At 40.2% G+C, this 72,089-nt stretch overlaps 3 protein-coding genes and 1 long non-coding RNA gene across 5 annotated transcripts in view; 3 read left to right on the top strand and 1 right to left on the bottom strand.

Annotated features, from left to right (window-relative positions):
- rbm26 (RNA binding motif protein 26) overlaps positions 1–9,650 on the top strand; it is a 12,942-nt gene extending 3,292 nt beyond the window's left edge. Inside the window, exons 8-22 of one of the 2 annotated variants that reach the window (XM_031306416.2) lie at positions 72–212; positions 370–510; positions 770–878; positions 1,014–1,170; positions 2,207–2,398; positions 4,060–4,158; positions 4,270–4,338; positions 4,442–4,537; positions 4,695–4,769; positions 5,239–5,406; positions 6,050–6,154; positions 6,257–6,460; positions 7,531–7,617; positions 7,823–7,936; positions 8,489–9,650. In XM_031306416.2, coding sequence (XP_031162276.1) covers positions 72–212; positions 370–510; positions 770–878; positions 1,014–1,170; positions 2,207–2,398; positions 4,060–4,158; positions 4,270–4,338; positions 4,442–4,537; positions 4,695–4,769; positions 5,239–5,406; positions 6,050–6,154; positions 6,257–6,460; positions 7,531–7,617; positions 7,823–7,936; positions 8,489–8,578 — 1,847 coding nt within the window. In that variant the 3' untranslated portion in view covers positions 8,579–9,650. Of the gene's footprint in view, positions 1–71; positions 213–369; positions 511–769; positions 879–1,013; positions 1,171–2,206; positions 2,399–4,056; positions 4,159–4,269; positions 4,339–4,441; positions 4,538–4,694; positions 4,770–5,238; positions 5,407–6,049; positions 6,155–6,256; positions 6,461–7,530; positions 7,618–7,822; positions 7,937–8,488 lie in introns of both variants that reach the window. The other variant, XM_031306415.2, reaches the window with a different exon arrangement.
- Positions 9,651–17,146: 7,496 nt separating this feature from the next.
- Positions 17,147–24,870, bottom strand: LOC118494733. The gene is made up of 3 exons (XR_004896904.1): positions 24,764–24,870; positions 23,964–23,970; positions 17,147–17,157 (listed from the first exon to the last, which is right to left on the bottom strand). It is a non-coding gene; the product is annotated as an uncharacterized LOC118494733 (long non-coding RNA).
- Positions 24,871–55,866: 30,996 nt separating this feature from the next.
- On the top strand, positions 55,867–63,649 carry obi1 (ORC ubiquitin ligase 1). Its single transcript, XM_031306418.2, has 6 exons — positions 55,867–56,054; positions 56,304–56,439; positions 57,514–57,599; positions 57,932–58,153; positions 58,424–58,512; positions 61,712–63,649. The coding sequence occupies exons 1-6, from the start codon at positions 55,983–55,985 to the stop codon at positions 63,078–63,080; spliced, it is 1,974 nt and encodes a 657-aa protein (XP_031162278.1). The 5' UTR covers positions 55,867–55,982; the 3' UTR covers positions 63,081–63,649.
- A 1,054-nt stretch (positions 63,650–64,703) lies between these two features.
- On the top strand, positions 64,704–67,682 carry pou4f1 (POU class 4 homeobox 1). The gene is made up of 2 exons (XM_031306428.2): positions 64,704–65,033; positions 65,466–67,682. Exons 1-2 carry the CDS (start codon positions 64,911–64,913, stop codon positions 66,450–66,452), a joined length of 1,110 nt encoding a protein of 369 aa, XP_031162288.1. The 5' UTR covers positions 64,704–64,910; the 3' UTR covers positions 66,453–67,682.
- Positions 67,683–72,089: the final 4,407 nt, after the last annotated feature.

Genomic DNA, 72,089 nt, shown 5'->3' on the forward strand with positions numbered 1-72,089 from the left:
TGGTTGGACTAGTTGGTGTTTTGTCTAAACTTCTCCTTCTATAACTGTTGGTTTAACTCTGTCTGACACAGGTCCTCCTCCTCCGCTTCCTCCTCTGCAACCGTCGGGCATGGATGCTCCTCCCAATTCCATGACCAGCTCTGTTCCCACCATTGTCACCTCTGGCATGCGCTCCTCACTTCCCCAGCCCTCAGTGCCACGCTTCACCTCCGGTAATGGTTGTTTGTCTTACAAATTTATATATATATATATATATATATATATATATATATATATATATATATATATATATATATATATATATATATATATATATATATAAAAATGTCACTGTACCTTTAGCTTAAGTATCTTCTCTCTGCTGACCAGACAACTATGAGACGGATGTGTACAATCCTGAGGCTCCCAGCATCACCAATACCTCCAGGCCGATCTACCGCCATCGGGTCAATGCCCAGAGACCCAACCTCATTGGCCTCACAATGGGTGAGGTGGACCATCCACCGAGAGGTATTGTTCACATGAACTGAACCATTTTTGTTTTGAATAGATTGTCTTAAAACATCCATGTACTTTATATTCTACCATTTGCATGCTTAGTACTTTGGCCAATGTGATGAACTGTTGTTGCTTCACAAACAAGGAGAATACCAGTATTCAGTTCATGCTACTGTATTTGTGTATTGGCTGTCCGTTTAAAAGTCTTGCTCTAGAGTTGTCATCTCTTTTTGAGTGGTGTGCCCTGTAGTCAGTGTTTGTTTCTCACCAGACAAGATCCCAAACAACAGCATGAGGATCGTTATGGAATCTGATTCGAGGAAGAGGCCCCCTGTCTCCCATGATGGAGGCCTCCCCTCCAAGAAACCTTGGTTTGACAAGTAAGATGCCTTTTTCCTGTAGTATAAAAAATAAAAGGCATATGCTGCCTTTAAACCCAGTTAAGCACGTTTTGACAGAGGCATGTTTGATACCACACTCATTGAATTGTTTAACAATGTATCTTCTCTGTCCAGACCCAACTTTAACAACCCCAACCACCAGGGCTACCACAAAAGAGTCCCATTCTCTCCTAACACCAAGCTGCTGGTTCGACAAATTCCCCCCGAGCTCAACAACATCAGCAAACTCAATGAACATTTCAGCAAGTTTGGCACCATTGTTAACCTACAGGTCAGTCCCTATGTGGTGCTATAGATATGAAAATCACAGCTTTGATGGTAGTCAATAAATGATATGTAAAAAAACCAAAATGTAAATAATAATTATTTATAATATAAATAAAAGACTGTATATATAAATATTATATAAATCAATCCTAATGTTGTGTTTATGTTTATATTATTGTTTATTGTGTACTGTCCGAAAATTTGGACAAATTTTATTTAGATCTTTCGAAATTGGGCTATTTAAGCTATCTGATAAATAGAGATGGCCCGATACCATTTTTTTGCTTCCCGATACCGATTCTGATACCTGAACTTGCGTATCGGCCGATACCGAGTACCGATCCGATACCAGTGTGTCAACTGTATGCTACTATCCCTGTATGGATGTGATATTATTTCTATCTTTGTTGTCAGTCTGGCTCAGGTTAAACTCTTTGTGAAACATGAACAATGAATGCCACAGAACTTCTTTTATTTTGCAGTTTGACAGTCAGTTATAACAAAAAGAACATAAATAAACTACTGTAACGTAGATTTTTCTTTAGGGCTTTATTACATGGTATCGGATCGGTGCATAAACTCCAGTACTTCCCGATACCAGCGTTTTAGGCAGTATCGGAGGCAATACCGATACTGGTATCGGTATCGGAACATCTCTACTGATAAACCAGTAATATTTGCAACAGTTGTGGTTTAACCAAATTAGGGTAAAGCCAGTAAAGATTACAGGAGAAACTAAAGGTCAAAAAAAGTTTTTGCAAAGTCTAAAATCAGAGCCACCTAGAAGCATCCTTTTAAAATGAACTACCTACCTTGTTCCAAACACTCTCGTGCACTGGCTTTTGAAGGATAGTTACTGTGACATTTGGGATGGGAAGGGGGAAATCACATCATGAAGTTGCTCTTCTCTTCATTTGATAACATGAAAGCGTTGAGGTAAAGTTAAAAAAAAATCATCCAGTGTTACCTGCAGGTTTTAGAGTATGTATGCACTGCTGTTAATATAACTCTCACATTACCATTTTTATTTCTTTTGACAGGTGGCCTTCCAGAATGACCCAGAGGGGGCACTGATCCAGTTTGCCTCTCCAGACGAGGCCAAGCGGGCTATGCAAAGCACAGAGGCTGTTCTCAACAACCGCTTCATCAGGGTGCACTGGTTTCGGGACGATGGGAGTGATGGACAGGGCCAGTCTCAGTCACAGCAGCAGCCTCAGCCACAGCCAGCCATGGTAAAAGTTTATTTTAAATCTGTCACTCATAACGTGGTTATTATAAAATAATTTGCCTTATCACTGACACAAAATATTGCTAGAATTCACCTGGGTCAATATTTCCAGTAAGATGCACTTGTGAATAACAAGTTGATTTCATGTGATTCTTGAAACAAGGAATATTAATCGAAAATGTATCCACATCGAAATTCTGAAACGGTTATCAACGTATTTTTCCCATGACGATAATTTTAATAATGTATTTCTGTTGATAGGCCTACTTTCTCCTTAAACATTCTACCGCTTGTGCAGGGTCCGAAATTAACACTCGCCAGTCGCCAAATGCGGGGGCGGGCCGACGCGCGCACACACACAAACACTGGCGAAAACACACCCGACACCAGCCACTACCTTCTGTTCACTGATAGCTAGCGTTTAATTCAGGCTAATTAATTAGCTAGTAAGTGGCGATTTTTGGCAGCCAGCCTTCCAGAAGGTTGCACAATGAAATAAAATTTTAACCGATCATTAACCGTTGACCGACAAGCAGGAAACGGAGTCTCAGTTCACCCGTCCGGGAGGCTCTGAACACACTTTCCGCACTCTGTGTCGGCGGACAGTTGTAGGCTTGTACCGGTGTTGATGTTCTGTGCATTGTCGGACACATGCAGCCACTTTCCTGAAACCGCTTGCGGGACTGACACAAGTCCACAGCGGCCCGCGGCGTGCATGTCCGAGCCTGTCTCCAGCACCTCCACCTGCAGGTTGTCAGCTGTGTGTCTGCCTGGTATACTCTCGGACGGTCCTCGTCAATAAAGTTTCATGAGTCACGTAGCTCTCCACAAGCAGAACAAAAGAGGAGCTTAAAACGCAACTTGCTGGTTCAAAGTTAGGGCTAACAAGTTAATTAGCAGTTAAGAAATAGATTGTATAGCCTATTTACATTTTTATCATGCAAAAGACATTTTTTAAAACTTTATATCCTTAATTTATTGGTATTGAGGTAAAATGTGCATTTAAGCCCCAATTCGAGATGTTTTTGACAAAAAATAGAATTTTGAGAGACTAAAATAGTTTTTTAAGCAAACGTGTTGCAGTTTTAACAGATTTGTGTAATGAACCTGACATTGCTGAGTTTACTGGGGTATTGTACCTCTGCTAGTGGATAATGTAAATAACATCATTCAATATCTTAACACCACCAGTTCATAGGGCCCTATTTCACACAGGTGAAAAGACGCATAGTGGTGGGTCTTGGGCACACGGACTACGTGGGCATCTCCAAGCACACCAGTTATTTTGGTTCATGTAGGTGCAGCAGTGCAAAATGCAAATGGACTGGGTGAAATTGAATATAAATTAGAGAGTTTGGTGATTGGTAAATACAGTCATGACAACAATAGCTCAACAAATGAAAAGAGGCTTTTCCAGGACAACATATTGTTGTCTGTTGATGGAACGCATCAAGTCAATGCTATTTCAGTTTTAATTCTGATGAATCCCCTGCAATAAATGGTCATATCATAAAATGTGACACAGCAGCGTTTGCACTGTTGTGCATTTCAACAATAAAACATGAAACACACAGAAAGTTGGAAAAGAGGGAAAGACCAACAGGATTGGTGAGCCGCTGTTTTTATCGAGACAATGTGATGAACATCTCCTTTATCATTCAGCAGCCCTCAGCCACCTCTCCTAAGCAGTCTGTCAAAGATCGCCTCGGACCCCTGCTCACTGCAAACTCAGAGCCCTCACAAGATTCCAGCGTAGCCTCTCAGGTGTGTGTGGGTGGTGGTCTTGAGAATGTTCTTTTTTTTTTTTTTTGCATATGGCTGTCAAAATCTGCAGAAGAAGTGCAAATTTTGTATTTTTTCCCCCCATTGGAGCAGAATTCCTCTAAGGTGTCGGTAAAGGACCGTTTAGGTTTTGCTGCCAAACCAGCAGCTCCTGTTGAAAAAGTAAGTGTTCTCACTGTTCAGAGTTACTGTTGTTCTTTTTGAATTTCTAACCTATTTTAAATCGTGTAAATGTTATGCGCGGCCTTTTTTTCTCCCTTTTCAGGTGTTTTCGTCCTTGGGCCTCACAAAGACGGTTTACAATCCTGCTGCCCTGAAGGCAGCCCAGAAAACCTCAGTGGAAGCCCTGAAGAAGAAACAGGTGAGAAGAGAAATGGAGGGAATGGTGGGAAGTAGGCGAGTGGAGAGATTCAGAAGCAAGGCCCCAATAGGAGAATGAAATGGGAAGCAAGCAACTTGGATTCTCATACTGAAAACATAACACAGTACCTAATAATTTTGCACAACTCCTTTCACAGGAAGCTCTAAGACTACAGCAGGATGTAAGGAAGAAGAAGCAGGAAATATTGGAGAAGCACATTGAGACACAGAAGGTAAAATAATCTGAACTAGGGGTCTATTTCTTGTACATTCAAGTGTCCCGATCACCTCTCTGCATTTATATTCCACAACCTCTCTATACAAAATTTAAATAGAAATGTCAGTGTGTGAGCTGTAAGAGGTCTGACTCTCCATTTAAACAACATAAGGCAACATGAGTCCCCAAGCCCTTGAGTGGACTTTACTTTGGTTTGTTTGTGTAGATTTAACAACAGTGTTTGAGAGCTTTGTGTGAGCTCTGTCAAAGGGTTGAAGATCATGTGTCAACATGCTATCTTGTTTCTGCCTTTTTATCATAAAAACGAAACGACTAAAATGATCCATGTTTTCATCACAATATTAAATCTGACCCTGTTTCCTGCCCTGTGTGACTTGTGGCTGACTGTTTTATAATTCTTTTAAAGCGGCGCAAACAACACTTAAACTTGCAGTTCTCTGTTTTTCTGCTACCATCCCCTGCAGCTCCTGATATCCAAACTTGAGAAGAACAAAGCAATGAAGGCAGAGGATAAAGCCAAGATCATGGAAACGTTGGGCATGTTAACCAAGAGCATCACCAAGCTACAAGAGGAGATAAAGGGAATCTCAGGCAGCAACAACCCACTACGCGCAGCCAAGAGCAAGGCCCAGGTAGTGCTTTCTCCCAGCTAGTGCCATCCATGCAACACACACACACACACACACACACACACACACACACACACACACACACACACACACACACACTATACAAACACACACACTATACAAACACAATACCATACACAGTCCTATATATATATATTTTTAGTAGTTTATTGTTGTTTACTGTTTGTTTACTTTTTTTGTAAAAAATATTTAGCTAAAAGGTTATTGTTATTCTTATACTATATTTTTTCTATACTGTATTTTTTTATACCTCTTTATTTAAAGAGTGTTTCTGTAAGCTGCTAAAATCTGCTGCTGGATATCTAATTTCCTTGCGGGAGTCATCCCAAAAGGATGAATAAAGAGAAGTCCAAGTCTTACACGGTTTTACCTCACTCTTGCTGTATCAATATCTCCTCACCTTGCAAGCAGTAATGCATAAGCTTCCCTGCTTTGAGTTTTAGTTTGTGGAAGGTAACCAGCATTAGGTTTATAGCTCAAGGTTTTTATTTAACCCGCTTTCATTCTGCATTTATGTTCATCTAAAAGTACAAAGTCAAAGGCAACCGGATTTTCGGTCTATCCAGTTCCCTTTGACTTATTAGTTCCTGATCAGTTTCCTGACGTGAGTGGCTAACTTGTTCAGGCACAGAAGGAGCTGCTGGATGCCGAGATGGACCTGTACAAGAAGACCCAGACGGGAGAGGACACCGCTTTGTTGAAGATCAAGTACACCCAGCTGCAAATTGAGGTATTGACTTGATCTTGAAAGAGAAAGCTGTCCCTCAAGCTGTCAGCCAGATATTTGTACTCTGTTTGACTTCTTTCCATCCCCGTTTTTGTTTTTACCCAGGCGGCTAAAAGGGGACTCCTGTCACCAGGACGAGGCCGTGGGGTCCACACTCGGGGCCGCGGTGCTCTCAGGGCCCGGGGAAGGGGCTCCAGAGGACGGGGAAGAGGTGTGTCACTGCATGCATTCGTGGACTATCGACCCCGGGCGATGGAGATTTCTGGTTTCACCGAGGCAGACCATGTAGACCTGCTGCCACACTTTGCTGTAAGTTAGCCTATAACTACATTACTGAGAAAAGGACATTTGATATCCACAATTAAACCAATATGACCTTTTTGAAGGAAGCTGTAGGTGAGAGATCAGAGGACTGTTACTGCTAGCATAAGTATCAGTCTGGAAATAGTCTATATCCACGACGTTCCACTTCCGGGATTGCTTTGGTGCCGCCGGAAATTCCGCTGGATGTCCTTTTCGGCCGGATGTCCGTTACCTTCAGCTTTCTTTGTGAATTCTAAATTCCGCTGGATTTATGAGTACTATGGTCAAGATCTCTGCAGAGTAAATCCAGACAGCTAGCTAGACTGTATGTCCAATTTGAGTTTTCTAAAACAACTTTTGAACGTACACATGTTCCACCAAAACAAGTTCCTTCCCGAGGCTATTTTCCAGCGGCACCGGGGGGCCGTGCAGCGCTTAGCACCGCCCAGGACGACTGTGATTGGTTTCAAAATGCCAATTAACCAGAGCACATTTTTCTCCCATCCCGGAATGCTGTGTGGACTAGCCATACCCTCCTTTGCTGCGCTGTGGAGGAAGGTCTGGCAATGTGAGACTATTCTCTCCTCAACCACCAGAAAAAAAATGGAAGGAATAAACGGATCAAGACACAGGGTGTCAGAAACTCCACGCGACTGTCAGTTATCCAGACGTGCAGGACGCAAGCTTTTGTAAAATGTTTACTGATTAATAGATTATATATATAATTTCAACATAACACTAGACCCGTTGAAAAATGGATAGAAAGAAGCCTAGGCTTGTCAAGTCCTACCCATCTTATCTTCATCTCAGTCCCCCCCCCCCCACCAGTATGTTTTGAGTATAAACACTGCCACTACTGCTTATAGTAACAGCTATGATACTATTCTCAAATTAAATGTAACAGTGGGAATGAGGCAAAGAAGCTGCAATATTAAAAGCAACTTGTAGATTAAAAAAACTTAACTTATCACATAAAATGTGTTTTGGTAGTTGAAAAAGAAACTGCACAATAATTGGAATTGCACAGAAATAAGTTTGTAAGGTGACCAAAATGTTGTGTGTTCACAATTTTTAAGCAATTTGGAGAGATTGAAGATTGCCAGATTGATGAAAACAACCTGTCTGCAGTCATCACTTACAAGACAAGAGCGGAGGCAGAACAGGTGAGTCAACTACCAGCCATGTGCACGCAAATATTCTTGAGTTTCTTAAGAATCCAACATTAAAAGGTATTTTCCATTTGGACTCTGGTATTTTGCACTTTGCTTTAGCTGAGTACCAAAATCTGCCACCTTTTTACACTTCATGATCTCTTTCTCCTCTAATCAAGTTTTCCCGTTCTGCTCTCTGGGTTTTCCCCACCTGTAGGCGGCTCTTCATGGAGTGAGGTTTAACAACCAGACTTTACGCCTGGCCTGGCATAAGGCCGCCACGACTCTCAGTACTGCGGATGCTGATGAGGCAGAACCAGAGGAGGATGAGGTTGGTGGAGATTTTTCACTGTGCATATAATTTATGTTTCTCTTTAAAGCATTTATGGTAGCTGATCGAGACTGTTAATTCTGTGCTTGGGGCTATAAAGGTGATGCATCTTAAGGAGAGGGATCAGGCAGGATCCATCCTATTTCTTTCAGTGCTAATATTGATCCTAGAATCAAAATAATAATCGAAATAATCACTTTCATGAAGATATTTTGACGGTCTTTGTTCAGATACCATGTGAGGAAAGCTTATTAAACTTGATTGTTGTTGTGTTACATTTTGAGAACACAAGAGGGAGCCATTACACATTACAGCGAGGATTGCCTTTATGTGGCTTTTGCAAGGCCACTTATACTTTCATTAAGCAGCTGTTGCATGATACTCTTGAGCTGAGAATTTAGTCCCTCTCGAGACCTTTTAAATAAATGCTGCAAGTTGAGTGCAGATGATGCTCAAAATAAAAGCTCTTTCCACCTAAAATTGCCTTTCCTTCACTTTTTAATCATCTATAGAGAACATGAATCTCAAGTTGTTGTTTTTTCCTCCTATCAGTACCCAGAAGAGTCGCTGAGTGACGACGCGTTACTACAGGATGATGATGAGGAAGAAGACGACAACGAGCCTCGCTCCTGGCGCAGATGAAGATCAGTCAGATGCTCATCCCAGGTGGCGCTGGTGTGGAAGACAAATAACAATCCAGCAACTTCATACGATTTCAATGCCTGTTCATGAATCATCAAGGCACATTTTACTTTGGCTAGACTTTTTTTTCCTCCTCACAAATGTGTAATTGGCAGAAGAACCATGTGCGAGTTTAATTAATTTTAATGTGTATACCAGATGCAACAATGGTGAATTTTTTTAATGCTCTTAATGTAGAAATAGTTCTGTATTTTTTGTTATTTCGGTTCACAAAACACAAATGGTTTGTCTGGACATGTGACAGCTGATCACTTAAAGACACCTTTGTTGAACTCTGTTTAAGAATACAAAGCCAGTATTGTAAGTTAACTGAATGACAGACTGTAGCTTTTGCAGAATAGTATTAGGTTGACTGGTTTAAATGCTCATGTGTAAATATTTTATGTCTGGATTTAAATGATTTGTGTGAAAGCTTGGCTTCTCAGTTGTTGGCTTTACTTTGGATTGTACAAAAAATAAAGAATTGAAATGGTCTAAAAACATCCTGCCCAAAAAAAAAAGAGAAAAAAAAAAAAAAAAAAAAGAAACAGAAAATGTGGCAGTGAGAAAAAAAACACTCCTAAAAGAGCTGTAAAAAGACCATTTCAAATAACAAAAAAATCTTCCTCTTCCCCTAAAGAGCAAACTTCCTACAAATTTCCTACTTTTATCAAATCTCACTCTATCCTTTTTTTTTTTTTTTTTTTTTGGATTGTTCCTTTTTTTTGGGATTGGTAAGGTAACCTAATATATTGCACTGATTTCTATGCCAAGGTAAGAACATGACAATCTGATATGTTGAAATTTCTATTAAGCATTGTCTAGCCTAACAAAAATCTGAATAGTTTAACAGAAATATATGATAATACAAATGCAACAATAACAAAGAACATTGTCTTCTTTTTGTTACAGGAGCTGTCTGCAGTATCCAGCTACAACTCGTTCTCCAACATTTAAGAATGTAATGTTATATGTACTGTAACAGTATTTGTCTTTAAATTAAGTGCTGCTGTATTAAAATACTTTTTAATTGTAGTTAAGTAATGTGCAGTCTCTCATTTGCTGCAATATGTGTGTTTGTGCCTGCAGCAGCCGCTGTACAGTATAGAACCCGCGGGCACCAGGTAGCCCCCACGGACCACATGAGCAGCCCTCAGGCCTGTTCTAAAAATGAAATTTTAATATTGATATCTGTTTCCCACCTTGTTAAGTCATTGTTGATAATTATTGATAATGAGAAATCATTAACGTGATCAGTGTCTTCACATAGATGACTCATTAATAATCATAATCATATGTAACTAAAGGCAAACTGAGCAAATTAGTTATTTCAGAAGAGTGTATCAAACTGGTAGCCCTTCGTATGACTCAGTACCCATGAAGTAGCTCTCAGTTTCAAAAAGGTTGGTGACCCCTGGTATAGAATAACGCAATATAATATAGTACGATATAACGGTATATAGGATAGTATATTAAAGTGTGACAATATAACAGAATAGCATATCAATATATAATATAATATGGATATACTGTAACATGGTAGGCTATCATATTCAATAGTACAACAATATAACAAACAGTATTACAAGAATATATCAACAGTATGATGAGGTGGGGAGACCTCTAGCTCACCCAGTAGAGTGGGCTGGGTCCTTGGCAGGTTCAACCCGCAGCCCTTTGCTGCATCACCACAAGCCTGTAAACATAGAGGCTTCAATGAATAAAGAAAATAAAGTACATACTGGTCATTTAAGTACAGTAGGCTACCAAAAATAGTGACAACACATTTCTGTGCAGGAAAGTCGCCGGACAACACAATCTTCTGAACATAGTCATACTGAGAAATACAGAGAGTTGTGTGGAGCTGATAGTCTTACTTTGCTTTGTAGCAACTCATTTGGCAATAGCTTGAATGTAACGGACGTTCATTAATATCAAAAAGTCACACACTAAAGCTTTAAAGGTCCAATGTGTAGGAATTTCTCCCATCTAGCGTTGAGATCATATATCACAATCAACTCTCCCGCGCCACGCAGTTCAAAGTATGTATTACAGCTACGGTAGCCTTCACGCTTCAAAAAGCCGGTCTCTTGCTCTTTTCAATATCCTTTTTCTTTTTCTGGGTGAAGAAGACTCCTGTTCCTGAAATTTGAATTTTTTAATACGTGTGGTCCTCCATGTTTCCTTCTTCCTTCAAAAATAGTGACATATAACACATTGAACTAAATATGGCCCTGATGCAGGCTCTATCTGAACTCCTTGAACATGTCTTTACATAATTAAAACATGTTAATGTCAAATGCTTTCAATAAATTAATTGAAGGAGAAAAAATAAATAAATCGAAGTCATTTAAAAATTAAATTGCGAACGGGTGAATCGAGATCGTGATTTTATAACGATTTATCGTGCAGGCCTACCTCCTATTCCTGCGGTAATCCACCACCAGCTCTTTGGTCTTGTTGATGTTGAGCTTGAGGTATTGTTGTTGCACCACGTAATGAAGCTCTCTGTCAGTCCTTTGTACTCCCCCTCATTGTCGTCATTGATGCATCCAACAATGGAGGAGTAGACAGAAAACCTTTGGATGTGGCAGAGCAACACTAGAGAACACTAGAGAATTTTTCCCGCTTCGGTCCCCCTACAGGTTGGAAGCGGAATTGTTCCATTATGTCTCATTTGAACTACAGATCCGCTACCCGATCTAGCAAACTTGCATAGTGCGGTTATAGCCGGTAGAGAGCCGCAAAGTGAATGCAGAAGTGGCATTGATGAACCACTGAAACGTTTTTTGAAACATTATTTTAAGTTACAAAAAATTCTCTAGTGTTGCTTTAAACTAGAAGTCTGAGGTACAGAGTGTGAAGAGGCATGGTGCCAGAGCAGTTCCCTGAGATGCACTGGTGTTGCCAGTCACAACCTCAGAGGTACAGCCATCAACTCTGAAGTACTGTGGCCAGCCAGTAAGGTTATCCATAATCCAGGATGTAGTGTCAGGGTGCATTTGCATCTCCAGAAGCTTATGCCTTAGATGGCACGGCTGGATGGTGTTGAAAGCACTGAAGAGGTCAAAGAACATGACTCTCACAGTGCTTCCCTGTTTCTCCATTCAGGTGTGAATGAACCCTGTGTGTCAGGAAGATGGTGGCATCCTCCACTCCGATATTTGGCTGCTATGCAAAAGGCAGTGGGCCCAGGAAAGCCAATAACAGGGTCCGCAGGTGTTGCAGAACCAGTGTCTCAAAGGTCTTCATGACGTGTGACGTGAGTACCACAGGTCTGTAGTCATTAAGAGCTCTGGGATGTCCAGGCCAGGTTGTGGCACTGGGACAATGCAGGATGTCTTCCATAGGTTGGGTACCTTCATCAACCCTAATGGTTTTGTGCTGGCATCAATTTTTTGTCACTTTAATTGTACAACTCTTGTAACATAAAACCACTTTTACAACTGTCATCTCTCCAATAGGCCTTTTTTTTACAGCAGACATTTTGACTTGATGTAGTAGGAAAAACACAGGTTACTAATAACAAACGATGGCTCTGTTTTATATATCAAGCGGCCCAGTAAGTCCTGACTGTTAAGGAAAAACTCAAGAGCAGCACAACTCATTTCACATACGTGAAGAAGGTTCGGTAGACCTTGATAAATTACACAGGAGCATTCAATGAACACTCAATTGAGGAAAAAATTAAGCAAGCAGTACAGTTTTACCACAATGTGTTATACAGTGCCGTCCCAACTCTCTGAAGTTCCTGTCTTCCTGAAGGAGTATTTAAACTCATGCTAGAGGCGTTACGTTTAGCTGAACTTTAAAGGTAAACAAGGATAGCAGTCGCCTAAACATGATGCTAAAGCCTAGTTCAGCCTCTCTCTCTCCCTGGGAAGTATGCTAAAGTGTGGCTGGCCCACCGACCTCAAAAAGGAGACTGTCCTGAGATAAAAATTCCCTTATCATACAGCTGCCTGGATTCAACTGAATCTGTGGAGACATTATACATACATACAGTAATTATACATGAACAGGTTTGGTTATTAGAGACTGGCCGAGTATTCACGTCCCCTGACCTGTGACCGAGGAATGACCTGATGTTGTCTATGCTTTCCCTTTAGTCTCATCATAACACAACATGGTGTTTCCGGAAATTCCACCACACTGACAGTGTAACAATGTGAATATTAGTCGTTGTGTTTAGGTAAAAGGGATTTTGCTTCCTGTAAGGGGTTGGTATACACCTGCACAGAGGCTCTCCACAGAACACCTCTCACGATCCCTCAGCCTCGACTAAGAGAGGACAAATAACCCAATCAGTGTCCACAAGTTTGGTGTTCCTGGGCCACCCCTGGTGCCTGCCAGGCTTGCAGAGATAATTGTGAGAAATCAGATTTGCTCTTGTAGAAAATCTGCTGTTCATCATTTAAGCTCTTTTCCCCCGTGCCACCACCAAAAATACCTTCCCTCAATTCTCCGTCTTTCGGTACGGGAGTGTTAAATGCCCCCTCCTGTCGTCTCATTTACCTACTGTGGTGCCACCAAACTCACACAAGCATCATTTGCGATCAAACAAGCTGTTGCAGTTTTACCTGCACACTTGTGTAGTTGTGTCACGAACCTGTAGCTTTTATATGTCATGTTAATTGGTTTGATTGACAAAAATACCCATATTTCCTGACAATTGTTCAGTAGCAATTTGTGGAACAGCTAGACAAATAATTGTGTTACAGAAAATGTAGGACTGTGCCCCATGTCGTCTCGAGCCACTTCAGTGGTGATGTGACCGGCATGCAGGAATGTCTGAGCGCTCTGCCTGCCTCCCCTTGTGTCTCAGTGGGCAGAGGATGTTTATATGCTCTGTGTGAACTCAGAAAATATGGGCTAACAAGTTTACAGCATCTGTGTCATCCATTATAAAAATCTTTACTTTCTGATTTGTGTCAAGTAGACAAATGGCATGAAATTTTGAAATGAGCTGTAATAATGTATTCTCTCTCTCTCTTTTGTGTATGAAGTATGCAGATGAAATTGAAAGTATGTTCGACTGGGAAAGAAAGATCTGTTTATTTAAAGTACTTTGGTTTGCTTGGAGATTTGCTGTCTGTCAGTGAAAACGATTGTAGTTTCTTTTAGAAGCCCTCGGGGGCTCACGAAGTCGGTCAGATGTATATACAACAACTAGGAAAATGCATAACATTAAACACTTTTAATGTATTTATTCATATTCATTTGAATATCATCCCTGCATTTTTGCAACGCAAAAACATTGCTGCATGCCAATTAATACCAATGACCTTTTAACCAATTTTGTAGAATAATACGTGCAGAATTCAACCTCATGGATGGATAATGTCCTAACACAAAGTGTTGGTCACTTGCTGTGTCTCTTATCTATTTAAGGTGAAGATATGAGGAAGGTGTTTCTGATCTCAAATCAACTGTGACTCCTCCCAGTTCTCTGCTCTACGCTTTCACACGCCTTTTGCCCCATCGCTACAATGCCAGTTCTCTGTAAAGCCATTAATATTTTATGTGATCATGGGCCTCCATAAGCAAATTTCAGTCCCTAGCAAGTTGAGCCAAAGCATGATTAATTTAGTGTTTATACCCCGACAACCCTTTAAACAACACAGGCCCCCAGCCACAAAGCAAGGCACAGTTTGAAACAAAACTAGCAGCCCCTAAATCATAATCAGCATAGTCATTCAGGATCATTTGAGTTTGGGGACACATTTTTTTCTGTAACTGCAGCTGCAGTTTTGGTGTGGAATTAGTGCCTGTGTGAGAAAGGCAACCTCAGTTGAAAAGCTTCACTCGTAAAATGTAGTGTTACATAAAAGAAACCTTTTGTTATTACTCAGCTGCAAGACAAAAACACTCTAGTTTCTTCTAAAACCCCCTCTCCATCATCCTCAGTTTGTGGGGAAATACTGCTGTGTTAGACATAGCAAAGCCCTTTAACCTTGTCTGCTGTCCGCATATCCCAGGTAACCCTGCTGGCAGGGAAATGCCATCAATAAATCAAAATATGGCTTCCCCGAACCTGCAGATCACAATAAATGTCCTTCAGTCATGATGCTGCAACCACAGAGCTGCATCTAATCTGTTTACAACTGAAAACAGCAACGCTTGGAGCCAATATATCCTGGACTTTTACCTTTTGGTTTAAGTCTCTCTGGAATATAGACTACTGTACTTACAACTTCTTTTATTTTTTCCTTCTTTTTTTGGCACTATTTGGAGGGGATGCTATTCTTTTCTCAGTATACATTAGGTTTCCAGAACAATAGTTTAATTTGACTATAACTTACAAATATATATCCTAATTTATGATCAAGAATAATTGACAATTCCACTCATATGCTTAATTTCTTTACCACATTTATCTCACCAGATATGTGTCAATCCAGTAGTGGAAGTAGTTTTAGATCCTTTACAGGTAGAGTCTGCGATTCTAATCCAATACACTTTTTTTTTTTTGTCAAATTCAGTAAATATCTCCTCAATGGCCGCTAGCTTTCCGTTCTGTGTGTGCTATGACAAAAAGAACTGGTGTTCATACACAGCTCTGGCTCTGTAAATGGGAAACAAACAAAGTGGCTTGGACCGAGCCACACAACATTCCGTCCATGCTTGTGCACAGGACAGGGGAAAGGCCCTGGATGTATAAACAGAAAGGCGGCGGGAGCGAGAGGGATGGTAAAAAAGGAGCACTGACGGCTCATTGTTTAGCTGTCCAGCAACTTTACTGTTTTGGTTCACTTTCACTGCTCTCACAGCATTTTTCGCCCACAGCAGGCAGCTGTTTACAGTGAAAAAACTTTAAAAGCCACTGCACACTACCTCCTCAGCACCAACCAGCAGACAGACACAGTTAGCAACTAGCTGGTGAACATAGTGGAGCGTTTACCAGCTAAAGAGCCAGATATTGGTAAAGTTGGTAGAGACCAAAAACAGAGCTAAAAGGGAGTGAATAGCCAAATCTGCAGACCAGAGGTAGCTTTCACCTGACATGTTTGGAGTAGCTTCTTTCACCCATAAATTTGCACGACTAATACTGTAGCTAAAGTGGAAACTAGTCATGGGACTGGACATGGAGAGTGGCACTTATCTGCAGTATCCTCTTCCCTGTTAGGATGAGTGTGTTATTGCTGTACATCATTCAGAATCTAATCAGGCTTTACACTAACATGATCACTGTACGGTTCAACTTCATTAAAGATAATCTCTGTACAGACACCACTGGACACAGCAGGCCCCTCCCTCTGCCCTTGCTCCTCTCATTGATTGGTGGAGTGATTTGCAGCATGTAATTCAATGCTCTGTGACAGGTTGTAACTGAGGTTAAAGATGGCAATTTAATTATGCGTCAGAGGTCACATTAAAGGCTGACCTTTGACCACAAGACTGATTAGAAACAATGGTGTGTTATTTGTTTGAACTGAACAACATAACATTACATAGGTGAATATGAGTGCAGAATCACAGGATCAGTGCTTTTTCTGCACGTTTGCCTTTTAGAATTCATCAAAAGAATTTTCTTAGTCTGCACATGGCAGCAGCTCCAGGCCAAGAAATAGTCAGGCACACACATTGTTGTTTTTACACTTTGGATTTTGTACAGAATAAACAAACAAGATATGATGTGTTAATCAGTGATCTATAGAGGTGGTCATGGTTGGATTTTGTTACATTCGGACAGAACCAGGCTAGCTGTTTCTCAGATTCTTTATGCTAAGCTAAGATAACCGGCGGCTGGCTGTAGCCTCATATTTAACGGACACGTGAGAATGGTTTCAACTTCTCATCTAACTCTCGGCAAGAAAACAAATAAACTTATTTCCCACAATGTTAAACTATTCATTTAAGCTTACATTTACTATTCATATCTCAGATGTTTTCACCCCAGTGGTTAAACAGTGGGTATGAAGCAGGTCTCCAACAGCTTTGTTTTCAATATAACCTAACCAATTCTTCACGTCATCACTTTTTGTTTAAATTAAAGGAATGTGGCTCTGACTTGTTTATGATACTGTGAATGAGTACAAAGTTGTTCTGTTGTGTCATTAGGCCCCTGGGTACAAGCACAGACTAACATTTCTATAGCCAGCCACATATGCAAATGATAGGGCAATTGTAGATATACAAATATGTACCCATAGTCCACGCGGCCTAATGGCCTCCCTCCCTCTGGCTAGCTCAATGGCTCATTTAGATATCTGCTTGGTTTATTATGTGAATAAGTCATGCCTGGCTTGTTACGACCCTCTTGGTTCCTGTTTCTGCTGTGTAGCTGAGATGTGTGGCGCTCAATTAGGCTGCCTGGCTAGCAGAGTTAACCCTTCGCGCCAGATAAGCTGTTTTTTTCTCAGCCAGATGGGGTTGGTACAGTATAGGGGGTTCCAGGCAGGGATCAAAAGATCAATCCTAATACAGTGCTACCAGGCTGACCTCTCAGATGTAATAAAGGTGCCATCTTTCACCCTTGGGGCCTATTCAGAGCCTCCCACTGCATGAACAAACCTGGTATCTTTAAATTAGCTGACTTGCTTGCCCTGCAGGTAATTGCTTTAGTTTATCAATGTTCAACACAATTTATTACTTACTCTAGCACCAGTAGGATCCTGGTGTTAATGTCCTCTGTGAGGAGACAGGAAAGCCAGGCCTTTGTGTTTGAGAGCTTGTGTATGTTTAGGTGTGTCTCTTTGCAAGTAAAGAGAAATAAACACAATGACACCAAGAAGTAAAATAATAGTTTTATTGCCAGTGGTAGGTTTTATCAATACATGTCTAGACATAATGATAGCCAAGATAGTCTTATATGTGCATATTTTGACCAAATTATAACCTTTCATTTGCCTATACATGAGTGTACATCCATATTGCAATATGCATATCATTTATGGGTGACCTTACTGTTGCCTTTGAGGTGCAACACTTTATGTCCATCTCAGGTTTTCTTCTATCTGTCAGTGATCATTACAGATCTAGCACTTGTTTTAAAACTTTATATGACAGCAAACTTAAATGCTTTAACAGGTGCTTAAATCAGATTGTCTTTCATTACACTAAAAACAACATTTCTGTTGGTACTTTTCATCGGAGTCATCTCTGGCTGTGGCCAGAGGCTGCTGCATGCCTCCCTAACATCTGTATGCATTATGGATCTGTCTGAGGTAATAAACAGACCCTGCCCTTATTCCTGCTTCCTTGTATCATTATTCCTTGCCCCTCAGATGGATTATAGCCCACTGTGCAACATGTAGATGAGTGGCGCTCCTCTGATTGCCTTATGGCCATCAGGCTTTGCATATTTACTGCCCATGAATCACAGTGCGCAGAAAAACCCACAGCAACATATTCTCATCCTCCCTCCACTTTTTACCCTCTATACGCTGTTTTACACTTTCTTTGTCATTCAGCCTCTCATCTCACTTCTTTTCCTTCGGCTGTCTTGCTCTCACTGCTTCCCCCTTCTCTACCACTCTTCTTTCATTGTCCGTGTTTCCCTGTGCCTTGATCCTGCTCAATGCATTCCCAGCTGCTAAATTAAAGCATGTATTATTAATACTGCTATATCTTTGTCCATCCTTCTTCCCTGTTCATATGACTGCTACATTAAGTGTAAATTGTTTCACTGTAATTCCCTTTTAATGTCCCTTATAATCAGTGTTTCGGGTGTGCGGAGGCAAGAGAGGAGAGAAAAAAAGAGAGAGAAGGCGACTGAGATCATAGGCTTTTACTGTAACTTACTGTTTGATGTGTGGCTTGCATGCTACAGGCCCTTGTAATTAAGTCTGTTTTACAAGTCAAATGTATATGGGGCCAATCTGCAAAATATGAGATTAATAAAAGAAAGTTGTCAGATGTGGCTGGCTATGGTGTGTTGGCTGTCTCTGCTAAGCCCTAGGGAAAGAGCAGCACACTTCCGTGCGTACAGCCCATTTTTATAACTGCTACCCATTGTCCAGTGAAAGCTGAACATAACCCTGACTTAAAGACCTGCATGATTTGTAACAAAATTGGAAATTTTGCTGCTAAGAATTGTTAATATGTCCCTTTTGGATTCACCAGGACATAGCTGTCATGCTGTACCATTTCTCTTGCCTTTTTAAAGGGTCAGTTCACAAAATAAGTGGCATCTATCTATCCATAACCCATGCCAATAGTTCTGGTTTCATTTGCCCAGGTTTTGGCCTAGATTTCAGCTTTCACTTGAGAAATTTAATTTGCGGTGCTCACAGCATTAAAATGTTTTAGTTAACATCACCTTTCACGAACAATGTCCCAGATACTCTGGATACTCCACAGACCTCGCTGTCAACTGTTTTTTCCCATGCCAACTGGTCCAGACTGAAATATCTCAGCAACCATTGTTGGGATTGCCATGACACTTGGTACACACATCCATGTTCCCCTCAGGATAGGTACTAATAATTTGAAGGAACATGGTGATCTCTAAAAGTTTCATCAATACCTGCAAAGCTAATGACATTCAGCCTCAGATTTACTTTTTATTGCTAGCAAATGTTAGCATGCTAACACACTAAACTAAGATGGTGAACACGGTAAACATACCTGTTTAGCATCAGCATGTTAGCTTTGTCGATGTGAGCATGGTGACATTAGCATTTAGCTAATCCTCTTCAAATAACAGTTAGAGGTTCTGCTCCGAGGCCCAGAATTGAACAGCTGTACAGCCTCACAGCTGCTAGCGTGGCTGTACCTGTAGACTTTTAGTTTTGTGTAAATAAATAATTGTTAGCACTGTGAGCATCACAAATGAAATTCCATTTACTTCCATTGTATTGGACTGGTGGCAGAAATGCTAGCCATACCTAAAAAAACAGGGCAAACAAAACAAAAAATAACTAAGATTGAGACATACTTTATTTCACTCTGTTGTTAGTTATTACACACAGGCCACAATACACACATGCCCAGGACCTATACATGCACTAATGGAGAGATGTCAGAATGAGCCGATTGTTTGGGCATTCGGTGCCTTGCTCAACCTGCCTTGCTCACCTGAGGTGAACTAGCACCAGTCCACAATCCGTCCTTGATCTGCGCGGGAACTTGAACCGGCGACCCTCCGATTCCCAGGCCAAGTCCCTATAGACTGAGCTACTACCCCAAAATGGCTAAAGTCAATGGAAGTGGATGCTTTTTAGTAAAGTATGTGAACCGATCCATCCGAAGTGTCATCAAACCTTATAGAGAGTTTTGCCGATGAATCAGTAAGCAATATGTATTATTAGCTCATGAGCTTTCTGCCCCCTGCCATCACTTTCCTCTACCCACGTCTATCCCATAGACTGTTAAATAGTGTTGATGCTTTACCATTTATCAGTCACAGAGGGCTTGGTCCACCATTATTGATTCTAGACAGCCAATTGGCTGGAAGGGTGCTGTAAACTGGGCAATTTAAAACCGACATTCTTCATTGTCACATGATGGGTGCCGAATGAGATCGTAAGAGGCCGAATGAGTGTAGTGGCAATAAATAAAGGGAGCGAAATATAACCTGGCAGACTGACGGGCTGTCGATATAGATTGGCGTCTCTGATGTCCTCAAAGTGATTACCAGGGCAGGGATGATTAGCTGTGGTGTAAGGTACTGTAAAAGTGTGGTGTGAGGGACATTTCCTCCTTGTATCTGGGCTCTGTCTTTAGTGAGACAGATGTTGTGCATGAGTAATGGCACAGCTATCATGTCACATAGAGGCCGGTCGGCTCCATAGCGAGTAGGTAAAGGAAAGAGTGTGAGGGCCCGGTAATATTGTAAAACAGTGTTTAAATATTTTAATTTCATTTGTCAGAAGGGCCCCTCCCTTGCACTCCATTACCCTGACAACCATCCTTCATCAGCTGAATGAGTGCATTATTCATTAGCACTAATTATTTTCACATAACGTCTGCTCCGATATATTTAACCTCCACATTACACCCGGGATAATGGCCTTGTAAAATTGAATTGCGAGAAAGAAGTGGAGTTGGAAAGCTCATTTAAAGAACATAAGAGGGAGGAATGAAGAGTGAGGGAGGTGCAGGAGGGCTTTTTGAAGCAGCTGGAGAGGGGGGTTGACAGGAAGAGTGTTAAGCACTTTGGGACATGGAGCCCCAGAAGTGACGGGACATTTGTTTCTGTCTCATTTGCATGCTAAGAGAAGAACCCGGTGGTTCTCTGTTGGGTTGAAGAGATACCTAAATGCCCTGTGGGTTGAAGGTGCCCTCCAGCCACGGAGTTGAGATTAGCTATCCCTGACCTGACACATGACCTCAACCATGAATATAAAAACACATGACCTGGGACAGCAGGAACAGAGAGCCGACAGGCAAGTCTTTGTCTCTTTCACCTCTCTTTTCCCAACTCCCATGTCTGCCGTCTCTGTCTTTACCTCTTATCTTCCTCTGTCTTCATTTCTGCTTGCAACTCAGTTTTGTCCATTTCTTCTTCCTCTTCTTTCTTTGGCTTTTTATTCAGGTACTTACCTGCAGAAGCCCTACTGATGATTGAAATGGGGTTGAATCACCCATACAGGCCTCTGCTCATATTCCCCACTGAGAAGTTTTCCATACAAACTTCAAAACAAACTGAGGACCAAGGAAGGCTTTATTCCTGTTTTGCTTATTCATGAGATTGACATTCACCAGCATGGGAAATTTAGACCTGAACAGGGCTTGCTACTCCACTTGCTTTATATCTGCTCTCTTCTGAGAGTTGAGACCCCATGCCAATAGTTAAGCCAAACTCTCACCCACAGACAAATAAACAGAGTACACACACACGCATGCTGAAAAAAACACTTGCACACACTCACATGCAATACCTTTCATGCACGAGTTAAGACAATAAAACTGTAAATGTTAAGTACAGCTGTAAAGTGAGTTAAAGTAAAGTGTTCTGCAAATGTATAGGAATTATCATAGTTGCACAACATTTTTTAACATTCTTTTAAAATTAGGTTGACTGTCATCTGGATGTAATTTCTGAATACTGATGCAACTGAAAAAAAAAATGCCCATGACAATTTCCTCGAGTCCAAGGTGACGTCTTCAAACCACTTTGTTTCTCTGACCAACAGTCCAAAGATGTTTACTATTATGTAACACAAGAAACTACATTTGCAAAGCTGAAACCATCAAATGTTTGGTATTTGTGCCTGAAAAACCGACCTAAACAATTAATCAGTTATAAAAATAGTAATTTTCAGTTGATTAACTTGATTAACCAACTACTCCTTTCAGCTTATTTTACACTAAATTCATTATATTTCATAACATCTCAGCAGCATAGTGAAGATTGTAACATAGTAAAGTCTCTATTTTTCCCTCTGACATTTTCTTTGCTTTCGTTGTGCTTTCTCTCTCTGATTTCCTGAGTAATGTTGCGAACAGTGACCACACTCCTCTCCAGGCTATGTGAGTGTACTGCTTTGTGAGTGTGCTGCTTTGTATGCTTGATGCCTGGTAATTGCAGTTCATTTCAACTGGGAAAAAATATTATTCTCACGCCTTTCTGTGTTACGCCCAGAAGGCAGCGCTCTCTATGTGTAAAGTATCTGTCTCTCTGACATTTAGATTTGCCTTTTAAAGATGACATTTTTCAAAACTGGCATTTCTTCATATGTTTTCTAGCGGCGACAAAATTATTCTTTTACATCCCAGTCAGAGTGTTCATAGAAGTGTGTAATTTATCCAACCTTAAGTTGTTTGGTTGGTTTGTATTCCTTTGTAATGTTGATATTATTTCATGATGCACTAAAATTGTTATCATTGTCTGATGCTGATATCAGTGTTTGATAGTTGTACCTGTCAGTAGATAGTTGAACCCCTACATCTTTACTCCCATTGCCTAAAGAATCCATGCTTGTTTTAATAAATGCTTCAATTTTGTGGTTAAAATCAAAATCACATAGAAGTGTGTGCATGAGTTACCATTTCTCGGCAGGGTTAGCGGTGGCTAAGGCTGGGAGAGTGCGGTCTCATCTGCAGAAAAAAACACAAAGTGCACATTTGTTGTACGAGTATGATTTATGCGTGGCACAAATAACCTATAGCCACAGCTTGATAGGTTTGGATGGCAGTTGATAGTTTTTAGGTGTCTGCGGAAGGATGAATGGTGTACTGAATGCATCAAGGAGACATGCTCATCTTTGAATCGCTGGAGATTTCCAATTACTGCACTCTGGTGCCTTGCAATGAACCTTTATCCATTCTGCAAATGAGCATGCAATCCCTAAATAATTTCCTCAACAAAGATGGTGCTGCGCATTATGAAATATTCAGAACTCAATTTTCCTGCTCTATCAGACTTTGGAAAGATCCATAATTATATGATAATCCACAATGTAATTCATTTTGGTTACTTCGGGAATCTGAGTTCTCTTCATAGAAAATGCTGAATATGTTGGTGAAATGGGATGAAGCTTGCTTTGTGGCATTTGTGATTGTTAGGGCATTATGTATGACAGTCTTTTTTTTTTTTTTAAAGATTATTTTTTTGGGCTTTTCCGCCTTTAATGGACAGGACAGCTAGGTGAGAAAGGGGAGAGAGAGGGGGAAGACATGCAGGAAATCACAGGTCGGACTCGAACCCTGGACCTTTGCATCGAGGCATAAACCTCGATGCGCCTGCTCTACACACTGAGCCAACCTGGCCACATGTATGACAATCTTATTATTATTCCTTACATGTCTGATATCTTCAGGGTCATTCAAAAAGTCAGGACTAATGAGATACTGTACCAGACAGCTGATACACTGGCGGGTATTGTCGGTCAGACTTACAGACAATCATACAGTACATAAACGAACAGAGAGACAAGATTGAAAACAGTTATTAAAAAAAGTGCAAGACTACCAAGACACATAAACTTTCCTCAGAAGTGACTGTAATCTTCTGAGAATGGCAGGTTTATGTTAAAAAAAACAACGGCACCACATCCCATAGTAATTTCAGATATGGTATAATAATACAAAGTAATAGAGCAGTATTAGAAACCAAAAGGTGAGGGATGGTGTTGGATTATGACTCGCTGACCAGAAATGTGGGGTTAAAGTTCAGTTAATGTGCAGTTTAGCTCTACGCTGAGAGGAGGCATGTGTCAGATTGGCATTTTAAAGGTAAATAGAAAGGGTCTGTTGTGTTTAAGACAGAAGGCAAATTGGCCAACATGGTCGTTGCCCATTTGTGTGAGCATACAGTGGTCCACAAATGAGTACAAGTATATTATCTGCACCATAATTTACATTGAATTGTGTGCCATAAAGAGTGTGCTTTACATTTCCTGCGTAGCTGCTGCCATATACTTGTAGAAGTTTATAATGTATAATACAATTTAGACAGCACTATCTCACTCTAAGATATTTAAGAAAGTGGGCCATAAAAAAATCCCTTAGCCACTGGCTTTAAAACTAATAAAGTTAAATGGAGCCGCTGACATTTTTAGTATTGCATTATTGTAAGTCAGCCCTCCAACTGCATGTGTGTGTGCAGCCGAATAGGTAGAGAGTGTCAAAACAGCTGTCAGTCACTGTGACAGAACGCTCTGCATGATGATGTTAATGATGCTCTTGTTAAAATGTGAAGCCTGAGTGATAACAGTGTTGAGCTTAAAGGCCAAAGCCGTCACAGCAAAGGAGAACAAAAAGCAGAGTGGAGCGGTGGAGAGGAGTGTGGAGTTTACAGATACAGAACACAATACCACCTTTACAGATGCTGTGTTACACTTATATGGGTTTCTCTCTCTCCCCTTCCTAAACTTTTCATATTTTATTGCTTTACAACACTGAATCAAAGTGGATTTAATGTGGCTTTTTTACACATCTGAATCATCACCGGTGCAGCCAATTGGTTTTAAAGGTCTGATAATTAGTTAAGTGGGGATCACCTGCGTGTGGTCAAGGGGTATCAGTTGATTTTAAAAATACATCTGTATGTGGAAGATCCAATTTTTTGTCAGTACCTTGACAAAACCTACAGCATAAAGACAAAGAGACACTCCACGTCACTGAACATCCCTTGGAATACAGTTAAGAGACATACGACAACCCTGAAGGAGTTACAAGCTTCAGAGGTTGAGGTCGAGAGACTGTGCATACAACAACAATTGCCTTGTTACTTCAACCGTCTTGGCTTAATGGTACTACACAGATATGCATCTACATACCAGACTGTTTTTATTGAATGTTATTATTGAAATAGCTTATGTCTACATTTCGGTTTTCTTGATAAAGGAATGACGTGTACTGTATGCATGGGCATGTGGGAGACTCTGAAGTCAAGCCCAAAATGTATCTTTTTGGTCATCAGACTAAATGCCATGTGACACTGCACATCATCATGAACATACCATCTCCACCAGGAAGCATGGTGGTGGCAGCAGCACCTTGATGTTCGTGGCCACCTTGTGAAGTCCAATATGCAATCTCTTTTAACTAATTGTGTGTGTTTGCTGTTTGGTGCTGAGCAGGTAATGTACAGTGGGTTGTTTGAGCTTTATTGCTGAAAAGTTGGGGGCCGGACCGCTAAACAATGAGCTAAAACTCATTACAAAGCTCCGTAAATCATCATCCATCCATCCATCCATCCATCTATCCATCTATCCATCTATCCATCTATCCATCCATCCATCCATCCATCTATCCATCTATCTATCTACTATCATATAAAATAAACAGATGTGTTAAATACATCAGGATATAAGGCTATGGGAGGATGTGGCCAGTTTTAAGAGTAATGTACACCTCAGTGTGTTGTTAGTTATTAGTCATGTCCCTATGAAAAAAAGACATTTTTGTCAGCGTAATCAAACCCTGATATCCCTCATTTTCTCAACACCATTTGTGATAAATTCCAATCTGCAAAGTATTTCCGAATACTTTGCCCAAGGAGGTGTAATTTAAATAATATCAGTCACTGTGCTGCTGCCAGAATAAGAATTATGTCCTCACTAATATTTCATCTGACACGCAGCAGAGGAAAGACTTTCCTCCTGAATAACAAAAATGCAATAATTCACCCAACGTTATTATCAACCTAATTATAATGGGAAATATAGTCGAGTTCCTTTTCCTGCTTGAATTCAGAACATATTAGCAAAATGATCAGTTATGTTAATCTTGTTCAGGATGGTTGACTATCATTCATTTAAAGACCACAACAGAGATGTTTAATGGTGTTGAATTAGCAGAGAAATTGGGTAAAAATGAGGCCACAAACTAAAACACATACTCAACAATACCTTCTCCCTGGTCTCATTTAAAGGTCACATGAACAATATAAATATTAAACATTTATATCAAATTTACCAGTGTATGCAAACTAACCACACACCAAGAGTCATCCCATTTTCCAGACATATTTTCATAATTATATCACTATAATAAATTTAATGAGAGCAATCAGCACTGAACATTTTTGCCTCCAAGGAAGCAGAGGTCCCAGTCAGTCACAGAGGTACTTCTTGGTCATTCTCTATTAATTTGCAGAGTGTGTTCTCTGAGTGTCAGGGTCTTGGCAGTGTCGTTCCCCAATGACTCCTACCTCGAAGCCCGCTGCACGAGGGGGGCCCTAATTAGACTCTCATGTGTATTTAATGGACTCGCTGCCTTTGGTGAGAGAGCGCCTGATGCTACAACCTCTGTACGAAGGTCCATCCACACATGGGAGTCAGTTTGGAGAGGAACTCGGTGTGTAACATGTGTGTGTGTGTGTGTAGGTGCGTGCGTGTGTGTGTGTGTGTGTGTGTGTGTGTGTGTGTGTGTGTGTGCTTTACAACCTCAAGCCAATGTTTTGTGTCCTTTTTCTGTCTTTTTCCATTCTTGCGGTCCAGGACTTTTCCAGTCTGTAAAGTACATACAAGCAAGCAAAAAATACCTTTCATTATCATCCTGTACACATTCTCCTTTCCAGGCATGCACATTTAACTCTTTGGTGTTGTTGGCATTGGATTTACTTCCTCATTGTTTGAGGTTCCACACACCCCACTGCTGTATGTATAACAAATTATGACTCCAAAATCAACAACTTTTTTACCTCAAATATTTTTTCTTTTCTTCTGAACTTATTTAAACCCAATATGTGGAACAGTATTTAAGTGGTAATCCTTTCTTTTGTCACAAACTGGGCTTTCACATTTGATGAAAGTGACACTTTAAATGGGCTATGCATTAGAGTTTAGATTCTCGGCCCGAGCCCGAGCCCGAGCCCGACCCGAGCCAGACCGGACCTCGGGTCGGGCTCGGGCCGTTATTTTCCGCCACATCCTCGGGCCGGGCCGGACCCTTGATCAAGCAATTTTTTTTTTTTTTTATCCATTACCTTATTATCCTATTTGGGTGGGGAGAAAGCTATGCCATAATCAGAAATATTATAAATATATATATAGGCTATATAAAAGTAACAAATGTGTAGCCTACAAAAGTTAGGCTGCAGTTACAAAATGCAGCACTTCATGCGCGGAGTCTCCTCCTCTCGCACGCATCACACCGGGAGCTTGAAGATGTAAAGAAAATCAGGAGAATTAACTTTGAGCAAGTGTGGAGGAAAGTCGGAGGTATGGAAGCAGTTTAAACAAGTCGTGGGCAGTGACAACAATATGTTGTTCATCATTGTTTCTTTTTTTTTTTTTTTTACGTTTCTTCATTCAGATCATTTGCGATCCGTTCCATTCTAAACAAACAACAGTTTACATGCTTCGTCCTTGTATTATTCTAAACAGATTTCTGTAGTTCAAACAACTCTGAATTGTAGTTGATAACGTCAGTTATAACGGCCCACGTATTAAAAAAGTGTCGGGTTTAAATCGGGCTCGGGCTCATAATTACAGTTAATGTGTCGGGCCGGGCCGGTCTCGGACGCAACGTGCTCGGGCTCGGGCAGGTTCGGGCTTGATTTTTTGGGCCGATCTAAGCTCTACTATGCATGAACAAATATATTTTGCTTTCTTTTACCAAAAAGTCATTCAAGGGGATTATTTGTGATTTGGGAGGGGCAGCGCAGCAGGACCCCAATGAAAATCCATTGTATTCAACTGACAGCTGGGGTCTCGGAGACCCTAAACAGAAGTAACGTATCATTTTCAGTAGTGGACTTCTGAAACATAGTTTAAATTTATGTTTTTAAGAAAGATAGTAAGTATATGTTTTTATATGGAGGGCCTAGGGTCTCAAGGACCCCGAACAGAACATTGGGGTTTCACCCAAATGATGAAAACAACATACTTTCTCACTTTGCCCTAGAAATATTTAGCCATGTGTATAGTTTGGATTTTTTGCCCAGGTTTTGAGATATATGTCTTTGAGATTTCTGCCTCCACCAATACAAATGGGGGGAGTAGATTGAATTTGTGCTGCTCATATAGCATTGAAAAGTTAAATTTAAATTCAACATGTCTTTCCAGAATTGTTGTCCTGTTTACTCTGGATAATTTACAAAACATGCGGTCAACAATTTTTAATAGACTCTTCAGTATCAGAGAAAGTATCACAGTAAAAACTGTTCACAGTGAGGTGTGTAGATCATCACGCCAATGGTAATATTGTTTCTGCAAAGAGATTGCAAAGAGAATATTTTCTATGATTTTTTAAATCATAGAAAATATGAAATATTTCTTCGATATGTTTCACGGTTATTGGACAGCTGTCAGTAGAGACTGACAGGAAACTAGAGGCGAAAGAGAGGAGTATGCAACAATTGAAATGGGGGTGTTGCGGTTATACTGTATGTGTCTTAAACACTCAGCCACCAGCACACCTACATGGGTGAGTGCCTGCTGAACTCTCACCATTTGAATGTTTTCACTTTCAGAGTGGTCTGTTTTAATGAGGACAGACATCTGGACCAATCTCGCAATACAGGGCTGTGATGAATGTGACCCCTGTGGTAAGCCTTTGCCCCCAACCCCACCAGGACACATAAAGCAGTAGCACAGCCCCTGTTAAAGGGCTGCCCGCAAACATAAATCGGTCCTGACGCTTCATAGCTGTCCAATTTGCATGGCCCCTACACAAAGAGGCTAACGATGTTTTACAAGACAAACATGCCCGAGCATGTCCACAAAAACACAAATATTCATGCAGGTACATGAAAAGGTGGCGCTTAACTTATTATACAATGTTATACCTGTGTTTTTGTGGACAGTACACAGTATGCTTTTGTATATGGCTGTCTCATGTGACTAAACCTTGAAACTACAAACACAAATTTGGAGAAAAAACAAACAAACAAATAGATGAAAACTTTGAGAGAAAAGCAAACATCTTTTAAAAGTGTGTGAAATGAGAAAACACAAAGACAGAAAATAGAGAAAGAGCGAGACTGCCGATGGGAAAAGGCAAGATGAAGAGATGGGATTGGTGGTGAGATGGGAGTCTGGGTAGTTTTATCTGGTGGGCAGGGAGACGGTGGTGGGAGGATCTGTCTCTGTTAGAGAGAACATGGCCCTGTTATTAAAGCCATTCATCACTGGCTGAATATTCTCCCTTTAATAGCCTCTGTCGTTAATTACCCAACTTTGTCAAGATAGTGAGTCAGGGCACTCTGTTTTCTCGGCCTCTACACAGACAAGCTCACAAGTACACACACACACACACCCCACACACACACACACACACACACACACACACACACACACACCAAAAGAAGCATTTCTTCTTTTCTCTTTCTGCCTGTGTTGTTCCCTATTTCCAAAAATGCCAAACATTCATTGGTTCTAGTGTCTCAAATATGAGCAATTGCTGGTTTTCTTTGTCTTCTACAGTGGTGGAATGTAAGTACATTCACTCAAGTACTATACTTAAGTACAAGATTTAAGTACTTGAATATTTCCATTTTATGCTACTTTATACTCAAGAAATTAAGAAATATTGTACTTTTTACTCCACTATACTTATTTGACAGCTTTAGTTGCTAGTTACGTTTCAGATAAAGACTTTATATACAAAATCTATCCTCAGTTCATAAAATATATTATATATAATATATTAAATATTATAGATTAAACTAAAAAACATATAATATTTACACAATAATGTATTTGTCATCATAATCTAGTAATGTAAAGACACTCACAGGGGCCATTTTTCTGTATTATGAGTTCTTTTATATGTAATTTATTTGTATTTTTATATTTCAGTATTCAGAAAAGGAGGTATTCTATAAAATTAAATGAAATACCTTTGGGTTTTGAACTGTTGATTGGACACATCAAGACATTTGAGAACATGTCTTTGGGCTCTGGGAAACTGTGATGGACGTTTTTCATTATTTACTGACATTGTATAAACCAAATGATAAATAAATGAATCAAAAATTACCAGCAGATGAATCACTAATGAAAATAATCATTAGTTGCAGCACTAGTCTACAGTACTTTGGTGGAAAAGGATCACAATGAGGTCTGGCCACCCCTGCTTTACCACCACACTAAGCACTCAACCCTCTAAAGTAACTCAATGACAACAATAATCAAAGATTTAGTCTGCTCTTTATATATCTTTGGGAAGTTTCATCAGTGAGATTTTATTTCTTTTGAGCTAACCATGTCAGCTGCCCTGTGTAGAAGGCTATAGGACCATAACATCTTCCTCCTCCTCCCCTTTATCCCTAATCAGACTCTTTTGTGATCCTTTTATAATTAGCCACTTAACTATCCGGCAGAATGGAACTGTGGCTGTAAAGCATTTACAAGGGTACTCGACAGAACACGCCAGCACCTTTTGTTTAGCAATTAGTTTGTCTGTGAAAGCGACAAGACAAATAGGATGGGAGAGCATCTGGTGGCCTCGTAGCTCTTACTGCCAGAGAGAGAGAGAGAGAGAGAGAGAGAGAGAGAGAGAGAGAGAGAGAGAGAGAGAGAGAGAGAGAGAGGGAGAAGAAAAGAGAGGCAGAGAAGGAGGAAGAAAGAGGTTCAGAGCCATTAAGCAACAATAAGGATCGTACCACAAGGATTTGCTACAAGGGCTGTAAAGTTTACAGTCGGAGGAAACTGATCTGGAAATGAATAAAGCAGCTCTGACAAATATGATGATAAGAGACTCAGAGAGGGCTGTGTAATAGGGACCTATTTTCCGCACACTACTGATTAAGAACTGGCTAAGTGTCTGTAGAGATTCCCATGTGCACAATGCAGCACAGGCAGAGTTTAGTATGCGTCCCAGTAGGGTTTTCTTTAGTACCTAGTCATTGACATTGTAGTTATCCGAAGATAGAAGGAATGCAAGGCAGCATGACAACCGCTCCATTGATCCCTTTGGCCTGATTAGCTCACCAGTGTACCGTCAAAGCAAACTAATCAGATACATTGATCATGGAATACTTTTTAATGCTTCCCCAGGCAATAATACGATATTTTTTTCCAGTCAAATTACTAGTTAGTTATCTGTTATCAGATGAGATGCCAGACATTTGGGATTTTAACATTTCCTGTGAGATGTCAGTATGAGTCAATGGCTCACATTGTAAACTCTATAACTATTTAGCAGCAATACGGTAATGACAATAAAATGCCATTTAATTTACTGAAGCGTTGTCATAATTTCTGGTAACCCCAGATTTGTCAAGCTCATAGTAAAAAAAGTAGGTGTTACTCACTTCTGTTAGGTTGGCTTCAATACACCCTCTGCTACTTTCACGTTTGTCCAGAAGAGGTTGCTGTGTTCCCTGCATACAACAGGAGTTGGATGATTGTGACAGATCTTAAAGATTTCTTTTCTATGAGTGAGAGAGGGGGAATAAACAAGGAAAAGCTGAGTGTAAAATCACTGGAATTGAAGATCCATTTAAAATAGACTCTACTCATTGTATTACTTAAACAGAATAAAAAGTTAACACACTTTGAAAATGTCCAAATAAAACATGAATACGACAAAGCTAATTCCAAACCAAACTGTGCTATTTGGTGCCTGGACAGTAAATTCTTTCCCCAAAAAGGATCCGAATGTTTTCGCTTATAGTCGTCAGCCTGCAGCAACTCAACACTGAACACCCACTAATTGATTATAGATGTCATTTTCTTCATTGACAGTAGGGGGCAGGATCCATACATTGATTAGACTTCCATTATGTGTAGGTCAAGTAATTGTACTGTGATGCCTATTAACACACAATCACACAGCTTTGGAGAATGTTTTGACTCAAACATGTCTATTTAGTTTTGGAGAACTGCTCCGACTGTACAGTCCATGACTTTTGAAAGGGGATTTAAAGGAAAAAGAGCGTGGCTTACATCTTCAGAGTTTAATATTCCTCATCCCATTTCCACCAATATCTAAACAAGCCCCACGACAGAGTCTGAACAGCTGTGAGAGATACAAGTCTCTCTCTGATACCTGTGTTCCTGTGATGGCGGTGATCAAATGCTGTGATGGTAAAACATCCCTTCCTGTCTGTCATACCCTCAGGCTAAACATCAGCAGAGCGCCTTGCAGCTGGCAAATGTTCTCTTGACAAAGTTAAAATGTCTCGATTAATATCTGACGACTCCGCTTTTTTGTGTCACTTATCCGTGTCTCAGCTTTAGCTGCTTAACCATCTTGTGATTTCTGCTGGATACATCCACCTTGGTAGTGTTACTGTATCAGCAGGGAAAGGATTCAACCAGTGGGAAGAATCCCTCTCTTGTTGTTTGATGGGTGTGTTTTGTACTTATGATGCTTTGCACAATATATGAGCTATGATTACATGTTTCTGTTCAGAGTCAAAGGAATGTGTGTATCATTTGTGCATCATCAAGATTCTTGAAATGTATAATACCAGACCAGAATTATTTAAATACAGTAGATGCTTAATAATGTGTCATTACGATACGTGACCACCAACTGATAAATGGCGGCAAAAAGGTGAAACTACTGCCATCGTGGCCTAAACATGAATTTTGTTTCTCCAGGAAAATGTCTCCAAATGTTTTTGACTTGTATCCCCTTAAAACAAAACAATTTCTACTTGTCACCCATACTATGTATTAGTGGTATGTATCAATGATTCTTTAGTTTGAATATTTTTTTTAACAAAAGGGAGAAATCTATTTAGAAATCCACAAGAAAATAGCAATCGTCGTAGAAACATTTGAAAAAACAAACGTCATTTTGTGTAGCAGAATATGTTTTTGCTTCTGTGCTATTCCATTAATCATCTCAGGACTCCTCAGATTTATTGTCTCTGGAGGGTCTCAACCCACAGTTTGGGAACCGCTGCCCTGGGCGGCATCCGCTCGTGCCATCAGTAGTGTTTCTCCTTCTCGACAGTTAATGTCTCATCGGTCCATCAACTTTTAACCAGGCCTCATGCATGATAGCGTGTGACTTAAAAGCCTGGCTAGTCAGACATAATTAGCCAACGCCTAATCAGACAAGTCCCCTGTGCAAGGACACAAAGTGGATTGTAGGGAGCAGTGAAGGAAATCTCGGTGGTTGACTCAGCAGAGGAAGACAAAGACTTAAAAGCAGATGAGGACCCCATCTGTGCTGCGCTCACATCACCAAGGTCAAAACCCCTTAACATGAATTGATGGTCTGATGACATGCAAGCTCATTTAACTACAAATAAGACTTAAATGTAATAATATGAAGGATTAAACTTCCTATTATTCTTCAAACAATCTTCTTCTCTCTACATTTCTGTGTTCCTCTTGTGTCTCTGTTTCCACATCTGTTCAATAGCCCCCCTGTTAATCATTTGTGTAGTGTTGCCTTTTTACTGGACCTCTGAGACCCAAACCCTGGTGTACCTGTTTGGAGTTTGATTAACACTGCATTTTAGCACACACTATTCAAACCCAGTGGAGGGAGCTTAAAAGGGTTGTGCGCTGAAGCTAATGTAGCCTGTGGTACAGGACAGATGGAGAAGTGATAAATGGGGAAAAGGGATGGTTGTGAGTCAATTCTTGTTGGCTTCATTGTGCAAAAAAATTGGTCTGACATGGAGATGCTGAGTTCTAGAGTGGGTTTTTTGAGGCGGTGTTTCTCAGGGTGGTGTAATCTAAGAGGAGAGGAGAGCACTTCAGAGGACGGGAGAGGACAGGACACCAGATAGGAGAGGACGAGACAGGAGGAGGCAGAACAGCAGTGCAGCCAGGTCGCCTCACTCTGTCAGTCCCTGAACACTAAAATATTCAAAAGCTTTTGTTTTGCCTACTTAAACATGCACTGATGTGACACAAACTGTGAACAATGCCATTTCACACGCACGGGAATCCTCTCTTTTTATAATTCATGGAGTGACGACTGCAGCCATGTCCCATGGTATAGTTTCAACAATATCCAGCTTGTACATACATATAGGGCTGCAACAACTAATCGATTATGAAAATAGTTGGCAACGAATTTCATAATCCATTAGTTGGGTCTATGTCAGTGGTTCTCAGACTTTTCGAGTCGCAACCCCCTAGAATAATGAGGTTGGTGTTCGCGATCCCCCCCCACCCCCGTCGACGACCAGAGAAAGAGCTGCAAACCGATGTAAACAGCTGTTTCTACATGCCTCCTGCTGCTGATTTTGAGTGATTATTGTGAATGATCTGAGTAATACATGTAAACAAATAATGCTTTGCTTTAATGACAGTTTATTTTTAGCAGCTAGCACCTAGCCTTGTCCAATGTGCTCCAGGCTTTGTGGATCTTTTGTGATGGTGACTTTTTCTCTCCCCCTGACATGCCAGAACAGCACCCTTTCTGTGCTCCTCGGGACCTCCTGATTTACAAATGAAGCATATGAATATACATAACACAACCTGTAAAAAACATTCCCCAGTCTAAATATGTTAATTCCTTTTTTTTTCTGGCGACCCCTAGAAATGATCTCACCACCCCCTTGGGGGTCTTGACCCCCAGGTTGAGAACCACTGGTCTATGTTATGTTGTGCTGTGGCAACGTGCAGTAAGCCAGAAAATGCCATGCCTTGTGTTGCGAAAAGTTGAAAAAGTTGACTTTGAAGCCCTTGTGACTTTTTTTTCCCCAACAGTGGCATATTTTCTCGCTGAAAAAGGGCCAGCACTGTGGTAATATGAAACTCAGTAAGATGCAAGTACAAATGTGATGATTTGAGCTTATAGGTCAGTCTCCAGTTCTCATTGGACCAGACGGCATTCTCACAAAGTAGTTTAAAGAAATATCTTTAAAGGTTATCTGAAAAGAAGAGGAAAAAGACATTTTAGGAAGAAGTTATTAGAGGCTCCAAAGTGCAATTACCTATCCTTCCCTGACATCAGTCTCATGTGTTACAAGACTCCCCTTCCCCGGCTACAACCAAGTGAAGCTTTGTCCAGAAAACAGCACTTTTTTTCTACCTGACTGTAGAAGGCGGCAATGAAGTTGGTCACTACCTCGAGGCTGAATGGCTATACGTGTTAAATGCTTAGCTTGCTAACTTCTTTTCATGAGACATAGAACAAAATAGAACAATAACAGACAGGCAGATACATATATGTCAGTCTGATATGGAAAAAGAAGAAATTGCAGTGCTGAAATGCCAGAGAAATGTTTAGTTTAGAAGCTTGCCATTACCATAGACTGCATATTAAGTTCTGTCCATTAATATACAGTCTAGGGGTTAGTTTTTTCAACAGTAAAACTTCCTTATCAAAATTTTTTTGTTTGTTTATGCTATGTATTTATGCAAAAACATGAATATCTGTCATTATATCATTTTAAATAACTCTAAAATATTGATATTAATATATAGTGTTCACACTAATAGCGTAATTTGTATTATTGTATTATAGCGTTATTTTTTATAATAGCAAAAGTATACCAATTTAGAATTGCGAAATGTCGGCATAATTAATAAAAGCAGAGGATTGTTCACTGTATCAATTTTTGTGGAGTTTACTCACTCTCAAGAAAAAAGGCACTGATTAGATGCTCCTAAAAAAAGACTTATTAATTACAAGTATGACGTTTTAACGTCACGCCTTCATCAAGTAACGCCTGTAACTGTACTTGAGAAAGAGTTCCTAAAAAAAACAAAAAACTTTTCTTTAGGAAAAATAGATGGCACAATTTTGATTACTGAAACCTTTCTTTTAAACAAAGCATCTAATGAAAATATTGAATTTTTTTTCGTGAATCTGGCACCAGGTCCAGTGACATCTTCTATTTCTCTTATTTGAATATTATTCATGTTCTCAAACACTAAAGAACATATGTGGATTCTGAGATTCAGTGCTAATGGTGACTGTTTCAATGAATACAATATGCACACAGTCGAAGTCATAGCTCATCTGTGAAGTAAATATAATGCCTCAAGTGAGGAAAGAGACTGATCCCACCATGACTGACACAGGTCTTGGCTGGCTAAATCCAGTCTGTACTGGCTACCTGAACCCTAAAAACATGGAGACAGGGATTCAACAAATACATGGTAATCATCCTACAGAATAAAACAGAAGGACACACACACACACACACACACACACACACACACACACACACACACACACACACACACACACACACACACACACACACACACACACACACACACACACACACACACACACACACACACAGAATGCCTGGTATGTCATGAGCATGAATTATACATCTCTCTAGAGGATTTGTTCTTTTTGCTTTCTGCTTCTTACTCTGCTTCTTACCCTCTTTTTTATTTTTCCATTTAATTTTTCCTCTTTGTAACAATCAACAACAATGTGATGATTAAAACTAATGTAAAAAAAGCAGTGTTTTTACCATCAAAACACTTGATCAGTCAGCCGAAAAGGTTTTAAATGATCTGCATCAAAGACATATGAGCAGGAGTAACAGTGAATGTTTGATGAATGCAATTTTATCCTGCCATGGATACCTCTATGCCCAAATATTTTTTTCTTCTTCTTTTTTGTGTCTGCATGTTAAATGTAAGCAAAACCTATTTTTTTGTCGTTGAGGTAAAAAATTAATCCATCTAAAGAATTTTGGAAAATGTCTTATTTTAGAGTGTTACTCTATGCAGTGAACTAATATATATATCTGTCAAAGGTTCATGGTGAAATGCTCTAAGTCACTCATGATGAATAAATTATTTCACCATCACTGTGGGGAACCTAATTTCTACTGACATTCAACGAACATGTTTTCAAAAGATGTGGAGGTATGGGTCAACAAATTAAACTGTGGCAGTACATGGTGTGTGTGTGTGTGTGTGTGTGTTCACATATGTGTGTGTGAGCGTGACGGTCTCAGATAAAACAAACCCTACATACAACAGCCCAGGGACACTCCAACCATAATTGTGCAGGTGGCATTTTAGAAATACTCACACAACAGGGGTCAATTTCTCTTCAGGTCAGTGAGAATGACATCATCAAACTACTATTAACTCTGCAAACAATCCTAGCTCTGCTGCGTCTGTATTGACAATGGATTCCTTCAAAACAAACTACAGGCTCCGAGCTTTGCCCTCAATCTAAAACCATAACCTCGGAGTGAATAACAGAGAAATGCCCATCTAGGCAGGAAGGAGTGACACCGAGGAGAGGAGAACTAAAAATGACATGGCAAACAAATCTGAGCAACCACTTCCCCCTCACCTCCAGGCCCCACCCTCTCTCTCTCTCTCTCTCTCTCTCTCTCACACACACGCAATGCATGTACCTTGGTGAGACAAACCATGCAGACAGACCATAAAGTGCTTTGTTTCCTTTTCTCTTATTATTTTTAGATACTGTATCTCATTTGATTAACCCGTTAACATGATGTTTCAACACAGAGAATGAGTTTCGCAACATGCCTTGTGAATATGACCTATTCAACGTGGCCTTGTATTAAGATGTGAGCTCTGCAGAGGTCCGGTGAGCCCGCAAGGGCAAGGTGTGTATTGACATACAAACATGAGGAAAGCGTCCAGATGCAGTCCACTGTTTTTCTGTAATAATAGCTAGCAGCCTTGCCGTTAAATAATTAATGCGGTCTGTCCAATACAAAGTGGACGGCACGCTGACTGCACTCCACTGCTCTCCATCTCATTCTCATTCTCCCCTGATAGACACAATGTGCATGACTGTGCTTATTTTTTGTTTGTTTGTAATATTAGCCTTTTACTACATGTTTATAGAAATGTAATGATAATGATAAAACTAATATAACCTTCCAAAGCGGAGGTAACAAAGTGCTACACAAGATAATAAAAATTAGATTAAAACAGGCATTAACAGAGCTAATAATACTTTAATACCACCATATAACTGAGATGCTCACATCCACTCATGCTCCTTTTTTTGCAAATTAACTCTGCAGGACTACTATTATGAGCTATGTAAATGAATTATTTCTTACTTTATTTAACATGGTCAAAGTCACGTTGAGATGAAAATATTTATTTAAAGAGAGGCAGCATTTAAACATTGTCACAACTAGAAGGGCAGCGTGCAGACCTCTGCCGAGGTCAATAGTCCTTCCAGTCTTTTATGACATGCAAGTCTGCAAGCGCACCCACTATACAGTATATGTGTGGATATATTTCCAAAACTGTTGGAACTGTTTGACAATTATGTCAAAATATGGTTGTGCCTTGCTGAAGCCTCATCATCTTGGCTGTATTTTTATTATGTATTTCTCTTTTTGATATATTTCACATACATTTGTGAAATGTAGGCATTGTATTATTATATTTTTTTTTTACAATTGGCTGTTTTTTCACTATTAAAATTTAATAGCCATCTACTGGATTTTAAAACATATGGCATTTATTCCGCCAAAGCCAAATGCCCCTATTTCACGATGTTAACAGAACTGAAAATCTGTTAAACTGCAAATACAAAACTGTATCTTCCCCGTGATTCGGACCCACTCCAAAATGTAATGGTTTCTTCCTTGGCACATGCTACACCCCTCCACCAAGTTTCACGGAAGTCGGGCAAGTAGTTTTTTTCCGGTAAACAGACAATCAAACCAAACCAAACCAAACCGAAAACATAACCTTCTTGGTGGAGGTAAATAAATACCAACAACATAAATGGGCCATGACAACTGTCACGTGCTACTAGAGTATCAACAAGCTTTATAGATTCAATCTAAGATCACAGATCACAATAATCTGCCACCTCTTTCTAATTATTATTCTGTTGTTGTTGCTCGTTGTGTCAAGTTAGTGAAATCAGAATACTTGTTTCCAATAAATACACATGTTTTTTTTTAATCAAAAGTATTAATGCATTTAAATATAGATATCATTGACAAGCCCACTTAGTACAGAAGAATATATTCTGTGACATAACCTTTGTTGAGGCCAAGGTGTTAATGAAAAAGCTAACAATTGATCTTAATGGGCGAACCAAATTTTAATGATTGCTTGGCCCGGTTTGCCCTCTCATTGAGCACATTTGTTTTTCTCTACTGTTTTTTTTTTTTTTTTTTACAAGAAACAATCTTATTTGGCATTACAGTGCAATAAAAAGCACAGAAGCATATCGAAGGTTATGGCAGGAGCAGTCACATGATCAATACCCTCTCCACCCTCCTCTGCTTGGCCCTTCCACCACTTTTCTTCCTTTCTCCCCTCACCACCTTTCCTCCCAATCAATTAACTTCCCCAAGTAAACAGATCTGTCCCCATGCTCCCTGCTCCCTGCTGTAACCCGATATTCCTTCTCCTGCTTCTCCTCCTTGTCCCAGCCAAGTCAGAGAGAGAAACCAGATACCTGACAGAACCTTACTGCTAACTCTCTTCCAGTGTTTGTTGAGGTACTAAGGCTAAATAAAGACCTGTGACATCATCTGCGTATTCTTCATCATCTTCCTCATCACTGACAACATGACCTCTGAATGGGTCCCGGATAAAACATACAGTGATCTGTGTAAAAATGCTGTCTCCTCACAACAGGACTTTATAGCACTAATATGAAAACAGTATTCCTCATTTGTCAACTTTTCGAGATGAAGAAGTCTGTTTGGCTTTTAGCTGGATGACCATCTTTCACTGGATTTTAAAATGTTTTAACAAAACTAACTTTAACAAAAAGAGCTTTAACAAATGTTTTCACCCATACATCGCACTTGATGCAACTACAAAAGTGATAATGCCACATCCGTGACAGAATGTAAGTACACGCACTTCAGTACAATTACTAAGGTACTAGTGCTTTACTTGAGTATTTCTAAGTATGACTCTCAACAAAGGTCTCTCACAGCTGTTCAAGAAAGGTCTCGAAGATGAAATTGAACACGGGATGTTGTGGTTACATGGCATGCACGGTTATATTGCATGCACTGTAACCACTAAGCTACCACAGCATTGGCTTTGCAGAACATATTATGCAAAAGGTGATCAAATTAGAAAATATGATGCACATCCTAATGCTATATAAAGTAGTTACAATAATCTCCTTACATTTAAAGCATCACATTCCTTTGACACTTAAGTTACATTTTTTTCTGCTAATTCTTCTGTACTTTTACTAAGTAAAAATGTGAATGCAGGACCTTTAACTGGTACTGGAGCTTTTTTTTTTTACACTTTGGTATTGCTACTTTTTCTTCAGTAAAGGCTCATCTGAATACTTCTTCCATCGCTGCTCCACAGCCCACACTGTAGCAGGTATTTATAATCGGACAAACGTATTCATCATCACAGCACAGATTCACAGACTGGACTTCTCTTTTATTTAGACCTCCATCTGGAAAGCCAGTCTGCCCAAACAATGCTGCAAATGTGTCTTGTTTGTTATTAATGACATTACGCTGCACTAAAATAACAAGTGTTGAGACCTGAGCCGATGCCAACTCTATTTAGACAAGATTTATGAATTTTAGTTTTTTCTCTAAAATCGCAGAGTATGTAAAATGTTGAGAGTGAAGAGGCTCTGCTAAAACTTTTACAAAAATACAAACTCCAAATGAACCCACCTTCCCATGATCTTGCCCGCTCAATAAACTAGGTGACTACAACAGATATTCCCATGAGCCCTTGAACATAAAATTGTTCATTCTTGCAACACCCCTGCCATCGAGAGTGAAGATGCAGGCAGGACCAATCTATATCTCCTGTGACCCTCAGCAACATGTCGTTATGCTTGCTAATCAGATTTAGAGACAACAAGTGGAAGGAAGGCCTCTCTGGGCCGTTTGCTTTCACAAATGGATCTGCTTAATATGGGAGATTAATAGACTACTATCTAATCTTCCCTGTGATTGAAGCTATGATCTAGTTACAGAGAAACATGATGGATGTTGAGGCGGTGGCACATGAGAGTCATGTTAACCCTTTCAAGATGGAATGCAAGGTTGCTTTATTATTAGTTATTGACTGTTAGAAGACAATGCAGAACAGCAATCACAATAATGAAGATGTCTGCAGGGCGGATGGATTATTAGCAGCAGTATGCAAAATGGTTTCTTTCAGCTCCCAGCTGTGTCAAATGAGAATCTGAACTAATTCTCAAAGGTAAAGAAAATCATTATGCTTGTCTTGAATATTTTGTGTGTGCTGTTTGTTCCACTATGGTATTCACTATGGCATCTTTTTATAACTTCTTTTTCTTTGCAGAGGCAGATAGATCTAGCTGCATCAAAAAAAGATATATCTTTTGTTCTCGTTCTTTTTGTCTATAAGACACTTTTATATAGTACTTTACTTAAATCACATCTGTAACAGTTATCACAAAATTTACATTGGTTCAGAACAAACAAATAATAAAGTAAAACCTCCTCCTAATTAGATCCATCTGGGTTGTTCTATTGTACCAAAGAAATCAATATATTGGTACCTGCAAAAAACAGACCTCACACACATTATTAAATATATATTTGTTGCAGCGCCAGCAGTAAGATGAGGGTTTGTAATTATGTTTACTGGATCAAAAGACCAATATTTTCTCTTGTTGTAATGGAATTCTCTACTTCAATTGTCTCAGTTGTTTGATGTTGAACAGGTTTAAAAAATGTAAAATGCCCATAAGATCAAAATTCATCTGGATACAAAAAGATTTACCCCATCTGTATTGTATTGCATTTTCTAGGATTATACTTTTATAATATGTTTGTGACAATGACGATCAATAGACAGACTCAATGTCAGTACTTAACAGTGTCTGTACAAACGGTGACTGAAGGTGTCCTTGATAGAAAGATGACATCTATGACTACCTGGATGGATCAATACAAATTCACAGAGAGAGTACATTTATGACCTGTTGCGGTTGAAACAAGAACAATTCCAGCTGTTGACTGGAAATCACACAGTACATTCAGGTCTTCAAAACCTATATGGTGGAGCTTTCCAAAACATCTTACTAGAAATCTTCCTGTGCTTTAAGTCCCATTTTGTGTTTAGTTAAACTGCTATTTCCAAGGTCAATATTGAACCTTCAAGATCAACTACATTGTTCACAAAAAAAGGAAAAAGGGCTGACAATGCCTCTCAGTCAGAGATGTTCTTATTTCTGCAGTATATTCTAATGTAAAAAAAAAAGACAATAAAAACGATATCTTGGTGGATGTAGCACCATCATTGTAAAGCCCTGTGAAAATCACAAAGAAAAGCTGTCATCCCCGATAGAGGCCGTGTTAGTCGCTAGAACCATAATGACTGATGCCTTACAGGCAAACTACTTATCAGGTACTTAACAGTCCGAACCTACAATACATCTGCCATAGACCGTGGAGGGATGCAAGGCACATGACCGCCTCCTTCATCTCCTTTTCCTTTTTCTTTCCTTCCATCTCTCTCTCTCTCTCTCTCTCTCTCTCTCTCTCTCTCTCTCTCTCTCTCTCTCTCTCTCTCTCTCTCTCTGTCTCCCTCTTTCTCTCTCTCTATACATCTCTCCCTGTTTCCTTTCTGCTTATCTGTTTCTCTCCCCCTTCTCTCTGTTCTCCCAGGGAGCCAGCTGGGAAACTGGCCTTGGGATACAAGCTAGAAGCATACAACCATATGCTAGATATTTTCATGGAAGGTGTGTGTGTGTGTGTGTACGTGTGTGTGTGTGTGTGTGTGTGTGTGTGTGTGTGTGTGTGTGTGTGTGTGTGAAAAGCAAGCAGGGGGAGGAGTCTGATTTCTTTTTGAAATGTACTACAGTGTAATAGCTAAGTAGGACATTTCTGGCAGTGGTTTGTCTTCCCCTGTTGTGCTTGTGAGTTGCTGTGTTCCCTCTCTATCCCACAGCTAAATGCCTTCAACATGGAGAATTTCTGTTGCTTTCAAACACACACACAACACAACACACACACACACACACACACACACACACACACACACACACACACACACACACACACACACACACACACACACACACACACACACACACACACACACACACACTCTGCAAACTGTACAGGCAGACTGCTGAGAGGAAGATGCTATAGACACTGACACAGCTTGCTCATTAGACAGTTTCTTCTTGGATTCAGGCCAAATATCTGCAGGTCATAAACTCACTGATGTAACAGGCAACGCAACTCACTAATCTAGGGAAGTGTTCAAAAGCTACACATCTCTTTTTAGGACTGCCTTTTATCAACATTTACTAAACACATGTCACATTTTGTCCATGAATATTTTTCCTTAATTTGAAATGTCCCAACTCCCCTGTACTGTGCAGCCACTGCACTGTAAATCCAGATTTAGTTGTAATTCAACTTTTTAGTGGTCACTAGTTATTATTTCATGTTTTGTTAAAAACCATATTCATTACTAAATCACATTAGTTGTTTGTAGTAATCAGCCTAAGTATGCAGTCCACAGATCATATCAAGCAGAGATAAGGATCGTAAAGTGCTCATATTATGCTTTTTGGCTTTTTCCCTTTCCTTTATTGTGTTATATATCTTTTTGTGCACGTTATATGTTTACAAAGTGAAAAAGCCCAAGGTCCACCCCAAAGGGACTTTGACATTGTTCTCAAACTGCTCCAAACAGCTCTATTGTAGTCCAGCCTTTACTTCTGTGACAAACGTGCGTCACTTTGTAACACGTTATAATGCTCGTCTAGCTGCTAGCATGACACGCCCTCATACACTGCAACTGACTGGCTAGCAGTGCTGACCTAGCTACTGCGCATGTGCGACTCCCAACAAAGATGTAACAGAAGTGAGATGTCTCACTCTGTAGCTAAAACAGAGAGCTCAACACACAGGGTGAAAAGAGGAGCTGCAGCAATGTGTAATACAACAAAAATATGGTGTTTTCTGAAAATTAAACCACATAAACCTATTCTGGTACAACCTCTAAATACAATTATGAACCTGAAAATGAGCATAATATGAGCACGTTAAGTTTCTGTATGGGAGGGGCGAGGCCTTTTAAACTGTTCTGCGCTGAAGCGGTGCAAAGGGTCATGGGGAAAAAAATATATGTTCTGAATGGTTTCTGTCCTAGTTAAAGTGTGTTTTAATAATGTTCTGTTAATGTTTTGGGTGTGCTTTTATGTTATCTGAGTTTTAATTTTGTATGGTTGATTAATTGTTCATGTTTATCTACATTTATTGTTGCACCATGACCGAGACCCGGGATGTGGATTGATGGGGTCCGGCCAGGAAGAAAGCATTCGAAGGCATGCATTCTGATTGAAGATCAGTGACTCTGTCGCCAAAGTGGAACTACTCACCCAGGTCATCCCATTTGAAAATATGTGTATTGAGTTTGTAGTCAAACTTCCATTTTTATGGACTGAATGTATTAAATGCATTATTCTTGGAAATAAGGAAAATTAACATTATTTCTATGATCAAATTACTTCTATAGTAGGGAATCACTACTAAAGAAATAATTTGTACAATATAAATACGATGTCATCTAGCTACTTTTAGCGACTTTTGAAGCTAGTGCTAGCTACTTTCATAGAAAAAGAGTTTGCAACACTACTAGTGATAAGTAGCCTAATGTTTTATATTTGTTATGTTTCTTTGCATGTTTAAAGCTTCAGTGTCTCCCCCATGAGGAATTCTAAGTAATGACGCAGTTGCTTGTTGCCAAGGAGGACACAGAGTATTAAAAAAACACCATGGGCTCTTCAAAAGAGGTAATTATCTTCACTCGATTTTCTGCGCGCGAAAGTCGGCGGACGACACCAGTTTCTGAACACAGCCATACTGAGAAATACAGAGAGAGGTGTGTGGAGCTGATAGTCTTAATTAGCTTTGTATCAACTCCTTTGGCAATGGCCTTGAATGTAACGGACGTTCATTAATATAACAAAGTTATGTACTAAAGCTTTAACTTATCATGCTAATTTTAGACAACTCCAGAAAAAAATTATTTATGTTAACTAATGGTTTTTAATAATGACCACAACCTGTCGTTTTCACACTTCAACTTTTGTATTTATTAAAGAAACAATATTACATGCTGGTAGGTGGAATTGTTAACTTTGGACAGACCCAGGCTAGCTGTTTCCCCGTTTCCAGTCTTTTGCTAAGATAAGCCAACCGTCTCCTGGCTTTAGCTTTAAATTAACCTAAAAGATATAAGTGGTGTTGATCTTGAAAGAAAAAGAATATGTGTATTTTCCAAAATGTTAAACTATTCCATTAGATAATTAACCTCAACTACTACTCAAACAAGCTTGTAAGTATTTGCAATACCACTACGTAAAGTTCCACATACAGATAATCATATCCATTAGTTTCTTTATCATCTATATCTACAGTTAACTTTCGAAACCTGGAGACATTTTTGCATCATTTTAGGACACATCCTGTAGCCTCCTTCTCCACCCCTTTACATGCACACGTTTTTACCCCCTCAGGCTAAGAGTAAAGGGGCAGGCTCCATCTCTCATTAACCTACTGGTTGGATAAATCAAAGTGCAGGGCAGAGAGGAGAACCTCAGCCTCGGCCATTCAGATAAGAAGAACACCCAGCTCATAGCCTACAGCTCAGTGATATATGGATCTGCAGAGGCTAATAGCAAAGTATTGACAGGGAAATGGTGTGCTTATCCTGCTCCTACATGCCGGGGAGAGGTCCCCAAAGCAGATGGGATACACTTTAGGGAGAGGGAAAAAGGAGGAGGAGGGTGAAAGGATGAGATAGAACTGTACTGGGACAAATTAGAGTCTTTATTGCTTATTTCAGCTTAATTTGTTTCTGAGTTTGAGTCTTTAAACACACAACAATAGGTTTCAGTTCACTCTGCATATAAACAGCTGTATTTCTGTCTAAATTAGTGCTTACATTTGACTTTCTTTGACTTTTCAGACAGCCAGAGGTGAAAGTCTCCCTCATTAGTTTTAAGTAAAACTCTTTGATGGACTTGGATATGTTTTCACAAGTATATCTTAGATTTTATTCCAAAATTTAGTTGGAGAGTTGAAGTGGTCCTTAACAGTCAAGATTAATTAAAAACTACCATGTTCAAAAAAAGCATACTGGACAACAGTGAGTGGATTTACAGAGAAAATCTTGGGAAATTAATGTCACAAGTTGTGTGGGTGTGTGTAAATGCCAGAGCATCAAATCACTTATGACTTGTTGGAGGCCAGAGGCTCCTTGGCTTTTTAACCTCTCGCCTAATTTTCTACTCATTTTCCACGTCAATCCATGGAGGTATATTCTTCATGCCTGCACACAGAGCTACAAAAATACAAAATACACAGGCTACAGCCAACAATACTTTTCTCTGGCAAGAAGCAATAGATCAAGCTGTAGGCCGTCCTCCCCATTGGTGGAGTCTTTACTGCCGGAGTCAGTAGGTTATCGCTGTGGGACCTGCACCTTGTTCTAAGTACCAGCTTTATCAAGCACAACCAATTCTTCCTCTGATGCGGCTGTGGATGCAGGAGATGGGCCCTAATGGCAACACTTCATCAATCCAGAGAAGATGTACGGAGAAACTGCAGCCTCTGATGTCAGATAAAGATGTTGATACTGTTCAGTTAGAGGACCACCAGGAATAATTTGGTTAAAGCCTGCAGTGCACCAAGGCTGTAGTAGTTAAGAGCTCGCAACTGTCAGCTGACATTCTTAGAGACTGATTCAACAATGCTAAGCCTGTCTGACGTACACATACAAGATTTACTGTATGAGGTGAGAGTGCTGTTGTAATTCCCCCCGTGTCCTAGATAATGTAGGAATCAGAAGTGTTAAACAGCAGTGTTAGGAAGGAGGCAGGTGAATAATGCTGGTTTGGTGTGTCATCTAGAGACATAACAATACCGCTGTATGGCCACCAGGGGACAGACAGGCTGACCGTGATTGATTGTTGAATGAATGAATGAATGAATGAGGAATCTGAGTTAAAATACTGACTGAGCCCCATTTCACAAAAGCAGTCAAATACCTTACATCAACAGCCAGTCAATGTCTAAAAACACACATGAGGAGGAACGCCTTCCCGTTCATCAAAATGCTACTTGTGAGTGCTGGTACGTTTCATATTTTGTTCATATGTTGTTGGAAAAAAACAGTTACAGTTTTTTACATGGCTATGAAATCTTGTCTACACTCTGAACCAGCATTTTTTTTTATGGTGGTTATATTCGTGAGAGGATCCAAACCAATGCACTGAAAAACTTATGTTACTGTCAACTCTGGAATATAATGAGCATGCATCTGCATCAATGAGCACCAAGGGCAAAGACAATGCACCATCCTACTCTGCCAAATGCCTCTGTTCCTCTAAAGGAGACCACATATGACCATCTTTACATCTGGATGCCAAGCACTGTACCGGGGCCTGTCTATGACCATGATTACCCACTTGACATCTTTATAGCTCCATGACAGACATCCTCTTCGGCAGAGCTGGAGAGAAGTATGGAGAACGCCAAAGTGGGCCCCCCAGTGCTGGTGTGGGACATCAGAGTTTTGTGTTGAAATAATTAGCCTGTTTAGCTGCCATCTGGGCTCTGGATGCTGGCGTGTGGCATGAGCCAGGTGCTTCATGGGTAATACCACAGAGAGACATACAGCAGATGCTCATGGGTAGAGCTGCCCACCTTGGCACAGATCTGGAATCAGCTAACCCCTATACAAATCTGAAGTAAAACCACAAGAGGGAATACAGACAGGACTGGTGTGAGGACAGTTTCTTGAAGCATGCCCATTTGAAAGGATTTAAACAATTACAATAATAAGTCAAGACAAGTGCAGTGTAGTCTATATCCACTTCCGAGATTGCTTGCGGGAATGTCTCTCTTTTCTTGTCCGGATGTCTGTTACCTTCACTTTCTTTGTGTTGGCGTTTTAAACTCCGGTCAATTTTAGGGACTATGGTTAACTGCTCCTCAGATCTCTGCAGGGTAAATCGAGACAGCTAGCTAGACTATCTGTCCAATCTGAGTTTTCTGTTGCACGACTAAAACAAACTTTGAACATACACATGTTCCACCAAAACAAGTTCCTTCCTGAGGCTATTTTGCAGAGGCACCGTGGCTCCGTCCGGCGTTTAGCGCCAACCAAGACGATTGTGATTTGTTTAAAGACATGCCAATAAACCAGAGCATGTTTTTCTCCCATCCCGGAATGCTGTGTGGAGTAGCCAGACCCTCCTCTGCAGCCCTGTGAAGGAAGGTCTGGCAATGCCAGACTAAGTGTGGTGTAAAGAATAACTCAGCAACTTCACAATCTAACCCAGCAAAAATCTATGAAATTGCATTCTGGTCAGAATTGAACCTCCGATAACTCCTCTCCATCCGACATAAAACACAAGCCAAACAAACCAAATAATCAACTCTCTTATCTTTGAAAAGCAGGTGCAATTTAATTGCTGCCCTGCCCCTACGCAGCTCAAAATCGGATTGGTGAATTTAAGGTTTAAACATTTTTTTTTAGCAGTTCGGTAGGTCGGTAACTTGATAAGGCCCCTGGATTTACTCAATGAGGTAGAAAGTTCCTGAGCAAGCAGCAGGCTTGTGGTTGTTGTTCCCAGAGGGCTGGGAAACCGTATCTGCCCTGGAGGAGCATCCTCTTTGGTAAGCACTTCTTATCCAGGCCATCACTGCAGGCCGGGTAATATCCAGTAACTGCAGCTTTATGTGCGATCCAATACTCGGATCAATCCCTAGGACAGGAGGATTGCCACTAACCCCTAAGATCTCTTTCTCTCTTGTTTTCTCTGTCTTCTAGTGAATCTTCCCCTGCTTTGATACTGCAGCAGAAATCATGAAGTCATTTTCAAGAAGGAAAAATTGCTCTATATATTACTCAGTTTTACACAAAATGCTATTTTCAATAAAGGTAATAGGTCAGAATGTGTGTTGTCTTGTATCTGACCATGAATTGTTAACCATTTAAATGTTTACTTTCGACTTATTTTAATAACATGAAGCGTGGCGAGTAAAAAAAATGTCACCAAAATGTTGGTGTGAAAATACTACACTATAATGTCTAATATGCAGGTGTGTGTGCATTATGTTTGTTTTGGGAGGTGATACAATGCATAGGTTTGTATTTCTGTATTTACAGTATGATTAAGCATGTGTGTGCACGCAGGCTTGTGTTTGAGTGTGCGCACGTTTAGAGAAAGCTAGAAAGACAGTTATAAAGAGAGATGGTGGGACTAGGAGGGAGACAGTGGGTTTGAGACTTTGTTTGAAACTCCCAATACTTTGGGGAGTATTGCCCCATATAGTGTCCCGTGTGACTGAGCAGAAGAAAGATAGACTGAAGCTAAGATATGTGGCTCTCGCAGAGCATTTCTTTCGCTCTCACTGAATATAAATGGATAGTCACTGAGATTAGTTTAACGTGCACTGCTGCTCTCATATAAAAATGGCATTACATGCTACAAAATGGGCATTGTACATATTGTTTAGAGGGGACACTTTCAGCTGAGATTCATCAAACAAAACCACAAACATCTTAAGATGTGATTATGGATAACTGCAGATGCGTGTTATTTGTTTTTTTTTTAAATCATTATTTAAAGGTATGTAGTATATATTCTGTCAAATAATGTCAAATAACAATTAACATTTTAGGGTGAATGGCTGACCTCATTTTTTGTTTTCATCTGATCACAAAATTATCACAAAATCACAAAAGAATCACAAAAAGAAGAAAATACTTGCGTGATACAGGTGGGATCAATATCTGCCATAAATTCCACAACAAAAATAGTCATCATAAATGATTTAACTAGATAATCAGTTTGTCATCACAAGTAGGAAAAATTAAATTAAAAATATAACCTCATTATGTGTAGTTTATCACACTGGTATTACTGCAACCTAAAATGATTATTATTCTTTTTCCAATTAATAAAGATTTAAAAAAAGAGTTGACACTGTGACTAAAAATCTATATTTTTTTATATGTAGTGAATTAAACGTGGAAAGATTTTTCTTGCAGGTAACAGAGGAAAAAATATTTTAATTTCCCAAGACAATTGCGACTGACAAATATTTTACAAGAGACACGCAGTTTAAGACTAATCAACAATAGAAGTTTCACTTACCTCGAGTAGTTTTAGGAGGGTCAAGACCCCAGAGCTTGAACGCAGGTGTAGAACAGGAAGGTTGAGCACATCCTCTCCTTTCCACACAAACGTCAGAGGCCACGAGGCAGCTAGCGGTGCTCACAGTAACAAGCATGGGTGCTATGGAGGCGTCCAGGCGGGCTGGCAGCTGGGCTGTCGGAAGGGCTGGTCAATCAGCCCGGCAGCAGAGACAAGGGGACAGGCACACAGGGAGAATGGCTGAGCCGGAGTGGGCTCTGCTTGAAGGCTTTTTCGCTTCTCCTTCCCTGAATGAAAGCAATCCCTAAGAGTGAATGGGTAATGAGAGACCGGCTCCTGAGATTTTAGCTTTCTTAATCATGTTCATAATTAATTCAAGAACATTGATAATTTCATTACATTCTTTTTGTCTTATCAATAAATGATGTGCCTGCACTTTTGGTCTTGTGTATACGGGAGAGAGGGAGGAAGAGAGGGAGAGAGAGGGACAAGAGAAGTAATACTGCACTAAAAGCACAGGAGATGGAAAATGATACAAACAGGGAAGTGGTAATTATAATCTTTGACCAAGCCACTGGCAGAACAATATGAAGTCAAGTGGCTACAAATAATTAATAAGGCCTCCTGGTGTGTGTGTGTGTGTGTGTGTGTGTGTGTTTGTGTGTTTGTGTATGTGGTAAGGGTGAGGAGGTGTGGGGGGTGACAAATGTCTTTGTCAAACCTTATTTTACCAGTCCTCTTTTAGTAGTTGTTTTATAAAAAAACACAATACAACTATTAAACATCATTGTGTTTCGACCGACATGATGTAATACACATTGCTGCTGTTAGATATATACTAATACACTCACCTTTAAACAGAGGGTCTGGAGGATGCATGTCTTATAATGCCCTTCAGATCCAATAAGGGTTCAGGTTTCAGGGACATTAGTGCACTGAAGCAGTTTTTAAAAGACCACTCTCCTCCCTCTCCTCTTCACGTGCCCTCTGTCAGGTCAAGACAAGAAAAAGACCAGACTTTTCTGACTTGTGGCATATATAGTTTCCAGTTATTTGGCAGCAGGAATAATGGGATAATATGCATTTTTAATAGTCCATCTTCAGAATATTTAATAACCCTTCACCTCTGTGCATATGTGTATGCTGTTATAGATTCTGCGCTTTATCAATCGAACTTTCTGTTCAAAACTAAGCTGAAAATAGAATGAGAAGGAGGGCACAGGGAGGAAAAAATGGATGTAATTGATATCTCTGTTTCCTAAAAATACTGTGAGGATGATGGAGTCTGAGGAAGGCTCTGAATCACAGCCTTCTCTTTTGCCCCTAAACAAGACAAGTAGATAGATGGCTTTGAGCAGCCTAATCCGACAGTGAGTGATTGACCGTCCTGTCAAAGACCTAATGTGCTACCAGAATTGTGGAGTAGGCTGTTTATTCTGATCAGACTTTCTTGATATTTAATCATTAATCTATTGAAAACAGGTGTTTAAAGCAGCATTGAGACATGTGTTGTGGGAGTTTCTCACGGAGCATCACAGCTTTTTATCAATTACCATAAATAATTCATAGATATATCTTCTGGATTTCAGTTGTGTCTAAAATAATTGGTTGGAGAATGTTTGCATGAAATCAGGGTAATTTGACCATAAGAGCAGTGTGGTTGCACTATTGCAAGGCTATTTGATTTTGGTCACTTTATAATGGATTTCCAGCTCGTGACACAATATAATATAGTAAAGCTATATGAGGCATTAGAGATTCAAGTACTTTATGTCCTATTTATTCCTTATGTGCCACAGGCCCCGTGTCTTGAGATATGACCAGCTCAACACAGAAACCTTTAATAAAATAAAAAAGTAAAGAGGGGAAAATAGAGATTTACAGCTGGCCATTTTGACAGTAGACTTGATATAAGGTGTTCATAACAAGTTTTGCATTTTATTCCTGGTCCCCTCACACACATTTTAATCATATTTTATGTGATCTATGTATGCAGCACTCATCCTCTCTCTGTCACCCAACCTCTCCAATGTGTCCCTCTTAAACAGATTGCTACAATACTTGTAATGATGGTCCTTCCCAGCTGTGCTGCAGGAGAGGGGAAGGGAGCAGCAGGCTATAGTATTACCATAATACCCGCTCCCTCCCTCCACTGTCCCAAGGGCCCATGTGGGGCTGCATGGGGATGTGGGGTAACTCTGCTGTGGAGGGGACTCAACTGGCTTCTGGTCCTGCAGGCTGTGTGGGTGGGTGTGTGTGTGTGTGTGTGTGTGTGTGTGTGTGTGTATGTGTGTGACAGGGCTGAACCTGCCTGTGGGCAATGTAATAAAAGCGCCACACACTGCTGGTAGTGATGGTGGCACTGCTGCTGCTGTAGCTGCAGAGGAGGGGATAAATATAAACCAGGCCTGCATCAAGGAGACGGCCCTCCAGTCACAGCCTGACTTACATCCTAATAATTAGGCCCCTTTCCAATAAAACAAGGATTTGTAGCCATGCATCTATTTTACTTGTGTTTGCCACTGCAGTGGGAGAGGGATGCATGCTCTGCTGCAGTCTCTGGATAATGGTGAGGCTTTGAGAGGATTTCATTTCAGCAGTGTTGGAAAGTAATCAGAAACATTTGCCAAATTTACTTCCTCACGTTCAAACTTTATGGTAAAATCTAAATTACTGGTACTTTCCAGTTCATGCACTCATTTGAAGCATATACATTCTGCCATTCTCACACAAACACACTCTACTGTCTCTGATAGTGGCTAATCAATAGATGAGGCCTGCAGTTGCCATTGCATGTTATCTTAAACCTCCTAATGTGCACTGGCTAATCTTTTTACTCTTATACTCGCTCCCCAACATCACCTCTTTCTCTGTGTTTTGTTCTCTTTTGTTACATTTGAAATACACTATTGGATATTCATTATCTACGCATTATCATAAAAAATTGGTGCTTATGTCTAAAGATTTTACACAGTGTTTTAAATACCACCTTCTCTAAACTAGACTGTTGGTGCCTTTATGAGTAATATACTGCAATTCCAATAATATGAGAGCCTGTTAGGCATGATACTAAAAAGTGATGTTACATGTTCTTCTCTTCCGGTATAATTGAAACACCATATTTGTCTTATCATTCCCTTAAATGCAATACTTCAAATAGATTTCCCACATTTTGTCCCACCTCTGGCTACGTGACTGTTATTTAATTCCTATCTAAATCACATTGATGTGTGTTTGAGAATTTCTAGGAAGCACATTGGGGAAGACAGAGAGAGAGAGAGAGAGAGAGAGAGAGAGAGAGAGAGCGAGAGAGAGAGAGAGAGAGAGAGAGAGAGAGAGAGAGAGAGAGGAGCGCGGTGGGGTTGCAGTCTAGGCAGGGGGTATCAGGCTAATTAAAGCAAGCATTTGTCAAAGATTAGGCCTTAAACAGAAAAGGTCATCTGAGCACCAGAGCGCACTGTTTCGCTGCTGTGCTCTTAGGGCAGTCTAAACCTTTCCAAGCTAAATGGTAAAGATGCTATTTGCAAGAGGTGGGGGAGGGGATCCAGATCCCGACCAGTGGTAAGACTGACACACGGGTCATTGGTTCTTTACTGTCCATTACACATGCTGGTCAAATCTGGCAATCGGTGTCATTTAGGGATGAAAAATAAGTGCTCGAACAAGATCAATAGATGCAGCCGTCTGTAACAGCTGTGATTAATTGACTGTCACCAATTAATGACTGGCCTGTTGCAAAGCAATGCAATCTTAGAGGGACAATGGGACATGTTGAAAATGTGTTTTTCTTTAATTTCAGTCTGTTATTGGTTATTCCAGAGTGAGTTTTCCAGTAACAAATTCATGAACCACTTCAGTTACAATTTGCAGGTTTACTATGGCACAGTAGAAAGTGCATCTTGCATGGCAGGTGCTCTTTGAAGTCATTTGTGATATTGAGACGAATATGGACTTGAATGAGAGCTCGTGCTGCCGTTTTTTTTTAGTTCAATCAGAAAAGGTTACTAAAAATATTGGAATATTTCCTTGTTTGTATATACCTGCTGTTTGAAGTCTGTATAATAAATTCTCATTTTACAGTGGTAATAAAAAGTAACATTAAATAATGTTATGCAAACTGATACTACATTTAGCTCAGCTTATTTAACTTAATCATTTTAATCATGTACCTTCACTCCAAATGCTGTCATAAAACCAATAGTGCTATGAAAAATGAGTGAGAACAAGTGGTGGTCTGTGATGCATTTAATATTCCATTGAAAACAACCAAACAAGTACCGGTGATGTTTTCAAACTGGCATCAGTGTACAAGCTTTTTTGCAGCCAGTCGATTCTAATCATATTAGATCCTGAGAAGATGTCCTGGTTTGAGATACAATGAAGCACAGGACATGTTGGTTTAGATATGAGTAATGGCTCTGGAGGGCTAAACTGTGGTGGAGATGTAATTTAAAATATTTGTAGTGGAAATTATGCTAATATTAGATCACTCTGTATCATTATTTATAAAATAGATCGTTTACCTGAGATGAAGGCTTGCTAAATATTACATTGCAATCTTCATTATGGGCAGGCTTGAAATGAATGAATGAATGTGCTGTTGGTGGCATCTAAGTAAGGAATTGTCATTTTGCAGTAATTTGATATTGAAATAAAAAATAATAATTTTGCAGTAATTTATTATTTTGAGAAAAATACAAAAACATTATATTCTTAGGTATTGGGAGCACATTGACCTATTAGCAACCTAGTTTTCTAGTGATACCAACTCAGTAAGTCCCTGTCTGCTTTAAGTTTTGTCAGAACTTTACTGTGTAAATAATACAGAGTTTACTCGAAAAACAGCTATATTTGTTTACAAGCTAATTTTAACCCAAATAGAAAGTATCTGTATGATGCTGTATATCTGCGAGTATACAATTTAGTTATATTTACCACATTAAACTTTTGGAAACTCTTTTTCCGAGTTTCATTATTTTTAACATTTATTTTCCAGTATAATCTATGAAATGCAAATCACACCCCAATTTCAGAATTCCTCTGGATGACTGCTGGTGGCTTTATAGACTGTTATGGGGAAAATAGCTGTCTTGCCCATCAAACCCATGAGTTGACTTTTGCTCTGGATGCATATAAAATGATGTACAAATGTCAGTTCCCACCTTTAATATTCATTAACATAAAATCTGTCAATTGTGAATTAACATTTTAATTACTTGGGGTGAGTCATCAACTGGCCACATGTCATATATGGTCTGGAATAAATTGTTGTTGATATCAGCTATTTGAAAGTGTTGGAACATTAAAATCAGTTGAAGATGGTAAATTTAAACTTCTATGTTATTGCTCGATACTGAACATAACAAAAACCTAAACTTTACGGACAAATAGACAACAGATACTTTTCTCACCTAAAACCTATGGACATACAATATATTATTCATTCTTTGCTTTATTCGTCACAGAATGGATGGAGCATTGGGCTGATTTCATACATCTAAGCTATTGTTATGGGGAAAAAGTGAGAAGCCGACTAATTTTTAGAATGTTTTTTTAAAACTATTTCAAATTAGCCTACATTTACGATCATGTGAATCATACACATTCCTTAAGTTAGTTAATAGTTTTCTCAATTGTTTTGTTATTTCTTGTCAGAAACAGAAAATCACCATGGCCAGAAAGAAATGCTAAGAACGTGTTGCAACCAATATTCATCATGCTTCTTACCCTTATTTCTTGAATCTTTTCTTTCCTAAGTTATCTGCTTCCTCATGGCTTAGCCTTCTTTTGTACCTGATCTTTATGACTTCCATTTTCTATTTCTGTTTCTTTGGACAGTCATGCTTCATGACTTCCCACACTTTTCCACAGGTTCTGCCGCTGCACATCCCATGCTGCATTTAAGTTTTAAACGTTTGCGAAGTACAGCCTTTTAGGCCTTTTTGGCTTTCCGTAGATCTGAGACTCGGCGCGCTGCGCAGCGGGGACTGGTGGGAAAGTTTGTGTGTGTGTGTTTGTGCGCTGTATTCCTTCAAAAAGCATGGCTCTTAACTTTCAGACATCCACTCTTTATCTGACTTTGCCGATTTCATGCCAGATATGTCTCGGAAAGGTAACGTTAACTGCTGTTTCGTTTTTAAATCGTTAAAGTACGTCAGCCGCTAAACAAAGATGATGTGTTTACACGAGATAAACTGCTGCCTTAGCAACCTTAACGTTGTTACGTTACCAGTTTACCGTAACAAGACGTTTATGAAGCGGACGTTAGTTACCGTAACTAACTTAAACTTGGTTGTCTGGCGTTAATGTAACTTATTGCAAAAGTTAACCAAGAATCCGCTCGTTATCTCTGTCTGTGCAGGTAAGGCAGCCGGTCATTTGTGCCAACCACCACGTGTTCTGTTCCTCCTGCATGGAAATGTGGTTAAAGAAAGCTAGCCAATGTCCCACCTGCAGAGTCCCCATCACAGCAGAGAACCCCTGCAGGGAAATCATCGGTGAGTAGCTCCATACCTACAAACGAAGGGGAAACAGACAAGGAAGTAGAGGAGGTAGCATCTGCAGAATGTCACAGTTGAGTCATCGTGACATCATGTTAAATAAGGCATGCTGTTAAAGTTGCAGTCAAGTTCAGGCAGTTACAATGTTCGTTTTATCAATAGCGCAATCAACAAAAAAATACAGTTTTTGGATTATGAGTGAAATTAACTGCTATTGCTTTTCACCCATTTGACAGCGGGTTGGACCATTATATCCACATACTTCATAGGAAGTTGTAGACTGTATCATTTCAGTGTAGTAAACTTCAGATTCATGTTAGGCCAGTAAAACTGGTTTGCTTGTTCCACCAAACCAAACAGTGTATGTGTGTGTGTGTGTGTGTATATATATATATATATATATATATATATATATATATATATATATATATATATATATATATATTATGAGTTAATCAAGAAACTAAATCTATGAGCTAGTATAAAACGCCTTGTTGATCCCAGTTTGTGAATACAAGTTGAAATGTAATCTTGTGGGTCTGGTGACTGCACATAGCACCCCAGAAGTGCTCTCTTTGCACACTTTCCTATCTATTGTACCTACCTATTGTATTGGTATCTTGCTGGCAAACAATATGCAACATAGAGCTGCTGGAAGACACATTTTTCACTTTTAGACTCAGGCAAGCTGTTTTTATCTGCTATAGTTTTTGTGCTAAGGTAGGCTAAAGATATCCTGGCCCCAATTACTGTGCTGAATGGAGAATATGTTATATACAATTAATTGATATTCTAATATTAATTACTTAAGTGAAGGCTACAAGGACAGGCCTTAAATATTTAATAAATACTACCACAACTCTCTGAGAGTCTGAGATACGTTTACTTTTAGTTTAAAAGGCAGCACCTCAGCCTTTCATAGTTATGTTTTTGGGTAGCAGCTCTATATTAACATAACTAATGCATTGTTGCATCTTCATCAAAGCTGAGTGACTTGGTAATATTACTTTAATACGTGTTTTGTTGTCAAGTCTGTTTATCTGTTACTTTAATCATGTAATTCTGTTATAGGAGGCACAAATGATCACAATGATAGTCCTTCCATGAGGAAATGTCTCAGAAAAACCAGAGGAGAACTGCTCTTGCGGGAGTATGAGGTACGGGTGTATCATGCTATGTATTTCACAGCAATAACAAGCAGGTTGATGCTCTTGAGCAGACTTTATCGAAGGGTTTATCACCACAAAAACGCAAGCATAGACAATGAGGGGAGTTTCAATTGCAGCAGGCACCATCCACTGATGCAGGTAGATTCTATGAAAACAATTCATTATTATTTCAGATTACAACACAGTGTCCAGTTTTTAGGTTTGCCTAAAAGGAAAAACAATGTTGTAATAGTAGCAGCGCTAACTTTCCAACACTGATGACACGGGGATGCCTTTATTGTTAAAACCTATTTGAAGTTTCACACTCTTCTCTCTAACAGGAGGAATTTGAAGGGCTCATCAGAGAAAACGAGGAGCTGAAAACAAAAAATCAAAGTCTGGAGTCACAACTGAAGATTGCTTTGGATCCCTGCAGCATTAATACACTGCAAACAGATGACAAAAAAGTTGACCCCTTTGTCCTGGAAGAATGGACCAACAAGCTGCGCGCTGCCACCGATGTTTGTGATAAAGTAAAGCAGGACATGGATAAGCTAAAGGAGGTACGTAACCTATAGTAATCAATAAATTGTATTGACATCAACTATATTGATCGTATATTGATAACAGGTGTTTGCCATTCTGATTCATCATATGATATGAAGGAATGAGGCAGACATTGACATTACCATCTTTCAATAGGAACAGTGATGAAGATAAGCTTACATGATGCTTCCGTCTGTGACATAAATACTATGCTTGATTGAGTTTTGTTGCTACCTTTGTGGAATCCTTTGTAACATTCGGCAAATGTGTTACTTTACCATCCTTAGGCAAATAAGGCATTACGATCTCAAAATGTTGACCTTGTACAAGAGAATATGAGATTGAAAACAGAGGTGGCGAGCAGATCTCCTCAGAAGTAAGTATCTTTCTTTCTTTCGTTTTTAACTCGCATTCGGTTAGAAAGGGACAAATGCGTCTAAGTCAATGTCATGTCAACAGTACAGACAACATTAACTGTGAGAGATAGTTGTAGTTGCACATTTTAGCCATTGGGAGCAGTGAGGTAATTCTGTTTCAATTCAAGTTGGAGGCAGTAACTCGCCGCTAAGGTCAGTAATTCCTGTTTGATTTGCTCAGCCCTTTCTATGTCAAATCAAAAATGGTCATAGGCCATTTTCTAAATTGATGTTTCAAAAGACAAAGTTAAAGAAAAAAAAAAAGAAGCTAGAATTTGAAGTAGAGCGAGACCTCCTCCTGCAGCTCTCCCTCTCCCATCAGGCTTCATACAGTAACATTTACGAGTACTAACCATTCCTTTCACCCTGATGGCATGCCGTTATATAGCAGCATGAGAATGACTGTCCTGTTTTCTTTGTAAAGCCCTTTGAGATGACATACTGTACTGTGAGGCTCTAGTTAGCTACAGAAACAAAACTTGAATTAGCCGCAGCCCCGAGCTAGGGTTAGCAGAACGCTAAACTACCGGCTCATCTACAGCACAAAGCTTCCTATCACGCTGCCTCCGACGTGTCCTCGTTTGGATGGCAGCAGTAGACAGAGCCGCGGCTTCAGCCTCTGGTCCACGTAGCAGGCTAATGCTGCCATCCGAACAAGGAGACGCCAGAGCCGGTGTGAGAGGAAACATTAACAGACAAACGAGCATGTGCTAGGCTAAAGGCTAACCCCAGCAGACTGACTCTCTCTCTCACATAACGAAAACTAGGTGGGGAAAAACATCGTCGTTAACTGAATTGAAAATAAAAACGAGGCATTACAAAAAAACGATAACTAAACTAAAACTGTAATGTCTGTATGCAAAACTAACAAGTAAATGTCCTTAGTTTTCGTCTTGGTCGACGTCTTTCATAGAGCAAATAACGTTATATCTCTCTGACCATGACATTTCTTGTAGACGTGTATAGTTTCCGACTGGGAACCCAGAAATTCCGACATTCCATGTGAAATTGAACACAACATGTCCGTGCCCCTCGCCTGGCATCATGGCGGTACCGAAAGTCGGAAGAAAGCGGCACCTATTTGATTATGACTGTGTCGGATAAAAGCAAGTGCCTTGCAGTGGAAGGTGGTAAAATATGTGGACAATTTATTACAGGAAAAAATCCCATGAATTTGAAAATACATTTGAGAAGCGCACACAAGCTAGGAGGCTAACCTAGCTTACCTTAACAAGGTAAAGGAGAAAGCAAAGACCCCTTTCCCCGAAACAGAAGCTAACCCCGGTAACGTTACGGGCATGGATGTATGGATACAGGGCCAGGCAGCATGACAGAGACAACAGCAGGACAGAGAACACTACAGGAGGGCTTTCACCGGCGACCCGATAGCTGCTGGTTAGTAAATACGCAGGAACACCAAAAGTGGGAGGAAGCGTGGGTTAATATGTGGATTGATACTGGGATGTCTACACAACTGTGTGAGTCGATTGACTTCAAAAAGTTCGCCACTTTACTCGAACCAAAGTTCAAAACACCTGTTCATATATTTCTTCTTTAGTCTGTTGGCTATATAGGTTTTTTTCCTGGAACACGTCACTTACACATTTTGCACTTACTGCGGCATCTTGTGTAGACTGTTAACATATTTATTATGACCATATGTAGGCTACATTGTATGTACTGGTCTTATTATTGAATACATTGTGAATACATATTTCTAAAATTGTATGATGTTTTTGTTGAGTTATTATTAAATGATACTTTTTCTGACCTTTTTGAATCCCCCGACAAATAACCTATATTACAAAAAAAGACTAAAACTAATAAAAACTAAACTAAAACTAAGCATTTTCAAAAAAATAAAAACTAAACTAAACTAGCAAACCCGCTTTAAAAACTAATTAAAACTAAACTGAATTTGAAAACAAAAAGTCAAAACGAAATAAAAATAAAAACTAATGAAAAATGCTAAACTATAATAACCTTGTTCAAAACATGCCTGTTTGGAACGGCCAGATTGCTTGGCCTGTGGTATTGCTGCTTGTAGCTTCCTCCAGAACAATAATGTACCCCGAAATTACTTACAGAAGGACCCCAAAGCACTTAATAACCACATATATATATATATATATATATACTACATACTACCGACTTACGGTTTACTTCTATTTCAGAGGAAAACCTTGTACTACTATGTTGCAGATTCAGATTTGAATCACAAAATGTGAAGTAATCAGACATTTGCCTCATGGCGGTGTGTCATGCGCCCGTTATGAGAGCCAATCAGCAAAAATCTGCATTAATCAACCACCGGAGTTTTTGTCTTAACTACATTTTAGTGTCGTCTTTTTCGTGAACGATATTGCATGTTGATATCGCCACACTCAGCGTTTAATGACAGGGGTGCTGTCTCGTCCTTGTTATCGTTAATGAGTTAACACTTGAGCAGAGGTATTCATTTTCAAACCGGCTTAACGTTAAAGTATGGATTTAATTAGTGGAGTATTTTGCCGACAGTAATGTTATTAGTGTTATAAGTTGGCACACTTACACAACCTAGTCTGAGTGAGATGAAGGAAGAGAGCTCCGAGATAACGTTATCTTCTGCCGTCCGCTTAGAAGTGGTGAATTTACAGCTCACAGCAATTAATATACGATAAAGTTTCTGGCTTTTGTTCTAGTGTCGGCAAAAAATAGCTTTTTAGTGAGTTTCCTCTTGGCTAAATGCTCTGAGTGAATTTAAGCTGGGCTTTTATTATGAAAGGGTAGACATGGAAGAGCCAGTGTTATGGCAGCACTTTTCCCCCCTCAGCCTTCATTGTGCGATCGTTTAGTTTTATTCAGTTTATTAATATCCAATATCCAACGCTGTCCAAACAGCTCCAAATGTCAAACCCCAAGTTCATTGGGTTCCCAGGAAGCCAAATGTGAAGTAGATTGGACCAACGGTTCTTGAGTTATCTGAAAAAAAAACACACAGTGGGTCCTTGATTTATAGTTAGATATCTTGGTTTTACTTTCTTTTCAATTGCACAAGGTACATTTGCATGGTCAAGCGCATGACAATTGAAAACAATTGTGTCACTCAGCTAAATGTTATTTGGCTTTTCTGTCATGATAACCCTTGAACAATTTAAAGAAAAACTGATCTGTCCCCAGGTTTGGTCGTTACACAGTGGCAGCACTGGAAGCTAAAATCCAGCAGCACGAGCGTGATGTGGACCACTTAAAAAGGGCTCTGGAGCGCAGCGACCAGTACATCGAAGACCTGGAGTCTCGGGTCAGAAAGTCCGAGAAGAGACGTCTTGATGGGCAGGAAGCATGCTGGAATAGCGAGGCCGAGGCAGCAGCTCCCACACAGCCACACAAAATCGACATGATGATGAGAAGCTTGAGTGACAATGAGAGGGAGTCAATCTGCAGCAATCCAGTGGCAGTAGGTCGGACATTTTCTAGACATCACAGTTTGATGTTCATGCCGTCTGCAGATCACAAAGAGTCTAAGAAGAATCTGACGGGTGACCAGAAAACCAAAGACTTGGAAAGCACCTCCTCTGACCTTTTGCCCACCACTCCGTCCTCTGCCTTCCGGTCCCTGACTCTGAGAAGCCCTGGCGTCCGTGAAAAGAAAGTTGCATTTAAACCTGCGTCTTATCTGAGGAGGCTTGATTTTGAAGACTTTCCTAGTCCTGGCAAAAGTAGCAGCACCATGGAGAACCAATTCAGCAGCCTCGACAAATTCCCCAACGACTTGCCTCCAGTTACTGACGTGGAACCCTCAAAGTCTGTCTTCTGGGGTGGTTGGCAGAGATCTAAATCTAGTGACGAGTCATGTCCAGGTCCAAGTAAAGAAATCTCAGTTAAAGAAGATGACGATGTAGATGATGACGAGCCTGGTGGTTTCCAGATTTCCAGCGAGGCTTCCATGGATGCAGCTTACATGGACAAAATCTCCGAGTTGGACTCCATGATGTTGGATGGAGAGAGCACCAGTAGCCGGGGATCACAGCTCTCCCTGGCTTCCTCCCCTCCCGCAGACTTGGACAACACCCTCGTCCCAGAATCACAAACCTGCCGTGATGGCCCGTCAAGCCGTGGTTGCGAACCTGTTATACAGTGTGACCAGAAGAACCCCCCACCACGTGTCAACGTGGGTGGCACCTTGAATGAGAAAGAGGCTCCAAACGGCTCTGCAGAGGAAGGTTTTGCTGCACTGGTGTCAGATAGGGAGAGCGGTGCCAATGTCCCTGACTGTGCAGGGCACGAAGGGCCCTCTCAGACTGATGAACTGTCTTTTGACTTGCTGTTTGATTCACTGGAAGAGAATAAGGCCGGTCCTTCTGGCTCTCTCAGTCCTGCAAGCCAAGACCATGATCATGTAAACCTTTCCTCCTCCCCCATCTGCACTGGTAAACCTGTGAACACAACAAGAGACAGACACACACTGAACATCAGCCAGCCGACAAAGAGGAAGTCTCACAGTCCCTTTAACACAAGCAGTCCCACAAAACTTTCAAAGCTCATGTGAAGGTTGTCCAAACGGAACCTGTGTGTTGTCACTGTACCGTGCGCTGTAGTATGTTTTGTTCAGGTTTCACAACCACACGTGGGTGGAAACATTAACTCAATTTTGCGTCAGAATAAATTTGTGAGTGTGATCCTCCAGTGTAAGTTATTGTAATTTTGTCTGTTATATTGTATGAATTTAAGACAAAATATGACAGCTTTGTCAGATAGTTGTTTTTTTTTTTTGTGTAGTATACTTGTAGGTCTCAGTGGCAGTTAAATGCTTTTAAAGCCAGCCTTTACAGTCTGAAATTCTGTCTGTTGTAATCTGACAAACACTTCTGTGCTGTTCTTTGTCATACTGTAGTGCACCAGTTTTAGTGCCAAGACATTTTCATACTTTCAGCCTACTTGTATGTGTTTGTCATTTCAAGTTATTCAGTAAACATGGTCCTCGTGGTAATCTTTTTATGACATGCAATACTGAAGACAGATGAACACAACTATCATGAAAAACTGATATTTTGAAATACATTTTGCAATGCAAGAGTGTTAAGAAAATAAAATAGTTACGCAAGGAGAAACAATGTATGAAACTTTTCTTTTGTGTTTCTTTGCATTATCATGGGCTACCATAGTGGTGTGCATTTTGTGGGGAATTTTTCCATATTGGGCTTTCTAGTGGAATTCGGGATTAATATTTAGTGGACATTGTCTTATTTCTCTCTTTGTGCTATTTTTCCCACATAATTTGCATTACATTAAATGGTAATTATTAATCTGCTACCATAAAAAGTAAAAAAAACTCATAGCTTGTTCATGCTGATAAATGCATGTTGTAGCCTATAACGACACACAAAGACCTCACGCACAGTAATTCTATTGTAGCAGAAAGCACCTTATTTATTATGCAAATTTAACGATATCATGTATATTTCACATACCTCTAATCGCTGCATGAAATTTTAATTGGGTAACCGTTGTGGTTTGAATAAATGAAGTGTTAACTCATTGGGATTAATTCATTTAGGTAAAGACTGTGTACAAGGTTACGCTGATGTATTAAATCAATTTGTTTAGTGCTCATCTGGCGATGATGGGCTTTAATGATGAGGCGGCGGTCTCATTACTTCTTAAGGGTTAAGATGAGAGACAGTGGGCCAAGAACAGAGCCCTACACATTTAAATGTTGTGAAAAGCTAGTCAATAAAATACACAATACATTATAATATTGCTTTCACTCATGACACAATATTGAATGATTAGCCTACTCATATTTTTTCATCTTCCCCACCTATAATTCTATATTTAAACAACTTCCTGAAATCAGATAGATAAAGCCCAGTATTAAGTATATGGCAGCGAAAATAATCAGCGTTAAGTCAATGGTTTCCACCTCCAAGGAAAGAATAAGGCCTAACGGCATTGGGACCTGCGCAGTTCGGTGGCTGGAGTGGAGTGGAGTGAGCCCTTAAAAACGCAGGCGTCTAGTCTCCAGATGTTACAGCCTGCCCTGCAGTTTTTTATCTGTCAGCCTGTTCACTTTTTCTGGCAGTTTGTGTCTCGCGAGAGCAGCCGAGCACGGGCTTGACGAGATCTGAGGCGCTCAGGTGTAAGAGCCTCTCTCATCCCCAGCAGTGGGAAACAGTAGACAGATAAGTGCGTCTGAGAGACTGCAGGCATCTCTGTGATCTCCGGGCTCAAGGCTGCACTCGGCGCACTACACGGCGAACTACACTGCATCATTACTGGATAGGCAAAGGATCACTGTGTATCTATGACTATTTTCCTGCTCTTGTAGCAGTTTTCCCCCCTTTCTTCCCGTGCACTTTAATTGGAGAAGCTCGCCAAGATGATGTCCATGAACAGCAAACAGCCGCACTTCGCAATGCATCCCTCTTTACCCGAGCACAAGTACACCACTTTGCATTCCAGCTCGGAAGCTATAAGGAGAGCCTGTCTACAAACTCCACAGGTAAATTATACCCAAAAAACTTTGACTTTTTCTTTTCGTGCCTAGGCTGCATGTAACGCTGAACGCTGTTTGTGCGTAATAACAAGGGGTGCTCCAAGGCACATTCAGCCAAGACGCGCACTTAATGTTTTTTTCATGTATTCCGCGGCAATCACTCGGAATAGTCTTCTTTTTGAAAGCATGCTTACGCAAATCCTGGTTTTAGCCTAGTGTTTTTGTATTAATTTGTATGACTTGCCGCTTAGGAAGAATACTCCGGCTGTGTTTTGTGTCGCCAAATGTCCCGACTGACGGATACATTTATTTATGTTTTTTGTTTCCTTTTTCTTTTCTCTGACGTCTTCATTTTTTCTCCGTGTCTTTCCCCATTTCTTACCCATTTCGCACCCCTTCATTCTCCCCTCCTCTTAATTTGAATTGTCGCCCTTGCAGCTACAAAATAACATATTTGCGAGTCTGGATGAGACCCTGCTGGCCCGGGCTGAGGCTTTGGCGGCCGTGGACATCGCCGTGTCCCAGGGCAAGACGCACCCGTTCAAGCCCGACGCCACCTACCACACGATGAGCACGGTGCCATGCTCGTCGACATCCACTGTGCCACTGGCCCACCACCACCATCACCATCACCACCACCACCATCAGAACCTGGAGCCACAGGATATCATGGACCACATCACTTCGCCGTCCCTCGCTCTGATGTCCGGTGCGCACGACGGGTCCGGTGGAGGAGGCGGCGGCGGCGGCGGAGGTGGCGGCGGAGGGCTCATCTCCACCTCCTCTGCCCACCCGCACTCTCACATGCACGGCTTGAGTCACCTCTCCCACCAGGCTATGAGCATGAACTCGCCTCTCACCCACCACGGGCTCTTACCGGGCCATCACGGGGGGAGCCAAGTCGGCCCAGGACTCACTAACAACGGACTCTCCTCCATCAATGACTCAGACACAGACCCAAGGGAGCTGGAGGCTTTCGCGGAGCGCTTCAAGCAGCGGAGGATCAAGCTGGGGGTGACCCAGGCGGACGTGGGAGGCGCACTGGCTAATCTCAAAATCCCCGGCGTGGGATCACTGAGCCAAAGTACAATTTGTCGATTCGAGTCGTTAACTCTCTCCCACAACAACATGATTGCGCTCAAACCTATCCTCCAGGCCTGGCTAGAGGAGGCCGAGGGGGCCCAGAGGGAGAAAATGAGCAAACCTGACATTTTCAACGGAGGGGAAAAGAAACGCAAGAGGACCTCGATAGCGGCCCCAGAAAAGAGGTCTTTGGAGGCTTACTTCGCCGTACAGCCTCGGCCGTCGTCCGAGAAAATCGCAGCTATAGCGGAAAAGTTGGACCTGAAAAAAAATGTGGTGCGAGTGTGGTTTTGTAACCAAAGACAGAAGCAGAAGAGGTTGAAATTTTCCGCTGCTCACTGATGGGCAAAGAAAAGAAAAACAAAAAAGTTGTGGGACCGAATTTGGGGACCAAGGGACACTAAGACACCATTTTCAGTCTTTTGTCTCCAGCGATTTTACACGTTGGTGCACAATGGGCTTTAGATAGGCCTACCCATTTTATGAGGCTTCATATATCTTGTTTATTTTCACGTTATCGGTGAATGTGAAGTATGCAAATAACAGATTACACAAGTTTCGCTCAGTTGTTACGAGGGGAAAAGTTTAGCGACGTCGACATTGCCTTTTAAAAACATGTGGAAGGAGGTAATTTGCTTGATACTATAGCGAGTTATTTTCTCCTGATAGGCCTATTATTTGAAGTATAGCCATTTACGAATTACCTCATTGATTGTTGAACTGTGTTTTTGGTTTGATTTTTGTCGTTGTTGGTATAGAATATTTCATGAATCTGTTCATTTATTCATGTGTTCATTTATTCTTATTTGGAGGCTGCTATGAACTCAAGTTTAGTTGCAAACGTTTATGGCTATAACGAAAACATTGTTTAGGCCTGCATGGAATCCTAATTCACGGGCGGTAATTTAGGCTGTCACATCTAGAGATATATTTATTTTGAATTTGCACAAAAGACCCTTTAGGTTTATAGATCGGTGATGTCGAAATGTTTTTTTGTATATACAGACATCACTTTGTCACGTATCAGAGGTGAGCTCCAGTGTTTTGGAAATACATGATAGGGTATATTGACACCATTGGCATCACAAGGAGGAGTTTCAAACAGATCCAGAGAGCACGAAATCCTTGTCTGCTTCATCAAGGAGATATCACCATGAAAACAAAACAAGTTTTCTTTCATGTGTTTTGGTTTGCAGTGCAAACACTCTATGCATTGGAAAAAAGAATCACTGCGTACAGTAGAGCTGTCTACTGATAGACCTTCTTTTGTGGATGGTGTAAGTCACTGTTTAAATGCCTGTTTTCATATCAAGATCACCACGTTGTTTGTCGTGTTAATTGTTACGGAAACGTTGTGTAAGTAATATATTTTACTTTGTGCACAAGTATGTTTACAAAACTGCGGCGACATGTGCATCATGGAAAATGTCCCACTGTCTCCTTCCCTCTCTCACAACTTCTCTCTACTCTCTTCTGTTGTTCTCTTTACTTTCATTGGTACTATTCATCCTGTAAGCCAAATTCAACAGGGAGGTGTGTTCCAGCAATCTTCTAATAAATTGAAGAAAGAAATCGATGTTTTTTCTGGTTGTGATTGGGCCCACACTGAACATACTTATTACGGTCTTAATCGGAATATTGGTGAAATGGTTTAACGTATTACTGTGGCCACAGCTTAATATAAATGATGACGTTATTTTATTTTAGATGTCAGTTTTGTAATGATTTTAAATGTCTTAATTTTACAGTTTTCTCTTGCATTTTTACACTGGAGATAAAATGTTCATCAATCGAACAAATTCTTGGATGTCTTCAAAGTTTGTCTGATTTATGGTTGGGTAAAAATGGCCCATTTGGGAGCATGAAGCCTATGCAAATCTTATCTAGGCCATTAACACATTGTAAAACTGAAACTGATTTTCGCTTCTTGTTTAAAAAAAAAAAAAAGTAGATAATCAACAATATGTATAATAATAATAATAATAATAATAATAATAATAATAATAATAATAATAATAATAATAATTACAACAATAATAATAGGCTTATAATAATAAAATACCTTACGTGTAAGTAAATAAGTGTTTGGAAATGTAAGGAATGTTACATTTTCAAATGGCACAACAGACCAAGTTAATTGATCTAATAACTATAATTATAACCAGTGATTAAACTAGGGCATTGGTATGTTGTTGTTTTAGTTTCCCATCTATTTGACTATTTGCACCTATAATGGCCTTAATTACAGCAGAATAGGCTGTTAAAAGAAACATTGATTTGTATGTCTGGAATTCTTAACTAAGATGAAGTTACCGCTTGTTGCTGTGTTAAAACAGGCATGACAATCAACATTTAATGAAGTTTCACAACAGACAGAGAGAGAGAGAGCGAGAGCGAGAGCGAGAGCGAGAGCGAGAGCGAGAGAGAGAGAGAGAGCAGAAATTAAATTAAAGTAGAAAGGTGTGTAACCTTCACCCTACTCTAAATATTTCTATTCACCCAATACTTTAAATATTTTTTGGTGGGCTTCAGTTTCCGCTGCATTTAAACGAATTTTTAAATGCAGATAATGCAATATTAATCGCGATTTGCTGATATAAAATGCAATATTTTTAGACAGCTATCGGGGGTTTCAGGGGAGGCAGGCGGATGAAGGAAGCAGCTGTTTAACAGCACAGAAAGCTGCTCCTTATTGCTTTTCTTTAGCTTTTGGCTACATGGACAGAGGAGTGAGCGATTCCTTGACGTGAGTAAAATATTTTTAGTCTTATTTCTTTGTTAATCTTCAAACACACTGAATTGCCTCGCTCTAGTCTTTAAAGTTTGTAAGAAATAATGCCAAACGTTTATGACTGTAATGTAAATGTTATAAGAAGGAAATTGTGAAAAAAAAAAAACAGCTTTTTTATTTAGCTCTAACAAAAACGGACTTTTTTTAACGTGAAAACTCCACAAAAGAGTTCTTGATTTAGGTTATTAACATCGCAAATCCTAAATGAATTCGGACTTTTTGATGTGTTGGACGCATTCACACAGCTAAGGCAGCATTTTCAGCTTGTATCCCTGTGTGTAACTTACATGCACATACATACACAGCTACATGTAGGCTACATGTACTGTCTGTCTGTCTGTCTGTCTGTCTGTCTGTCTGTCTGTCTGTCTGTCCGTCCGTCCGTCCATCTATCTATCTATCTATCTATCTATCTATCTATCTATCTATCTATCTATCTATCTATCTATCTATCTATCTATCTATCTATCTATAATCTGTTCAAAGTTTACCCATCTAACACAACCTACCGAGAGTAACACAACACCGCTGGCACTGAACACACTCCACGCGCGGCACCACACGCGCCACATGGCAATAATTTCAGCACCACGAACAGCTCCGTTGGCGGATTGAAGAGTAATGCATTATTGAAAGCCTATATCAAACAGCTCTGGGGTGCTGTCTATCTGCACAAGGGCTCTGGATGAAGTCGGACTGTCTGCCTGCACAATAGCCTCTAATATGTTAATGGCCGTAGGGGATGCTTGAGGTGCCGTCCCCAGCTGCCTCGCCTACCATATGTCAGCCCGTTACGACAGAGTCCTCTATTAATCAGGTGGATATTTCATCAGTAACTTCACCGATATCATAACCCTTAAAGCTCTATCAATAGTGGGCCGCAGCATCGCCTGATCGTAGGTCTTGTAATTGCCTGGGCCTGAAAGGGCCTTCTCCCTACATCATGTCTACATCATTTAAGTCTTTTAGGGCCTTCCCCCTCCACACCTCCTCTCGTCCTATCCCATGATGCTTTAGGTGCCCTCCCTATCTAAGTCTTATGACAATGAAAACGACCCGAAATTCCAGATTGATCACATAAAAACAAAAACGTTTGCTCTAACAATTAGTTTTAATGTATTTTTTTGTATTGTTATCAGTATCATTAATGTTATTATGAGTATTATTATTATTATTGTTATTATTAGTTACTATCAGGCTATTGTGTAACAATGTTTGCGATCCTATCTCGCCAGCATTAATCACCTCTTCTACTTTCTTCTTCGTAGCCTTGCATAGGCCGCGATGGATTAATCACTGAGGCTACCAAAAGATCTCATAACTTAATTCCTTCAGGCTACTAGTCGGGGGAGTAATTAATCTATACCGTGGATGTAAATAAAAGGAAATTGGATTCCTGACAGACGAGATGAGAGAGTCTCTGACACCACGTCGCCAAATAATGATTTTACCGCACGTTATCGTTACGCAGGCGCTTAGATTTACGAGCGCACGACTTTTTACTATAGCTCTGAGCGGAAAGGAGTGGGCCTACCATAATCGCAGCTGTTAGGCGCCCAGGTTAAGATGGATTAGATCATTATAATTACAACACTACATGCTAAAATAAAAAATAAAAAAACAGAGAGCGCATATACTGCGTTGGTTTTTGAGATTGTTCAACTTATGCAGTAGCCAATATTTTAAAACAAAAAAGAGTCCCCATCGAGTGGCTCCGTTGATCTAACAATGCGCAGGAAGGTTGGCCTTTGGACGGAAATGTCAAACGCTGGATGTGGATGGGTAGATCCCCCAGATCTGTACTCATTTCCCACTTATATTTGCTCAGTAATCCGCTGTGGCAGCCCTCCATCGCCCGGGACTCGGTTTGAGAGGCGATGCTGTTGACACAGGGGTATATTTCAATCACAGAGGGTTCAGAGTCAGACGAACAACTTATTTGTCTAATAAATCCGTCATTTAGTAAGAAAAATATTTGATCTTGAGGGGCTGACCTCTTGCCATGTAGCTACTGGCAGATAAATGATGAAATGGGTATGTATGCTTCACGGATATGCAGGTAGCCTGCATACCCAAAAGCACAATTTAGATTCCTATTTGTATGGAGCACGCACACAACAAACAGATCAAAGTCTGCCGGCACACACCTTCTTATCGTAGCATTTGTTAACAAAAAAGCTAAAGCAGGAAGACACCACAAGTTTTCTGTAGTCTAGAGGAGAAATGGAGGATGGAACAATTCAGATGTCCAAAACGTGACTATGACAATATTATTTAGAATTTTAAAAACATCATTCTTTGGAGATAGTGAAGATTCACCTCTGTGTCATTATTTCACTTGGATCCTGTGGTTGTAGTTTTAAAATGAAGATCATTAAAACAGACTGCCCGCACCATTAAGAGTCAGTCCTTTGACAAATACGGTTTAACACAGGATGGAGGAAGTTGAAATCCAATGGCCAAGCAGCTTGGACGGACAGAACCACACACATTGCCTTTGGAAACAAACTAAACGAGAAGGCCAATGATAGCAGCTTTAATTAGAGTAGGCTACAATATCATCCAAATAAGTTGTCCAGCTGAGTCTACAATGCCAAATTGACATTTTGGTACTTTACAGTATTTCATGACAACAGCCCTGCACAGTCTATCCAATAGTCACTGTAGTGTGCCACTTAAAGTTGTGACATCAAAACCCTCAATAAAGCTGTTCATTACCCTTCAACTATCCAAGTTCGCCATCTGTTGCAGTTTCTCTTTAACTTATTTTGTATGCAATCCAGGATGTAGCGCCAAACTTTTAAATAATTTGCAGGTTACTGCAATTTTTTGTTAACTGCTCCATATTTCTCAGAGAGTTCAGTATTAATTTCACTGTCACTTTCTGAACACAAATTAACACACATCTGAAAGCCATCGCACTGTCCCTCTGCAGCTTTATTTTGATCACCGTGCATGACTTAAACACTTACTTCTCACTCTAGCTGAGCTTTATAGGCCATCAGTCACCATCCATGTGCCAACCAGAGCTTGCAATGGTTGATTTAACCAATTAAGCACAGCTTCAACCAGAGAGAATGTCTAACGAGTGAAATGAGCTGCTGTTAGGTTTAACTGGAGCAACAAAAAAAACTGCATACATGACTCCTAATGTGACTGCAGAGCCCTGAAATCACTCAGAGGATGTG

The sequence above is a fragment of the Sander lucioperca genome, chromosome 3 (genome assembly GCF_008315115.2).
Source record: "Sander lucioperca isolate FBNREF2018 chromosome 3, SLUC_FBN_1.2, whole genome shotgun sequence".
Lineage (NCBI taxonomy): Eukaryota > Metazoa > Chordata > Actinopteri > Perciformes > Percidae > Sander > Sander lucioperca.

Excerpts from the sequence above, each read along its gene's own strand:
- obi1 (XM_031306418.2), top strand. The coding sequence starts at position 55,983 with ATGGCTCTTAACTTTCAGACATCCACTCTTTATCTGACTTTGCCGATT. Across the intron at positions 56,440-57,513 it reads CCCCTGCAGGGAAATCATCG|GAGGCACAAATGATCACAAT; the intron begins GTGAGTAGCTCC and ends ATTCTGTTATAG. Across the intron at positions 58,154-58,423 it reads ACATGGATAAGCTAAAGGAG|GCAAATAAGGCATTACGATC; the intron begins GTACGTAACCTA and ends TACCATCCTTAG.
- pou4f1 (XM_031306428.2), top strand. The coding sequence starts at position 64,911 with ATGATGTCCATGAACAGCAAACAGCCGCACTTCGCAATGCATCCCTCT. Across the intron at positions 65,034-65,465 it reads CCTGTCTACAAACTCCACAG|CTACAAAATAACATATTTGC; the intron begins GTAAATTATACC and ends TCGCCCTTGCAG.